General features: G+C 60.3%; 2 protein-coding genes and 1 long non-coding RNA gene across 10 annotated transcripts; 1 reads left to right on the forward strand and 2 right to left on the reverse strand.

The window, feature by feature from the left end:
• The first annotated feature begins 559 nt into the window (after positions 1-559).
• LOC100340649 (DNA dC->dU-editing enzyme APOBEC-3H) lies at positions 560-14,868 on the forward strand. 5 transcript variants are annotated; one of them, XM_070052940.2, is made up of 9 exons: positions 560-703; positions 4,347-4,525; positions 6,602-6,758; positions 8,249-8,534; positions 8,652-8,766; positions 12,736-12,892; positions 13,119-13,386; positions 13,576-13,686; positions 14,623-14,868. In XM_070052940.2, exons 2-9 carry the CDS (start codon positions 4,446-4,448, stop codon positions 14,646-14,648), a joined length of 1,200 nt encoding a protein of 399 aa, XP_069909041.2. In that variant the 5' UTR covers positions 560-703; positions 4,347-4,445; the 3' UTR covers positions 14,649-14,868. The 5 variants fall into 5 exon arrangements, with proteins under 5 accessions (XP_069909041.2, XP_069909042.2, XP_069909043.2 ...); XM_070052943.2 differs by lacking the exon at positions 560-703 and adding an exon at positions 5,316-5,453 and having other exon boundaries at positions 4,408-4,525; XM_070052941.2 differs by lacking the exon at positions 560-703 and having other exon boundaries at positions 4,297-4,525; positions 13,215-13,386.
• Positions 1,552-4,312, reverse strand: LOC103348386 (uncharacterized). Its single transcript, XR_016216346.1, has 2 exons — positions 4,207-4,312; positions 1,552-2,799 (listed from the first exon to the last, which is right to left on the reverse strand). It is a non-coding gene; the product is annotated as an uncharacterized LOC103348386 (long non-coding RNA).
• Positions 14,869-25,919: 11,051 nt separating the features above from the next.
• On the reverse strand, positions 25,920-41,359 carry CBX7 (chromobox 7). Of its 4 annotated transcripts, none has more exons than XM_089307648.1 (6): positions 41,051-41,359; positions 39,446-39,489; positions 33,261-33,326; positions 31,180-31,246; positions 28,989-29,163; positions 25,920-28,747 (listed from the first exon to the last, which is right to left on the reverse strand). In XM_089307648.1, exons 1-6 carry the CDS (start codon positions 41,117-41,119, stop codon positions 28,593-28,595), a joined length of 576 nt encoding a protein of 191 aa, XP_089163774.1. In that variant the 5' UTR covers positions 41,120-41,359; the 3' UTR covers positions 25,920-28,592. The 4 variants fall into 4 exon arrangements, with proteins under 4 accessions (XP_089163774.1, XP_069909047.1, XP_069909048.1 ...); XM_070052946.2 differs by having other exon boundaries at positions 28,989-29,340; XM_070052947.2 differs by having other exon boundaries at positions 28,989-29,061; positions 41,051-41,356.
• Between the last annotated feature and the right edge of the window lie 11,269 nt (positions 41,360-52,628).

The following is a 52,628-nucleotide window of genomic DNA, read 5'->3' on the forward strand; positions in this document are numbered from 1 at the left end:
GCTCCATTCTCCCCGGTTGTCCTCCCCTAACCTGCACCCCAGCTTCCTCCTGAGCCCCCAGGCCTGCCCAGGCCCTTCCACACCCTCCACCAGCGCTGGGCCCCAAGCCCCGGGAGGAACAGGGGTGTCGTGGACCCCACCCTGGCATCCTAGGAAAGCCCCTCCCCCAGAAGCCTGATGGGGAACGACTGCCGGTGTTACCAGAGGCTCGTCCCCGTCCTGGGGCCGAATCCAGTGACAGGACAAGGACTGCGGGAAGGCCAGTCTGATCGTGAGCACCACTGCACACAGCAAGCATATGGACATTAGCGGCAAAGAAGCTGTGCCCAGGGTCAGAGCACCTTCGGGTGCCGAGGTTAGCCCAGTGTCGGAGCACCTGCGGGTGCTGAGGTTAGCCCAGGGTCAGAGCACCTGCGTGCCGAGGTTAGCCCAGTGTCAGAGCACCTGTGGGTGCTGAGGTTAGCCCAGGGTTAGAGCACCTGCAGGTGCCGAGGTTAGCCCTGCCCCTGGTTGGGCTGCTCTGCTCTGCCTGTGAGAGCAGTCCAGATAAGAGTGAAAGCATTCCCACAGAACAAGCAAAAGGGGAAGCCAACCACGTAACCTCGACAGCGTGCTCTGTCCCAGCGGCCCGAGAGCATCACTTGTCTGGACGCAGTGTGTAGAGCGTGCACCATGGGAATCTGCCGCCCTGCAGCTGATGACGGTGAGAACTGAGACCAGACCCCTGTCGCGCAGACAGGCCCCCGCCTCTCGCCGTCTCCCTCGGCCCACGGTGTCCTCACCGGTCCTTTACCGGAAGGAGCTCACTGACTGGAGGGAGCGGCCCCGCTGGCCCTGCAGGGTTCTGATCCCCGCACTCAAGGCGCCATAGCTCCCCCAAGGCATAACCCTTGCTGGCCGGTCCTGTCCAGAGGGGTTTGTGGGCATTCCAGGCGGGGGCAGAAGGTGACTGCCGCTCACATGCAACCCCCAGACCAACCAGAGCCACCCGGCCACCACACGTTCCCTAAGCGCACAGCATCGCCGACCAGGCAAAGGAAGGCCACGCGCGCCGCGGACCAGCCAGGAACTGTGCACGAGCTGACCACGCGCCCCTCAGCCCCGACCTGTCTCTGAGAATAAGAACCTTCTCCCCTACCCCTCGGGAGCCTGGAAAGTAAGCTGCCTGGCTCCTTGCTCTGCGCTGTGCCGTGCACACCTCCCGGCTGTACCACCCCGTATCAGCGGCTGGCTTTCTGCGCAGCGAGCCAGCAGACCCAGGTTTGGGGGTTCTGTAGCAGCTCCTCCAGCTAGTTTGGGAGTGTTGCTCTACACAGATGTGACCCCTGTAATGTTCATGTTACCCTGCACCCAGCTACACCAGCAATCCTCACCACAGGAGACACACCCAGTGACATTGTGAGTGTGTGTGTGTGTGTGTGTGTGTGTGTGTCTGTGTGTGTGGTTAGAAACCTGTGGGCGGGGCCAGCACTTGGCTTTCTGGGTAGTGGGGAGAAGATGCTATTTTTTCCCCCAGAAACTTTTTAATTTAAGGAATACAAACTTCATGCATTTCTTTTTCTTTTAAAAAATTATTTTTATTTACTTGAAAGACAGAGTTACAGAGAGAGGTAGAGCCAGAGAGAGAGAGAGAGAGAAAGAGGTCTTCTATCCGCTGGTTCATTCCCCAAATGACCGCCACAGCCAGGAACTGATCCGAAGCCAGGAGGCAGGAGCTTCCTCCAGGTCTCCCTCATGGGTGCAGGGGCCCAAGGACTTGGGCCATCTTCTACTGCTTTCCCAGGCCATGTGCCCATATGGGATGCGGCACTGCAGGCTGGGGCTTTAACGGGCTCCGGCACAGCACCGGCCCACATGCATTTCATCTTCAGGAATGTGGTGGTTCTTCCTGCCACTCTGGCCCTCCCACCTACTCTGCCACTCCTTCCCTCCTCCCTATTCTCATTTTTATTTTTTTAAAGATTTTATTTATTTTATTTGAAAGGTAGAGTTACAGTGAGAGGGAGAGACAAAGAGAAAAGTCTTCCTTCTGTTGGTTCACTCTCCACATGGCCACAACGGCCGGAGCTGTGCTGATCCGAAGCCAGGAGCCAGGAGCTTCTTCCCAGTCTCCCACGTGGGTGCAGGGGCCCATGCACGTGGAACATCCTTTACTGCTTTTCCAGGCCACAGCAGAGAGCTGGACCAGAAGTGGAGCAGCCAGGACTAGAACCAGTTCCCATATGGGATGCCGGCGCCGCAGGCAGAGGATTAGCCTACTATGCCACAGCGCCGGTCCCTCCCATTTTTATTTTTTACTAAGATCTATTTTCAGTTAACTTTATACCGTATGATTAACTCTATACTAAATGAAATTGTATGATAAAAACAAAGTCCCTCCACAGCCGAGACAAGGGCTGCTCCCGCCATTGAGCTCGAGGCGTCAGTTTCACTCCTGCAGACGATCTTTCAGGTGCTCTGCTGGTTTTCACAGACGGGGAGAAGATGCTATTTCGGGACTTGCACGCCACAGCAGGTGTCACAGGACCCTGTTACCAGGTGTGCCTCTTTCAGTTTCAAGCCCACTCCCCACACTGCACACACACACCAGGTTTCAGAAATAAGATGGCGCCAACAGGAAACGTTTCCTTTGCAATAAATGACAGGAAGCAGCGTGACTGACCGAATGAGCGTCATCCCTTCTGCTGGGGGCGTTCTTGAAAACATGGCCACGCGTGACTTCCTGGCAGCCTGCAGGCGGGCGGGATGCTGTCCACCTACGGTGAGGCTCCGCCGCGTCAGGTTGATCAGGCGAGGTCTCTGGGGAAGGAAGGCGTGGAGTTCAGGTGTGCCTGCCTTCGGGTCTGGTGCCTCCTGACCTCTGTGCCTCGCCGCCACCGCAGAGCTAGGTCTGGGGATGCCTCCTTGGTGCAGGGTCACCGTTACCGTTTTCCCTAAAATAGATCTTACTTCTGGTGGCTGGCGCTGTGGCACAGCTGGTTAAGCCACTGCCTATGTTCATCCCAGATGAACATTGGGTCTTGTCCCGGCTGCTCCACTTCCAATCCAGTTCTCTGCTATGGCCTGGGAAAGCAGCAGAAGATGGCCCAAGTGCTTGGGCCCCTGCACTTGCGTGGAAGACCCGGAAGAAGCTCCTGGCTCCTGGCTTTGGCATTTGGGGAGTGAAACAGTTGACGAAAGGTCTCTCTCTCTCTCTCTCTCTCCCTTTCAAACTTTTTTTTAAATGCATCTCCTTCTAGTCTGGTCAGTGAACTATTTATCCATTTTCTACCATTGTCACTATCCTTTGTCCATCTATTTTCAGTCAGAAAACTTGACCTTGAGAAAGTCCTACACTGGTAGTCAGTCCACTTTGGGCGGAGTTGGGACGCTGTCCCCCGCCCAGACGCCACCCGTCATCCTCTCCAGCTGTCTCTAGAGCACACAGCTGTGCACCGGGAGCAAAGTCCTGCCGGAGGATGCACTAGGCAAGAAGACAAAGGACACACTGCCCGCTCACTCCTCCAAACATTCTTCAGTGGGCGTTCTGTCCTCGGATGGAGTCCAACCACCAGAGGGTGGCGGTGTGTTTTGCCCGATCTCGGTCCACACAGCAAGCCGGGAGGGGTCCATGCAGGCAGTGAGTCTGTGGTCTCCACATCCAACTCCCCCACAACTGTGCATCGTGCGGCAAGCACACACCGGGCCCCTGTCCTGCCTCTGCCATTGGCAACTGTCTGTCCTAAGCCATCTCTGCCCTCTTAGGAGCCTTTGTCCCCAGCAGCCTCAAGGGATGGCTGGCTTTCTCCTCCACCCTGGGACAGTGGAGACCCAGTTGGGGGGCCAAGCGCAGAATCAGGGACCCAGAGCACCCCTGTCTGGGTGTCTTCTCAGCGCGCCCCTCCCCCGGGCACCGAGTCCCTCATTCAGCTGGGCAGGGGTGGGGGTGAGGAGGCAGGGACCCCACCTGCCCTGTCCAAGAGGGGAGGGGCATCCTTGGGACCCCTCTCCCTCCCTCCCTCTGGATCACTTTTGAGGGTGCTTGGAAAACCTCTTGGGAAATGGAGTGAAAGGCGAGGGTTAGCTGGGGGCAGTGCCGTCCGTGCCTGCACAGGGTCCTTGGCAATCTGCTGGAAAAGGCGCATCACGAAAACCCACGAGTGGGCACCCAGATAAACGCTTTGCACCCAGATAAACGCAGCTTCTAACTCTTTCTCCCCAGCTTACTTTCTCTTTCACTTCGCAGTCGCAATCCCATGGCTCCCGAGGGGCTGTCTCTGCGGGGAAGTCCAGCTCAGCTCTGCCCGGGGATGGGGGGGAGGGTCTGAAATGTGGGCTGAGCCACCCGGGGGCCCTCCCATCCCCAGCCCCTGCAGCCCGCCAAGGAAGCAGGAAGAAGGTGGGGCCTGCACTCAGATGGTGCCGTGAGGTCACTCACCGATACGGTGGCTTCCTGAGAGGAGGAAATGGAGTCCAGGCGCCCAGGACCGAGGGCAGGTCCGGGACAAGCCTGCCCGGGACACTACGGCCGGAATCCCCAGCACAGGTAGCCCCGCCTGCTCCGGCCCACGCCCCCCCAGCCCCCCCTGCACCATCTTTGGTGGTGGTCCCTGTGGTGCCTCTACCCTGGGCCACCTCCTCCTCCTCTTCCTCCCAGCCCAGCCCTGGGTCCTCTCCCTCTCTGGGCATCTCTGCAGCACCCAACATCCCCTGAGGGCCTCTGTGGCCCCTCCGAGACTCCTAACGGGCCCCCACCCCACCCCTGTCTCCACCCAGCTGGCAGGGGGTACCCCCCCATCCTGGAGGTGGGCTGCACCTCCCTGCCATGCAGAGGTGCCGGGAGGTGGAGGAGAGGATGAGGCTGGGGTTCTGTTGGTGCACTTTGTTGGGGTAACTGTTGTCACCCTGTCGTCACAGGCACACCACGGCGGAAGACAAGCAGGGGTGGGGGCATAGCTCCCGGGACAGGGCACTCCTTCGCATCTGCCACCACCCCTGTAGAGAGGCCCTAAACATGGCCACCACCTCAGTGGTCACCCTTCATCTTCCAGAACTGTCTCATTGCCGTGCAGGTTAAGTGGGGGACCTGACATCATCAGGGCAAATGCTCTTTTTTTTTTTTTTTAAGATTTATTTATTTATTTGAAAAGCAGAGTTACAGAGAGGCAGAGGCAGAGAGAAAGAGAGAGAGGTCTTCCATCCACTGGTCCACTCCCCAAATGGCTGCAAGGGCCAGAGCTGGACTGATCCGAAGCCAGGAGCCAGGAGCTTCTTCCAGGTCTCCCACGTGGGTGCAGGGGCCCAAGGACTTGGACCATCTTCCACTGCTTTCCCAGGCCATAGCAGAGAGCTGGATCGGAAGTGGAGCAGCCGGGTCTCGAACTGGCGCCCGTATGGGATGCTGGCACTTCAGATGGCAACTTTACCAGTTACGCCACAGCGCCAGCCCCCTGATGCTCTTTTGTTAAAGCGAGGTAAAAAAGAAAGCCTTATCCCCAACCACCCACTCCTGCAAGGTGACGCAATGAGCTATGGACATGGCCTGGCCGGGGTGGTGCTGGTGACGGAGCAAGGGCAGGAAGCCTTAGACCCACGCTGACCACTCACCTACACACGACAAGCAGGTCCCCAGTTCCCTGGAGCCCTGCTAATGCAGCCCTGGGCGGCTGGACACACCCCTAGCTGAAGGGTCCCGCCACCAGCCTGAGCTCTCCCCGCTCCTCCCAAGCCTTCTCCCTCCTATCTCACAGGGTCCAGGCTCAGCCTCAGCCTCGGCCCAAACCCGGCTCATACTGTCATCTCGCGGGAGCTGCAGAGCCAGCCCAAGCCCGCGCTCTATCTCCACAGCCCAGCTTTATCTCAGACCCCCAGCCCCTTCTTGCTAGTCTGTAAGGGAGGGGCTCTCGCTCTCACGCTCTCTCTCGCTCTCTCTCTCTCTCTCTCTCTCTCTCTCTCTCTGCCGTGCGTTCCCCTGGGAGGAGGCCCTGCCAGGCTTCATCCTTCTGGTCTGGCTGTGGCTTCAAATGAGAAGACCCCGAGTGTGTCCGCGCCAGCTCTGGAATGTGGCCGGGCCCCCCACTCTGTGCCTCTGCTTCTCCATCCACAAAATGGGCCTGCCCTGGCAGGATGGGGGCAGGAGTCCCTGAGTTCAGATACAAGAGATCTTCAGACAGTCCTGGAAAATACATAGCGTGCGAAGACCCTGCATGGATTTCACAGCTGTCTCATCGCGAGATAATCGACTCTTTTCATTCCATTTTTCCATGGACCCTTGGAAATGCCCTCCCGCCAGGGGCTTGTGGTGTGAATGTACCCCTTCCCCTGATGTGAAAAGCAAGAGTGCAGAGACGCGACGTCAGTTCCAAGTGGGACTGAAATGCTGAGAGCTCTGATTCGGGGCTGGAGGGGCTTTTCCCCCCTTTTGGTGCATTTTTCTCCTTTCCGATTGGGATGGAGGGATGAGCGCGCAGGAACATTGGGCTGCTGGGGGGTGTCCCGTGGGAAAGGCCGGAGCTGGGGCTGCCCCTCCTCTTCTTTGCTCCCCAGTCTTCAGTCCGGGCTGTGGAAGCCCCATCTGCAGTCCTCTCTCTCTCTCTCTCTCTCTCTCTCTCTCTCTCTGCAGTGTCCCTGGAAAATGGATCAGGCGGCTGTATCAAAAGACATTCTACTTTCACTTCCTAAACGTGCCCCGCGCCTTTGGCCGGCGCAACACCTTCCTCTGCTACCAGGTGGAAGGCAGCGGGAACTCCTCGCCGGACAAGGGGATCTTTATGAAGCAGGTATCGGCCAGACTCTACCCACGTCCCAGGCAGGAGCTAAGCCAGCCAGCAGTGCAGGACAGACCAGCCGTCGGATGCCGCTGCAGGCTCTTCCCACAGCTGTCCCTGCTGCACTGTGCCGGGCCCGATGACACGTTCAAGTGTCTGACTTGCGTCGAGACCAGCACTGTCCTGGAACAGCTCAGCGGTCATTTCAAACACTCTTGTGGCTGCCCCCCCCCCCCCCCCCGCCTCTCAGTCTTGCAGGAAAGAGCGTCTGCAGAAAGCTGGCCCTGCTGCCCCCACCACAGTCCGGAGTGAGGACCCACAGGACGTACCCACCCACACCTCCGTGCCCCTCACTCCCTTGGGTGACCCCTGCAGCAGCTGGACACAGCCTCCGAGGTTTTGAGAGCAGTGCCACCTCCAGCAGCGCCGTGCACCTGCCCCTCCCAGACCTCAGACTTCTCAGAATGTCTCCGGGGGTGGAAGGGACTTGTGGGGTGGGCAGTAACACCTGCCAGCCTCGTAACAGACAGGAGTCCCGCACCACAGGCCCTCAAAGTGCTTGTGGAAAAAAATGGAATGAAAAGATGGTTTATTTTTTAATCAATATTTTTAAATCCATGTATCACTTTTTCATATTACATATTTTTTCACAAACTTTTTGGAGATCCTGCATACATAATTGACATTTTTCTAGTACCCATAGTTTAAAAAGTCAGGAGACGCTGGTGAAATTGCTTCCAATACTTTGTTAGCCCAATTTTTTTTTTTGACAGGCAGAGTGGACAGTGAGAGAGACAGAGAGAAAGGGCTTTCTTTACCGTTGGTTCACCCTCCAATGGCCACCGCGGCCAGTGCGCTGCGGCCGGTGCACTGCACCGATCCGAAGGCAGGAGCCAGGTGCTTCTCCTGGTCTCCCATGGGGTGCAGGGCCCAAGCACTTGGGCCATCCTCCACTGCACTCCCAGGCCACAGCAGAGAGCTGGCCTGGAAGAGGGGCAACCGGCGCCCCGACCAGGACTAGAACCCGGAGTGCCGGCACTGCAGGCGGAGGGTTAGCCTAGTGAGCCGCGGCGCCGGCCAGCCCAATGTTATCTAACAGTATTGTGACATAGAATCCCTAGAAGATTCTTCGTGAGATCACTGGCAAATTTTTTTTTCCTCAGACAGCTCTTTGAAACGAGCTGTGTGTTTCACATGACCTGCATGTCTCGGTTCCAATGAGCCACGTTTCAAGGGCTCAGTAGCGGCCTGTGGCCACGGCTCACCTCTGGGACACACAGCACTGTGCCTGCGCCACAGCCAGCAGGCAGGGGACAAGTTGGCCAGAGCAGGGGCTGGGGTTCCTTGTTGAACGGGTGCCAGGCTGAGAATGCGGGGAGGGGACCCTGCAGGGCAGAGACGGCCGGAGCGAGGGGAGGACCCCCGGGGCTCCTGTCTGGGGACCCCCTGCCCACCCTACTCTGCCCGTGCCTCCGACCCACGGCTTCCTCCCCACCGTTCAGATGTGGCCTAGGACTCCCGAGTACCACGCGGAACAGTCCTTCCTCTCCTGGTTTGAGAACCGCCTGCCGCTCCCTGCCCAGCGGCCGTGCCAGGTCACCTGGTACCTGTCCTGGAGCCCCTGCAGCCACTGTGCCGAGCTGGTGGCTGCCTTCCTGGACACGCACAGAAACGTGAACCTGACCATCTACACTGCCCGCCTCTACTACCACCTACACCCGGAGTACAGGGCTGGGCTTTGCCGGCTGGTCAGCGCGGGGGCCCAGGTGGAAGCCATGTCCTTCTCAGGTGAGCGCCAGGGTGGAGTGGGGGGGCGCCGTGGTGGGGGCTTCTGCAGGGCCCCTGGGGGGCTGGGGAGTCTGTGCTGGCCGTGGGCCCTCACTGCTGTCTCCCCTTTTATCTCAGAATTTGAAAAGTGCTGGGAAGAGTTTGTGTACAATGAAGGAAACCCATTTAGGCCTTGGCGGATGCTGCATCGAAACTACCGCGTCCAGGTGAAGAATCTGCAGGACATCCTCAGGTGAGTGGCCCCTCCTCAGGCCGCCACCCCCTTTCCAACCAGACCCCCACTGCCCCAGCCTCCTGCCCTCACTGCTCCCGTGAGAGCCGCTTCCTTGCTGGCCTGCACCCCGAGGCCGCCCCCCTGCAGTCCCTGCCCCCCGCGGGCTCCCTCCGGCACGGCCTGAGAACCGCCCCCCAATGGGTGTGCGCAAGGAAACCAGAAGATTCTGGAAGCATCCCCTAAGGCTGACTCGAGTTCCCAGAGACAGAAATAAATCGGGGCCGCCACAGGCGGATTGGATTTCCTTCTGTTCTGAGGCCTCTGTTCCGACCTGAGTGTGGCCACGTGGCCCCAGCTGTGCCCCCGTGCATCCCCGTTAGGACCCAACCCAAGGGCCTCTATTGAACTTGGCCACCCCTTTAAAGGGTCTGTCTCCAGAGGTGTTCACACTCTGGGGTGCTAGGGTTAGACCTCCCACCTCTGAACTTAGTGGGGGCAAAATTCAACCCAGGACGGCGACCGAGGGGTGGGAGGCATCTGGGCCCTGGCTCTGAGGGTCCTGACCAGACGCTGATCCCCCTTCCACCCAGACCCCTTTGCTTCTCCCCACATCGTCACCATGCCCCGCCCACCCTGCTCAGCCCTGCCTGTCCCATTTCCCAGCTCCCCCCAGGGATGCAGCTGGGGTGGCCACAGCCGCAGGAATGCAATGTGAGACTGGGCGAGAAAAGGGGGCTCAGGTGACAGGCTGGAGGCCACCAGAGCGCTTCCTCTGCCACACTGCCTTTCTAAAAAAATTTTAAGATTTATTTATTGAAAGGTGGGCACGGGGGAGGGGAAGGGGGAGAGAGAGAGAGAGGGAAAAAGAGGGATCTCCCATTCCCTAGTTCACTCCCCAAGCGCCTGCACAGTCGGGTCTGCGCCAGGCCAAAGCCAGGAGCCCGGATCCTAACCCAGATCACCTCTGCTTCCCACGATGCATTAGCAGGACACCGGACGGGAAACAGAGCAGTCGGGACCGGACCCAGGCGCTGCAGTGTGGGATGCAGGCGTCCGCCAGCGGTGGGTTAACCCACTGCCCCACACACGAGCGCCCTCGCTCTGCCTGGACTAGAATTAACTCACTGGACTGAGGGGCTGCAGCCAGCCCCCCGGTCCCGAGTCCCACACCCCGGAGGTCACCTAGCTCCCCTGTGGCCAGCGTCTCCGCTATTGCGAGAGCTGCTGTCGGCCTTGAGGGTTGGTCTGGCCGGCCCACAATGTGGGGGTCCCAGCACATGGGAACCGAGGCGGGGAACATGCAAGACCCAGGATGGGGGGCCAGGGCTGGTTGTGCCGTGTGTGCCATGAGCAGTGTCTCTGTGTGAGGTCTTGCCTGGTTGCCCAACCACGGGGCTACTGGCAATGAATCCGAAGCCACAGTCCAGAGATGGCGTCCGCTGTCTTCAAACCCACTGGAAGTCTCGCCCGTTGGCGCCGGGGTGTCAGGAGTGGATTTCCAATTTGTGAACCTGGTGGCGCTAGCGTAACAGGTGTTGGAGGCAGTTCCTGAGTGGGCTGGAAATGTGGGGGCGGCGACATTTCTGGACTCCCGCCGAGGAGCAGTGCCCTCGGCTTTAGCCCCATGTCCAGATGCAGGTTCCAAGGCAGCCAGGTCACATTTGCCCTGGGTCATAGGTCAGCGTCCAGAAAGACAGAGGCTGGTCTCCACGGGGCTTCCCAAGCCAGACTGTTCAGCTTGGGACTGGTGCTGTAGCATATCCCATATGGGCACTGGTTGGAGTCCCGGCTGCTCCACTTCCGATCCATTCCAGCTCCCTGCTGATGTGCCTAGGAAAAGCAGTGGAAGCACTTGGGCCCCTGCACCCACATGGGAGACCTGGATGAAGCTCCTGGCTCCTGGCCTCGGCCTGGCCCAGCCCTGACTGTTGTGGCCATTTGGGGAGTGAACCAGCGGATGGAAAATCTCTCTTCCTCTGTTTCACACCCCCCCCACACAGTGTAAATCTGCCTTACAGATAAATAAATAAATAAATATCTTTTTTTTTTGACAGGCAGAGTTAGACAGTGAGACAGAGAGACAGAGAGAAAGGTCTTTCTTCCATTGGTTCACCCCCAAATGGCTGAAACTGCTGGCGCTGTGCTGATCCGAAGCCAGGAGCCAGGTGCTTCCTCCTGGTCTCTCCCATGCGGGTGCAGGGCCCAAGCACTTGGGCCACCCTCCACTGCACTCCCGGGCCACAGCAGAGAGCTGGACTGGAAGAGGGGCAACAGAATCCAGTGCCCCAACCGGGACTAGAACCCAGGGTGCCAGCACTGCAGGCGGAGGATTAGCCAAGTGAGCCGCGGCGCCGGCCATAAATAAATCTTTAAAAGTAAAAGACCATTGAGCCTGCCCATGAGCCTCAGAGCTCCAGCCCCAGGGTGCCTAAGCGACTGCTTGTGGGAGCAGCGAAGTGCCCAGTTCTGTCCGTCTCCTGCTCTCTGTGCGAAGCCAGCAGGATGCAATGGGGCAGAGCAAGCGTTTGGCCAGGTGGTTGAGGTGTACGTGTCCCACAGAGCAGTGCCTGACTCCCAGCCACAGCCCGGGCCCCTGCTTCCAGCTTCCTGCAGGTGCAGACCCTGGCGGGGCAGCGAGCTGGGTCTCTGCCACTCACGTGGAGACCACGATCGAGGACTCCTGGCTGTCACCTTTGGTCTGGCCCAGCCAAGGCCTTTGCAGGCATCTGGGGAGTGAACCAGCACAGGGGAGCTCTGTGGGTCTCTCAAATAATGTCCAAAAACCCAATGGTTCTGCAAGCCCACCTTTGCCAGGTCATTTTGCCACATAATATTAATTTCATTTAAAAAGCAAGATAGGGGGCCGGTGCCACAGCTCACTTGGCTAATCCTCCACCTGCGGCACCGGCACACCAGGTTCTAGTCCTGGTTGGGGCGCCGATTCTGTCCCAGTTGCTCCTCTTCCAGTCCAGCTCTCTGCTGTGGCCCGGGAGTGCAGTGGAGGATGGCCCAAGTGCTTGGGCCCTGCACCCCATGGGAGACCAGGAGAAGCACCTGGCTCCTGGCTTTGGATGGCACAGCGCACCAGCAGTGGCAGCCATTTGGAGGGTGAACCAACAGCAGGAAGACCTTTCTCTCTGTCTCTCTCTCTCTCACTGTCTATAACTCTCTCTCTCTCTCTCTGTCTCTCTCTCACTGTCTAACTGCCTGGCAAAAAAATAAAATAAAATAAAATAATTAAAAAAGCAAGATAGGGACAGGCATTGGGCACAGTGCCAAAGACGCTAATGGGGATGACTGCCACACCCCCTCACAGTGCCTGGCTCAGGCCCCAACTCTGCTTCCCGTCCAGCTTCCTGGGAGGCGGCACTGATGGCCCTGGGGCTTGCGTCCCTATCATCCATGTGGGAGACCTGGGTAGAGTTTGGGCTCCTGGCTTTGGCAATCTCTCTCTCTGTCTCTCTCTCTGCCTTTCAAATAAAATGAAATTAAGTACATAAAGCTTTAAAGCAATACAAAGCAAGACAACAATTGGATACTCTGCAGGTTGTAATGACAGCTGGGAGGGGTGAAAACCAGGTGAGCCCTTCAGGCAAAGTCTCTGTCGCAGGGCTTTTTCCCTTCACTGCCTGGGGCACAGTCACAGAGTCGGAGCACACCCGAGTCTCCATCACCTCGCTCCCCAGAGAGGCAAGTTCTGACTGGACCTGTGGAGGCGCCTGTGGGAACCCCACAGCTGCCAGCTGCACGGAGGGCCTGGGCCCAGGTGGGACGTGCAGTTGTGCAAGGGAAGGGCATACCCACAGTTCTCAGGGAGGTGACACTGACAATGACAGTAGGGCAGCGACAGGTGCAGGGCCTCCCCGCGGCCAGACCCCCGTCCTGCCCCCTTCTCCCTGCCTGCCCTCCTCCCTTCCCTGCCCGAAGAGGAGGCTGGGTGACCGCAGGCAGTGCGCTCTGCCTCTCTGTTGTCTCCCTGCTGCACAGGGGCGCCAAGGGTCTGCTCGAGGAAGAAACCTTCTGCTTCCAGTTCAACAACCAGCGCCGGGTGCCGAAGCCCCACCGACGCAGGCGGCCTTACCTGTGCTACCAGCTGGCCACGCCCACCGGGTCCCCGCTCCACAGAGGCTACCTGTGCAACCAGGTGTGTGCGGGGCGGGCGCAGGCGGCCACCAGGCAGGGCGGGCACTGGCACGCCCTCCCCTCTGGGCTCCGGGACCCTCGCCCAATTCGAACAAAGCTGTGGGTGCTTTGGGGAAACTGAGCGAGTGGGGGAGGGGAGCCCCTCGTCCCCAGCCCCGCCTCCAGCCACAAGCCCTCTAGCCTCTGCCGTCCACACCTCCCTCCCTCCCTCTCTGGACCCTCTCCAGAAAGGTCGTCACGTAGAAGTGTGCCTTGTTGACACGATCCAGGCCATGGGGCTGGACCCCGCCCAGAGCTACCAGCTCACCTGCTCCCTCTCCCAGAGCCCCTGCCCGCTGTGCGCGCGGAAGCTGCTGGACTTCGCCGGCAGCCACTGCAACCTGCGCCTGCAAATCTTCACCTCCCGCCTGTACTTCCACTGGCTCAGGAACTTCCAGCAGGGGCTGTACCTGCTGTGCAAGGCCCACATCCCAGTGACCGTCATGGGCCTCCCGGGTAGGAGGCAGGGCTGGGCTCGCAGGTCCAGGAGGGCGGAGCCTCTGGGGGCTGGGGCCCAAGATGTGTAACTCCACCTGGAGGGGAGAATTGGGGGGGGGAGCCCTGGGGAGGGGCGAGGGGAAGGGAAGGCCCCCCCGCCGCGGCTCCCACCCCACAGGCCTCACTGGCCTCCCTGCTCCATCTCAGAGTTCCGGCACTGCTGGAAAACCTTTGTGGACCAAGCGAAGCCCTTCCCAGCCTGGCGGAAGCTACCGGAATGCAGCGCCAGGATCAAGGAGCGGCTCGCGCGGATTCTAAAGGGGAGATGCTGTGCCCAGCCACCCACGCCCCTCCCTTCCTGTTCCTCCCCCCACCTCTCTTCTGGAGACCCCTGCCTTTCCCGTCTCTCCCACCAGGGCCTCCCACTCCCTCCCACCTCCCACCTCCCACCTCCCTCTCTCTCCCGCCTGCCTGGCCCCTTGTCCCGTCCTTTTCTCGTCTCTGTCTGCACAGCCACGTCTCCTTCCCTCAGCCCCTGCGGGTTCACACCAATGGGTGCTTCCTAATTTCTCTTTCTCTTTTAAGATTTAGTTGTTTATTTGGAAGGCAGAGTCACAGAGAGAGACAGGGAGGGACAGAGAGAAGTATTTTAGCTACTGGTTCACTCCCCAAATGGCCACAACAGCCAGGGCTGGGCCAGACCAAACCCAGGAGCCTTGAATTTCATCCAGGTCTCCACGCAGGTGCAGGGGCCCAAGCACTTGGGGCATCTTCCACCGCTTTCCCAGGCCACAGCAGGGAGCTGGATCGGAGTGGAGCAGCCGGGACACGAACTGGTGTCCATGTAGGATGCTGGCACTGCAGGCCACGGCTTTACCTGCCTTGCCACACTGCCAACCCCTCTCTTTGTTTTTTGATATTTATTTATTTATTTGGGAGGCAGAGTTACAGAGAGAGAGGGAGAGACAGAGAGAGGTTTTCCACCCACTGGTTCACTCCCCAGATGGCCACAACGGCCAGGGCTGGCCCAGACCACAGTCAGGACCAGGAGCTCCATCCGGGTCTCCCACGCGGGTGCAGGGGCCCAAGCACTTGGGGCATCTTCTACTGTTTTCCCAGGTGCATCAGCAGGGAGCTGGATGGGAAGTGAAGCAGTTGGGACTGGAACTGGCACCCACATGGAGGCTGGCATCTTGGGGGCAGCTTTACCCTCTGCCACAACACAGCTCCCCTAATTTCTCTTTTTCTCTCAACAGGTCTGGAGTCTGAGCGATTTGTAGGATGCCTCCAGCAAACTCAGCCTCAAGCGTAGTGACTGTAGTGACCGAGCGAGCGAGCGTGGCGTGGCCTCCCCGGGAGGGCCACCAGCTCTGCAGATCCCGCCCTCGCCCCAGCCCCAAAGACCTTTTGTTCTCCCTTCCTGCATTTCTGTTCTGTGGAGGAGGAGGGCTCATCATTTTATAATTGAAAAAAATACAGATGCTTTGAAATTTTGAAAAACCTAGGTTACTTTCTCAGGGGGCAATCAGGTGTTTTCCTTCATCAAAAAATAAGTAGGAATTTTTAATCCTCCAGCACCAAGAGAACAACGCACCGGGAAATCCCGTGTTGAGGCTGGAATTCACTCTGGGGTCCAAGCAGCCCCTGGGTCTGTGCATCTGGGTCCCTTCTCAGCGTCTAACGAGTACCCACGTAGACTGGGTCAAAGTTCATGCGAGGTGTTTGAGAGCAGGTGCGGCTGCCGCGCGCGGTGCCAGCTCCCGCCGTGGAGAGGCCTCTGTCTCTTCCTGAGACTCCTTGCTAACTGACGTGGCTACAGGCGGCGGAGCCGTCGCAAGGTCAGAGCAGGAGGGAGGTGGCTGTCCCGGAATGAAAGGTGCTTGCCTGTGATGCTTTGGCTGAGTCCCTGTCTGCGTCTATGTCGCCATTTCCGGTTCTGCTGGCTGGCACAGAGCGGCAGCGTTAACCCTGGCCCGGCGGCTGGAGCATCCTCAGGAACTCCACCCCCAATTCCTGTGGCCACCATGGAACATTAGGACAGCCAATCAAATGCATGCATGTGACCATTTAAGGGAGACAAAGAGGCTTAAAACCATATATAAGGGGAAAAAAAAAACCTTCTTTGTTCAGGGCTCAGGATTTTGGATAAGAATTCCACCTGGGCCTTATGCCGGCATAATAAAAGACCGCTTCCTGTTAAAAGGCCTTGGTGTCTTGAGTCAGTACACGAATCCTGCTACAATGTGAGCACCGGTTCGAGTCCCGGCTGCTCCACTTCCGATCCAGCTCCCTGCTAATGCACCTGGGAAAGCAGCAGAGGATGGCGCAAGTCCTTGGGCCCCTGCACCCGCATGGGAGATCCAGAAGAAGCTCCTGGCTCCTGGCTTCAAACTGGACCAGCTCCGACCATTGCAACCATTTGGGGAGAGAACTGGCAGATGGAAGATTCTCTGCCTCTCTCTCTCTCTCTCAACTGCCTTTCAAATAAATAACTAAATCCAAATAAAAAGAAAGAAAGAAAGAAAGAAAGAAAGAAAGAAAGAAAGAAAGAAAGAAAGAAAGAAAGAAAGAAAGAAAGAAAGAAAGAAAGAAAAGGAAGGGATGATAGCATCCAGGCAGCCCAGCTTTCAGAAGGCAAATAGAATGATAAAAGGTTTTTTTTTTTTTTTTTTTAAGATTTATTTACATTTTAAAGTCAGAGTTACAGAGAGAGAGAGGGAGAGGGAGAGAGAGAGCTCTTCCATCTGCTGGTTCACTCCCCAGATGGCCACAACGGCCAGGGCTGGGCCAGACTGAAGGCAGGAGCCAGGAGCTTCTTCTGGGTCTCCCACACGGATGGCAGGGGCCCAAGCCCCTGGGACATCTTCTGCTGACTTCCTGGGCATGTAGCAAGGAGCTGAATTGGGAGTGGAGCAGCCAGGTCTCAAACCAGCACCCACACGGGACGCTGGTGCTGCAGACAGAGGCTTTACCTGCTACACCGTAGCGCCGGGCCCCTGAAAAAGTGTTTTTGAAAAGAGGAGAGACCGGTGCCGCGGCTCACTAGGCTAATCCTCCACCTGCAGTGCCGACACACCGGGTTCTAGTCCCGGTCGGGGTGCCAGATTCTGTCCTAGTTGCCCCTCTTCCAGGCCAGCTCTCTGCTGTGGCCCGGGAGGGCAGTGGAGGATGGCCCAAGTGCTTGGGTCCTGCACCCCATGGGAGACCAGGAGAAGCACCTGGCTCCTGCCATCGGATCAGCGTGGTGCGCCGGCTGCAGCGGCCATTGGAGGGTGAACCAATGGCAAAAGGAAGACCTTTCTCTCTGTCTCTCTCTCTCACTGTCCACTCTGCCTGTCAAAAAATAAAAAAAGAAAGAAAGAAAAGAGGAGAAATAAAGTCTTACATAGACCAGTAGATGCTGAAAAGAATTTCATGGGATTCAGTCATTAAAATATTAAGTAAAACAATAATAAATATATTGAAGTGTAGAAAAGAAATTTTGGGACTGGTGCTGTAGTGAAGCAGGTAAAGCCGCCGTCTGCAGTGCCGGCATCCCATATGGACACTGGTTCGAGTCCTGGCTGCTCCACTTCAGATCCAGCTCTCTGCTGTGGCCTGGGAAAACAGTAGAAGATGGCCTAAGACTTTGGGCCCCTGCACCCACATGGGAGACCCAGAGGAAGCTCCTGGATCCTGGCTTTGGATCAGTGCAGCTCCAACTATTGCGGCCAATTGGGGAGTGAACCAGCAGATGGAAATCTCTCTCTCCTCTCTCTCTCTCTCTGTCTACCTGTCTGTAACTCTGTCAAATAAATAAAATAAATCTTTAAAAAAGAAAAGAATTTTTATAGAAGACTGTGGGGAGCAAATGGGAGCAACTCGGACTAGACTAAGTTACTGGAATTAAGACTTATTCTATGCATCTGCTCTCCCACAATATGGCGCTGGGAGAGGAGGAAACAGCTTCTACACAGCTGCCTCCAGTTCAACCAATAAACTGTAGGACCTGCTCCTGATTGGAGGAGAGCAGCGTACTCGGCGTGTGGGTAGCAGAGCTGGGATTGGTGGAAGAGGACTATAAAGGAGGAGAGAGACAACATGCACCAGGAACATCTATCTGAAGGAACACCTGTGCAGCCCCCGAGAGAGCCGGCCGGCGGTGTGCCGCTCCCCCGCGGAAGTGGGGAAAGTGGCAGGGGGAACCGCCCTTCCACGGAGGTGGAAGGGATGGTAGCCAACCCGGGAAGAACCAGCAGCAAACCCGGGGAGGGCCGAGCAGACAAAAGAACAGCGCAGGGTCCTGTGTCGTTCCTCCACGAAGAGGGGGAGCGACAGAAGACATTAGTAAATATTATTATAAATGGCAAAATATAAAAACCATTTCAACTGAATTGGGGGTGTGCAGGGCTGGTATCTACTACTATGTATTCAACTTTGTCTTGGAATCCTAACGAATGCAGTAAGCAAAGAAGCATAAACACTAGAAAAGAACACACACACCTCCTGTGTGGTTCACGACCCTTCTGTGGCGTTGGTGACAACTTTCTACTTTGCATATCTGAGACACTTGAATTTTTTTCCCAAAGATTCTCAAATAAGAGAGCTGAATACAAAATGAATATATAAAATCTTTTTCTCTGTATTCACAATCATAATCTAAAGATTATGGGGACAAATATTATATTCAAAATAGCAATAAGATTTCTTAAATCCAATCACAATTCCAGGACCAGTGCTGTGGCATAGTAGTCTAAACCTCTGCCTGCAGCGCTGGCATCCCATATGGGTGCCGGTTCGAGTCCCAGCTGCCCCACTTCCAATCCAGCTCCCTGCTAATGCACGTGGGAAAGCAGTAGAAGATGGCCTAAGTGCTTGGGCCCCTGCATCCACATGGGAGACTGGGAAGAAGCTCCTGGCTCCTGGCTTTGGCCTGGCTCAGTCCTGGCCATTGCAGCTATTTGGGGAGTGAACCAGTGGATGGAAAATCTCTCTCTGTCTCTCTCTGCCTCTTTGTAACTCTGCCTTTCAAATAAATAAATTTTTTTTTTTTTTTGACAGAGTGGACAGTGAGAGAGACAGAGAGAAAGGGCTTCCTTTACCGTTGGTTCACCCTCCAATGGCCGCTGAGGCTGGCGCACCACACTGATCTGAAGGCAGGAGCCAGGTGCTTCTCCTGGTCTCCCATGGGGTGCAGGACCCAAGCACTTGGGCCATCCTCCACTGCACTCCTGGGCCATAGCAGAGAGCTGGCCTGGAAGAGGGGCAACCAGGACAGAATCTGGCACCCCAATCAAGACTAGAACCCGGTGTGCTGGCGCCACAGGTGGAGTATTAGCCTAGTGAGCCATGGCACCAGCCCCATAAATAAATATTTTTTAAAAAATCTCAATGGCAAAGGGACACTTATCAGTTCCTGAAACATTTTTAAGCTATTTGTTTGAAAGCAGGGCTACAGAGAGAAGGGGGGAGAGAAAGAGAGAGAGAGAGAGAGCGCTTCTAGCCACTGGTTCACTCCCCAGATGGCTGCAACAGCCAAAGCCAGGAGCCAGGAGCTCCTCTGGACCTGCTGATATTGTCCTGCTATTAACAATTTTCAATATTAATAACCCTGTGGGTTCTTATTCAGAGAAGAATTCTAAATACTGGCTCAAGTAGCCCAGGCAGCATGGTAAGTTTTTAAGCTTTTTATTCAATGAGAGAAATACACAGGAAAGTGAAGGCTTTCACTAGGGGGGAGAGACAGGTCCAGAAGCCACGTTGGGTCCCTACCAGGCAGAGAGCGGCCACAAGCAGGTGGAGGGAGCATGCAGGCAGGAAAGTAGAGAGCCGGCGGCCAGAAGCCCACGGGCCCGTGGCCCCGACCATCGAAGGACCCACGTGTTCTGGACCTTTTATTTACTCCCAAAGGGGGCGTGGTTACGTAGTCTAATTGGCAGGTACGCGTACAGGTGGGATCAGGTAGGGGCATGAGATCATGCTGGGGGCGTGGTCTTCCAGCTCACAGATCTGATCGATTTTATCCTATCTGCCAGCCTACATCACTCCCACGTGGGTGGTAAGGACCCCAGCGCTTGGTCCTTCCTCCACTGCTTCCCCAGGTGCATTAGCACGGGACTGAGCCACCAGGACTTGAACTGGCTCATGTGTGGGGTGCCGGCGACTCAAGCCACAGCCTTACCCTCTGCGCCAGGGTGCTGGCCCCTATTACTCTGATTTAAAGAGAGACTCCACTTAATGGTCAAGGTTTCTGTTTGAATCGCAGTTGGTGCCTCCCTGTAAGTAATCAGAAATCGATCAGCTTGCTGCCATCCCAGTCCCTCTGAAATCCTGCATCTGTGCCCACGTGTAAGAGGAAGGAGTTGAGAATCAGTCACGCTAGATATCCAGTTAACCACATCGCTAGCGTTTCGATGCTGAGAGAAAGCCGATTGTGAGAGGTATAGGAGTTTGGTCAGTGGAACGCTAAACCATACACATGAATGAGTATTTTTTCTATGCACAAAATCCTCCTGGATATATATATATATATATATATATTTTTTTTTTTTTGACAGGCAGAGTGGACAGTGAGAGAAGAGACAGAGAGAAAGGTCTTCCTTTGCCGTTGGTTCACCCCCCAATGGCTGCCGTGGCCGGTGTGCTGCGGCCGGCGCACCGTGCTGATCCGAAGGCAGGAGCCAGGTGCTTCTCCTGGTCTCCCATGGGGTGCAGGGCCCAAGCACCTGGGCCATCCTCCACTGCACTCCCTGGCCACAGCAGAGAGCTGGCCTGGAAGAGGGGCAACTGGGACAGAATCCGGCGCCCCGACCGGGACTAGAACCCGGTGTGCCGGCGCCACAAGGCGGAGGATTAGCCTAGTGAGCCGCGGCGCCGGCCCCTCCTGGATATTAAAGCAATGATCCAGCGTCAATCACATTCATTGAAATCAAGATTGCCTACAAGAAACAGAAGCCCTGGGCTGGTGGCCGCACCACTTAACCCCACGCACAGCGTGACAGCGCCCCCATGGGGCCGTGCAGTGCGGCAGCCCTGAGTGGATGTTTATGCAAAGGGCCACTTCCACAGTCCCTCAGGTCCCCGGCTGCCTCCTGCTTCCTCCTGCACAGGTCCTCGCCCCCGTGGCCCAGGATGTAGCCCCCATGCTCCAGGGAGCCAGGTGGGGACGGGGGAGATGAAGAGGACAAAGACCACGCTCGTCCTGTCTTAGGGGAGAGGCCGGAAGCTGCCAGAGGACAGCAGAGGGGGCGGGGACGTAGCCCGGGCGGGGCTCGGTCACATCCACCTTGATGAGAGTCCGCGCTTGGCTAAGTGGACCCAAGTGAGGACATGGCCGGGCGGCCGCCTCGCCACTGCGCCGCCAGGTTCTGCCCATCCAGAATGTTTTGGATTTGTGTTGCCGAAAGCCAGCCATCGTGTGATACTTTGTCACAGAGGCCCCAGAAGCAAGGCCACTGCAACAGACGCTGTCCTCAGCCAGTGCTGCCGACTGCCACACACCCTGGCTGCGTGAGGACCCCCAAGAAGCGTGTGGCTTTGGAGGTGCAGTTTTTAAGGACTCTAAGGGAGGCCAGACAATGGGGCCAGCGCTGTGGTGTAGCAGATAAAGCTGCCACCTACAGTGCCGGCATCTCATATGGGCAGAGGTTCTAGTCCCGGCTGCTCCTCTTCCGATCTAGCTCTCTGCTATGGCCTGGGGAAGCAGTATTAGATGGCCCAAGTCCTTGGGCCCCTGCATCCATGTGGGAGACCTGGAAGAAGCTCCTGGCTCCTGGCTTCGGATCAGCTCTGGCCATTGCAGCCATTTGGGGAGTGAACCAGCAGATGCAAGACCTCTCTCTCCCTCTCTGCCTTTCTCTCTCTCTCTGTGTAACTCTGACTTTCAAATAAATGAATAAATCTTTTCTTTTTTTTTTTTTAAAGGCCATACAAATTAAGTCTATTAAACAACGCAGACCCATCCAAAGTGAGTGAGCCACGCACAGCTGCACCTGGAGGGAGGGGCCCATCCAAAGTCCCCGTAACCACTTCCAGGTCACCATGGCGACGCTGGGCCTCTCCCCATGCCCCATCAGGGGTGGTTTCGCTGAGGCTTGTTCTAATCCTCTGATCCGGATGGAGCCCCCAGACTTCTCCACTGGGAAGTCACTTCTCCTGTAGCCATCAGTAGCTGCTTCCTGAAAGCCCACGGACGGCTCGCGGCCTCCTCCCCTGGTGCCCAGTCAGCACCGATGGCTCCCTCTGCCTCTCCGGCCTCAGCCACTTTTGTGCCCTCTGGAAACTTCTCTGCCATTTTCATGGGCTGGGTGGCCCTTGCCTGTGTCCCTGCCCTACGATCGGCCACCTCTTGCATTTTCCTGACTGTGCTTTTACGGGATTTGAGGAGGGAAGCGAGGGAGAGGCTCCGGCTGGACTTGCTCTCTCAAAGCACGGGTGATGGCCGCGATGATGGGATGGATGAGAACGAGGGGGAGCAGACAAATAGAAGAACGGGTGAAAAATGTCCGCTCTCCCTCGCAGCCAGAGCGCAGGGCACCCTAGTGATGAGGGACAGCAGGTGCAGGGCCCTGGGGCCGCCCACCAGAACCTTGCCCGTCCTCCTCCGACGCTCCTTGCTAGGTGTGCACACGGCTCCCGCTGTCTCCCGCAGCCCGGATGCATCCCGTAGCTGGGGCCGCTGAAAGCCACGGAAGCCACCGATGGGGGCAGGAGACGCCGGACCCCTGGGGAGGAGCCTGAGCACGGCAGGCTCGGCCACCACTGAGGCCCCCTCAAAGCTGGGGGCCGGGAGGAAACCCAAGGCTGCGAGGGGAGGGATGGGAAGGCCTGGCGGGATCCTGGGCAGATTTGCCTCCTCTTTCCCCAGCAGGAACCTCTGGGACAGGCGGCAGCCCCCACTCCCACTCGCTCCCCTCACTCTGGGACAAGCCCTTCCACTCTCTCAGGATGTCCGTGCCGCTGCTGACAGCCCACGAGGCCCAGGGGGCTGCCAGCCTTTTCACTCCTGGGCTCCATCCGTGCCCCGTGCCGCCGCCTCTTCTTCCCTCCTGCCCCAGCAGTTTCTGTCTCCCCCTAGCTTGCCTGCTCCGCCTTTATCTAGGAGGCCTCAGGAACAGGCACGCTGGGAGCCGCCCCCGGGCGCTCTCCAGGCACCCACGGCAGAGGCCGGCCAGATGTCGGCGCACCTTGGTGGGCGTCTGGCCTGGCCATGTCCCCCTCCAAGCCACCAACAGCAGCACGGCGGCTCCCAGAGGCACTCGGGGACCCTGCCAGGGGCTGCACAGCCCAAAGGTGTTCCCAAATGTGCGGAACACGCAGACTGTCTTCCCGGCATGTGGGCACACGTGTGTCACGTTGGCACAAGTGTGTGGTGGAATTTCTGCCTTGGGCAGAGTTAACAGAGGCAGGGCAAGACGGATGTTAAAGGACTTGGTGGGGGGACGCAAGAACAATGCCAACTCTTCTCACTAAATAATTTTGAAAACTGGAATTAATTTTCATAAAACATTTGTATTAACACAAAAAGGGGGTCAGCACTGTGGCGGAGTAGGCTAAGCCTCCACCTGGGGTGCCGGCATCCCATATGGGCGCTGGTTTAAGTCCTGGCTGCTCCACTTCAGATCCAGCTCTCTGCTATGGCCTGGGAGAAGGAAGCAAGGGAGGGAGGGAGGAAGAATACACACAAGGGGTCCATTGTTTTAAGATTTATTTATTTATTTGAAAGGCAGAGTTACAGAGAGGCAGAGGCAGAGACAGAGAGAGAGAGGTCTTCCATCTGTTGGTTCACTCCCCAAATGGCCTCAACAGCCAGAGCTGAGCCAATCTGCAGCCAAGAGCCAGGAGCTTCTTCCAGGTCTCCCACATGGGTGCAGGGGCCCAAGGACCTGGGCCATCCTCCACTGCTTTCCCAGGCCACAGCAGAGAGCAGGATTGGAAGTGCAACAACCGGGACTCAAACCGGCGCCCACATGGGATGCCAGCGCTGCACCACTATGCTACAGCACCATCCCTGCTATTGTTAATAAAGCATTTTTAATGTCTTAATGTTCTTTTAAAAGTTTTATTTTATGTCTTAAAATTTATTTATTTAATTAATTGAGAGGCAGAGAGAGACAGAGTACTCCATCTGCAGGTTCACTCCCCAAATGCCCCCAACTGCTGGGACTGGGCCATGGCAGAGGTCAAGAACCCGGATCTCCATCAGGCCTCCCACGTGGGTGCAGGGACCCAATTACTTGAGCCGGAAGCAAGAGCCAGAGTCAGGGATTGAACTGGGTGCTTTGCTGTGGGACAAAGGCCTTGGAACTGCTAGGTTAAATGCCCACCCCAATTTCTTTTTTGGGGGGGGGAGGCTTAATTAATTTCTTTGAAAGGCAGAGTTACGGAGGCAAGGGGAGAGAGAGAGAGAGAGAGAGAGAGAGAGAGAGAGAGAGAGAGGTCTTCCATCCGCTGACTCACTCTCCAAAAAGCTGCAATGGCCAGGGCTGGACCAGGCTGAAGCCAGGAGCCTGGAACTCCATCTGGGTCTCCTACACGGGTGCAGGGCCCGAACACTTGTACCATCCTCCGCCGCTTTCCCAGGCACATTAACAGGGAGCTGGATTGGAAGTGGAGCAGCCGGGGCTTGAACCAGTGCTGCCACATGGGATAACGTTGTCCTAAGCAGTGGCTTAACCCACTGAGCCACAGCGCCAGCGCCTGGCTACCACTTTCCTGTGTCCACAGCCCCACATCTGTGTCCCAGCGACAGTGAGGATCCTGGCGGGGGGAGGGGGTGGGCATGGAGGTCACTGACGGCTGCCTTTACTTTTTGTATGTGCTGGAACTTTCCTTATATGTAATAAGACATTTAAAAACTAAACGGCATCCAACGTGTTTTTCTCAGAGATTCGGGAGTGCTGTGGGGCCTTCTTGCCCGAGGCCCAGCCTGCGTCCTCCGTGGCGGAAGCTGAAGCCCACCCCCGCGTGAGGGATCTGGAGTGGGGCCCGGCGGGGAGGGGGCTAGGGTTGGAAGAGGCCACGCGGTGCAGCCCCCGGGACGGGAAGAGGGGGAGGCTCTGAGCGTCCTCTCCCCCGCAGGTGAGCGCCCAGGAGCCCTCCCCGCGCTCACCTTGAGCTTGGACGCCAGCCTCCAGAGCCGCGGGAAAATTCATTTGTGTCTTTAAGCCGTGCAGCCGAGCACGGTGTCAGAGCCCTCCCACAAACACCTTACACGCCTCGCTCGGGCGCTGCTGGGTGCTGGTCTCTGACGTCAGCCGTGGCTCCGGCCCTGTCTTCACTCCCTGCCCCAGGGGCTCCTCTGATGCCAGGTGGGCGCTCCCTGGGCTCTGGGAGGACCCTGCTCTGAAGTGTGGGGACAGATGCGCGATGGCCCGGCCCTAGATGGTGGCACTGGAGCCACCTGGAAGTCGCAGGGACAGTGGCGGGCTCAGAACCCCTGGTCTGCCTCAGGGGTTATACCCACTTGGGCCAGGCGGGTCCTGGCCCATACCCCGGCCCCAGTGGGCACCAAGGCCACGCTCCCTCCCTGCCCTTCCTTCAGGGCACTTTGTGCCTGCCCGGGAGGCCTGCTCTGCCCTCCCGAGACCCTGATCAGGTCGTTCCCCAACATTTTCACACCCTCCAGGTGTGTGTGTGGGGTCATCAGCCTCAACAGCTGGACCAGACCGTGGCAGGAGCCCGCCTCTGCCGGCGACCGTCCCTGATGTGGGATCAGCCTTGGAATGGTTCTGAGGAAGGAGACAGACTCAGCGGCTGGAAAGCTTTGGAGGCGGTTCCTATGTGAGGCTGGAGGGCCCACCTGCCCACCTGCCCTGTCCCCTCGAAGCCGCGGCAGCCCATATCGGGTTCACGCCCAGCAGGGGACACCCGCCCAGAGAGCAGGAGGCTCACCGTCCCTTCCTGCCTCCTCTGACAGGACCGGAAGCTGAGTAGCTGGGACTTTGTCACAGGCGCCCCACCTGCGGTCCCCCAGGCATCATGCTGACGTCTCCCTCGTCTCCCAACAATCAACCCCTGTGTCTGATGATGCCGGCCCCGAACGCCTCCCGCCTGTGCGTCTGCACAGCTGTGGCCAGCTGCGACGGCCTCTTCCCGCCAGCACCAGCCCCACGTGCCCGTGGCCAGATGTGCCCGGAGGGCTCTCCCCCTGTCTCGGGGTGGGGGTGGTGGTGTGCTGGGTTGAGGGAGCAAACAGGTGAGGGTGTTGCTCCCTAACGGTCCTGGTTCCAGAACCTACAACTCAACACGCCGGGCGCTGGCTGCCCCGGGGTCTGGAGCAGATCACTCTGGTGGGGAGGCAGCGACACAGTGAAGCGACCGGAAGCCGGGTCACGGGAAGCCGCAGAGCCCAGCACTGCGGGGGGAGAGCCCCCCAGAGCAGTGAGACGCGCTGCGCGTGCTGCAGGGGCGCGGTGGGCAGGGCGGCCACACAGGGAGGAGGAGGGTGGGGAGCTCCGCGGCCCTGAGCCAGGGACTTTCCCAGAGGGCCAGCCTTCCCCATGGTCAGCATCACGGTCACTCCTCGGCACAGAGGGGCCGCCTCAGGGGCAAAGGATCTGAAACCCAAGAGCTTTTTAAAATCATCTTTACTGTGTGTTTAATAATTTTGCCTCATTTACCAGATAAATCATCTAAATAAATAGATGCTATACAGTCTCTTACCAACATCAGTACAAAAATAGAAGCGCACTGTGCACCCGCTCTGCCGCCCAGCGCGTCACCCGAGAGCTGTGCCGGGCCGCCGCGCCCACCCGTCCCGGTACATTCATTGAGTCTGAACAAAGCTCCGCCCATTCTGTGCAAAGGAAGCAACTCCTGCGCTGAGACCCGGCGGCCACTCGCGCGTGTAAAGCAAAGGCCAGACCACTGGACAGGAGCCTGGCGCTGTCCCCCGGAGCAAGGGACGAGCAGACGTTGGCAACGGGGATCATCCCAGCGCCAGCCAGGGGCCCTGGTTCCCAGCCCCACAGCAAGAGGGAAACACCCACGGGTCTCTACATTCAGAGTGGGGTGGGCCGGGGAAACCAAGGCAGGGGCTGTACGCCTTCCAAGACCCCCACCCCGAGTACTGGCCGTCTGGGGGGCTTCAGGTGGGAGTGGGCGGGCACCGTCCCCCTGGCCTGCTCTCACCTGGCCCCTGTTGGGACACTCCCTGGCCACACCCAACCCCCTGCAGGGGTCACCTGCCCCGGGCTGGAGAAGGTCCCGATGGCCACCAGCCCTGCCTGCCAAGCAGCTGGCTCATGACTGGCCATGAGCCCCAGGGCAGCCAGAGCTGGGCCTCTCAGGGCCGCGTCCCGGTGTCCAGCTTCCCTGGGCCACAGGGCTCCAAAGAGAGAAGTTCCGCTGCTGCAGCCACGGCGCTGGCCTGCGCAACAGCAGGGCCGAATGCCCAGGGAGCAGGACGCAGCGTGTGTCCCAGGAACGGGGACAGACTGCCGCCACATCCCACAGCCACGGGCCAACACGGCCAACTGGAGCAACCCCGCGACCCCCACCCCTACCGAGAGCCCCTGCGCAGGAAGAGCCCCCTTCCCTCCCCAGGGACCCTCGGCGGGGTGGGTAGCGATTCCCCCGGACTCCATTCCCGGGGCCAGGGCTGAATGAGGTCACCCAAGAAGGGATCACCCCCAGTGGAAGCACGGAACTGACCTGGCTGACAGCCTCCCAGGGAGCTTTGGTGTGGGAAGGGGGGCGTCCCTGCCTCGCAGTCATAGCTGAGCTGGGGGTGCAGAGGGGCAGGCGGCCTCCAGGGCCCCTGGCCTCAAGCTGACAGCAGTGCAAGGTGGGGGCCGGCCTCCTCCCCGCTCTCCTATCCCCTCCCCAGAAGCCACCCTCGCTGGCTGACAGCTACCGGCCTGGAGCCTCTGCGCCCACTGCCTGGCAGACACAGCCCTGGCCTGGCCTCACCCACCACCCAGCACAGCCCGCGCCCCAGGGGACAGCGAGCTCGGCCAGAGAGGACAGAGCGGAGGAGGAGGGATTCTGGAGTGAGGCTGCCCTGAGAAGTGGCGGGACGTTCCTCCCCCAGACCACCACAGCCACGCCCACATGCAGAGTGGCCTGGGGGCAGGGATGGGGGGGTGCAGAGCAAACAGTGGGGGCTGTGAAGTCACCTGAGTGAGAAGGAACAAGAACCAGGGAGGAGGATCGGACCCTCCTGGGGCCAAGCCCGGCCTCTGCTGACCCTGCAAGCGAAGGGCGCTGGGAGGGCCCGGCAGGAGTGTGCGTGCGGGGCGGGCAGTGGGGGCTGCGGCAAGTTTCCTTGTGCTGTGCTTTGCCTCACATTCACCTAGTCAGGGTTACTCAGCGAGGTTTGCAAGGCCCATTGGACACGGCTGCTCACCTCGGTCACGCGGACACGTGGACACGGCTGCAGACACCACGGTCACGTGGACACATGGACACATCTGCAGACAGTCATGGTCACATGGACACGCGGACACATCTGCAGACAGCCATGGTCATGTGGACACGGCTGCAGATACCACGGTCACGTGGACACATAGATATGGATACAGATACCATGGTCACATAGACACGTCTGCAGACAGCCACAGCCACGCGGGCACGCGGACACGGCTGCAGACCCCACGGTCACAGGCACTGTGAACGCAGCCAGGGAGGGCAGTGTGTGCGCACCTGTGCAGTGGGCTGCGTGCTGGGCGCGTGCACGGCCGGTGGCGGGGGAAGGGGAGCGCTCAGAGGGGCCTGGCTGGCAGCTGCTCCCTGGGGGGCGGAGAAACCCTTCCTCCCGTCCTTCCCCTGCCCCAGCCCTGCGCTCAAGCTGGCCTCCACGACCTCGGCTTTGGAGGGAAAGTTTGCAACAAAGACCCAGGCTAAAAAAAAAAAAAAAAAAAAGGTGTAGGGGGGTCAACCCAAGAGGGGAGGGCTGCTCAAGGGAGGGGACCTGGGCCTTCCAGCTCCTCCAGCTTCTAGAACCAGCTGGTGCGCCTCTAGAGATGACAACGGAGCCGGGTGGCCGTCCCCCGTCCCCTCCTGTCCAGGAGACGGCACCGGAGACAGAGCGCTGCTGGCCTCCCCAGCCCTGGCCAGAGGCCTCCCTGTGCTCGGCCCCCACGGAGGAAGGCCAGGGTGGTGGAGGGCGCTGGCAACTTCACTCCTCCTTCTGCTTGGTATTTGTTTAAATAAAATAATGACCCCTCCCGGGACCCCTCCCCAGCTCTGGGAGTGCCCACCCCAAGCCCAGAAGCAAACAGTTTAAGAAGAGCAGACGTGGCGACTCAGAACTTCCCGCTGCGGTCTCGGAAGAAGCCCTCAGCCGCCTGGGCCTCTCGGAAGGTGACGGTGATGGAGTTGGCGGTGATGTCGGTCACGGTCACCTCACTCTGGGGGAGCGCGGGTGTCCAGGGAGGGGGCCCGTCGGCCGCGTCTGCATCTGTTGCAGCCAGGAGACAGAGACAGAGACACGGTGCCGACAATAAGGTGTGCAGGTGGGCACCGCGGCAGCAGGGCCACCCCCCACTCCCCTCCGTGTTTCCAGCCAGCTCAGGGCCAGGCCCCGAGCGTCCTCCGCAGCAGGACGAGAGACCGAGGGCAGGTGCTCAGCCTGAGTCGGCCTGACTGTGTCGGCAGCTATGCCGTGCTGGGAGCGCCGGTCCGCTCCGATGCCCACTTACCCTCCTCCTCGGGGGGCTGCTCTGTGGGCTCCCACTCGCCGGCCGCCTGCAGGGCGTCTGGGGGCGCTGACTCCTGCAGGAAGAGCTCCCGTCGATGGCTGTGGCTCTCCAGGCTGGGCCCGCGGGGCGGGAACTTCTTGCGCGAGAGCCGCAGGTACTTGTGGGCCTTGCGAGGCTTGCGGAGCGGGAAGGGCAGGGTGGGCACCAAGGGGCCCTTGTCCACCAGCTCGGGCGCCCCCGCCTTGACCACCCCCTCGGGGCTCCCGCTGCCGAGCGGGCGCGTCAGGGAGAAGCACAGCTTCTCCTTGCCCTTGGCCTTGTGGGAGCTCCGCAGGTCCATGCCGTACAGCCGCTGCAGGGGCAAGCCAGGGCACGGCGGGTCAGCCCCGCCTCCAACCCACCGCCACGGCTCGGCCCCCCCAGCACCCCCTCGCCAGCCCTCCCCTCGGCCCGGCCGCGTCGCCGGGTGGGCCCGGGTGCGGTCTCATCTGCCCACGGCTGGGCACCCCCAGGCTGACCCCTTCGCTGCACAGCGTTACAGCACACAGGAGGCACAAACCAAAGACGGAGAGAAAGTCCGCGTTGGTGAAGCAACAGAGCAGGAGCTTCACCTTCAGTTTAAGGAAGGGCCCCCACTTCCCAAATGACCGCCAAAGCTGAAACGGGCCGGCTCGCTGGGGCAAGGCGGTGTGACGCGGGGGCCACGGTGTGGGCATCGCGACAGCCGCCGCCAGGGACAGCTCTGCCAGCGGCCTGCACACGTGCCCGCGGCTCTGGCCCGCCTCGCCCCTGCTGATCCGATCTGGAAGGGACCTGCATGAATTCTAGACAGAACCCTGGTGGCAAGATGCTGGGAGATCCCGATCACCCCCAGATGACCCCGTCACACCTGTCACCACAGACCCACACCCCCGGACCAGGCGCGGTGCCGGCAACACAGCGATGGGAGAAGTCTCAGGTGGAAGGGGTGGGAAAATCCCCCCGCCCCCAGCTCCGTCAAAGCCCACTCCTGCCTCTGCCACAGGCAACGAGAGCCCAGGGACTCCCCTTCCATTCCACAAGGCTCTCGTCACCACTGCCAGGGCCCCAGGAGCTCCCAGAGTCACATGGCGGGGTTCCTGCTGCTGGCCCCGGCTGCCCTGAGCCCTGGTTCCCTCTAGTGAAACAGTGTAGAGACCCAGTAGCTGGCTCCAGGGCGGTCCCCACGTGACTGCCCTGGATCCAGGCCCGTGTGCGTGGGGTGTGACCTCGAGCCTCTCTCTCGGGCCACCCACTCTGGGAAGAGCGGCCATACGGTGAGGCTGTCCTAGCAGCCCTACGGGGAGGCCCCCGTGGTGAGGGACCGGCCACCCACAGCCAGGCAAGGCAGCAGCAACGCAGCACGGCCCCCAGGCTAGCAGAGGAGACACGCAATGGCCAGGAAGGCGCTCCCCGATTCGCTGCCTCAAGTTGCGGAGTGAGGGGTAACCCATCCGCCAGCGACAGTGACCGATACACCTGCCCTGGAGGCGTTACTTCCTGTCCTCGGACCCAAGTCCCAGCAGGCCCACGGTGCACGGCGCGGGCAGAAGCTTGGATGCTCTACCACCAGGGTGGCCACACTGCACACGGTCCCCGTCTCCACATCATTCGACTGTGAATCCCCAGGGGGCTCATTACATTAGGGAGCGTGGGTATTCCTACCTCCCCCATTGCAGTCAGAAGACCCCAACAGACAAGGCCAGAGGCTTGCCCAGAACCACAAACCCCCCACTGCTTCACTGCGAACCACTGAGGTCAGCACAGTGCCCCCAACAGCTGAGACGCAGGAACCCACCAGACAGCACTGGGGAGGCCCTACAGCCCTTCCTACTCAGAAACGACCATTCCTGGGAGCCAGATACTCCACGGCTGTGGTTCCAGGATTCTGAGGGTCCCGCATTCCCCTCACTTCGGAAGTTTGTAAGATCCCCAAATATTACAATTTTATGCTTGGGACTTTGGGCAAGAAGGCCTGTTTGCAGGATTTCTAAGCTTTCAAGCCCTCTGGGATTCTGTAGCCACATGTCCTCCCTCCCTGAGGGTTGGTCCATGCAGGGCGTCTTCCTGAGCCCCAGCCCCCCCTCCATGTGCGTCCCCTGCAGCGCCCTGGGAGGGGCGGGGCGGCAGGGCCTGTGGGCAGGGGGAGCAGGTGCGGGGCCGGCCGCGTTACCTGCAGCAGAAGCCGCTTGGGTTTCGGACCTCTCTTCCTATACCCCGACGCTCGGTCTCTCTCCTCCCTGGGGCGAGGCAGGCGGCAAGAGAAAAGGAGACGCTGGTGACGTCTAGGGGAAGGCGCGCCCCACCCCAGACCCGCCCCAGACCCGCCCCAGACCTCCCCACCTGCCTTGCAGAGCCCAGTCTTCCCATCTGGTAAACTGGCCACTGAGGCAGGACCCAGGGGCTGTTCCAGACAGGCTCCGCCCTAAGCCACTGCGACGGCCCCCAGCAGAGCCCCGACTCTGCTCTGAGGACAGCTGCGCACACACCTGCGCCTCACCTGCCCTGGATGCCAGGGACACTACCCAGCCTGCCCTCTCTGGGATCTGAAGGACCCTGGGGAGGACAGGCCCCTGTCTGTCTGTACCATCTGCTCGGGGAGGGGAGGGAAGGCTGCTTGGTGGACCTGTCACCCTGCCGGGTGCTGTCCTCACACACACATACAGGCACCAGGGCACCAGCAGAGGATGCTTACCGTAGGGCCACACACACTGCACACCAGGCAGCACAACCAGAGGCTCCAAAGAACAGTGCCAAAGGTGTGTGTGCACGTGTGTGCACGTGTGTGCACATGTGTGCATTGTGCGTACACTGTGTGTGCACTGTGCGTACACTGTGTATATACATGTGTGTGCACTGTGCGTGCATACAAGTGTGTGCGTGCACGTGTGTACATGTGTGTGCACTGTGCATACACTGTGTATATACATGTGTGTGCACTGTGCATGCATACAAGTGTGTGCGTACACTGTGTGTGCATGTGTGTATACATGTGTGTGCGCTGTGCATGTATACAAGTGTGTGTGTGCACGTGTGTATGTGTGTGCATGTGTGTATACATGTGTGTGCACTGTGCATGCATACAAGTGTGTGCGTGCACATGTGTGTATGCATGTGTGTGCATTGTGTGTACACTGTGTATGTGTGTATGCATTTGTGTGTACTGTGTATATACATGTATGTGCACTGTGTGTACACTGTGTATGTGTGTATACATGTGTGTGCACTGTGCGTGCATGTGTGTGTGCGCGCACGTGTGTGCAGAACCCAGCAGCATTTCCCTCTGCCTCCTGTCTCACTTCGTCCCATCTGCTTTCTGTAGCCCCCACTTCAGAGGCCACCAGGAAGCAGGAGTTGGGCAGCGCAGCCCCACCTCTCAGGAACCCCACGTGTCCAGCTGGGATGCATGAGGGGCTCTTGGTGGCAATGGCCACACCTGCTAGCCGCCACCTGAGGCCAGACGGAGGGCTCTACTCTGGGCCCTGGAGAGCTGCCCACTGCCCCCCTCGCCACATTCCAAGCCCCCCCTCCATGACCCTGGTGACCAAAGCCCCGCCAAGCACCCAAGGAAGCAGAGGGAAGCTGTTCGACACAGACACTCTGACTTTCAAAGAGGGACAACGAAAACTTGGCCTTCAAGTCAGCAGCAGGCAGCCTCCTGGGGAGAAGCCCAAGAGCGCAGTGGCGACCTGGAGGGAGCCCAGGGAGCCCCATCGTGCCACTGGCCAGCGGAGCTCCTGGACGGGCCCGAGCTCCTCAGAGCTGTGTCCCCACCTGTCCAGTGACACCTTCATCCCTGTCTCAGGAGGCGGCTGCGCCAGGCCAAGTGGAAAATCCATTTTGCGTAAAGGTATGGGACAGCCTCAGGCTGTCTGAGGGCGCAGGGGAAGGGTGTGGTCAGCTGATGCAGACACCGCGGCTCCCAAGGCCACACTCCCTCTCGGCCTCGCTGGGCCTCCCCAGCCTGCTCCTGGCGAGACTCTGCCACCAGACCATCACTGACCTGGCCACCTGCACACAGGGCACCTCTGGGAGGCAGCACCAGGGCCACGCTACAGCCCACACCTCCCAGCAACAGGAGAGGGCGCAGGGCCTCGCTGGCCCGGGGCTCAGCACCCACCACTTGCCTGGTCAGACGCCTCCAGCCCCACCCCCCCGTTGGACCTCTGCCCAGGGCAAGCCAGCGGCGGGCTCCGGCTCCCCAGGACACCTCAGGTCCAGTGAGGCCGGCCCGCTGCAGTGGGAACCCCTTACTTCTCCTCGTAGGCCATGACGAGACGGGGGTCCAGGATGTGCTCCTCCGGCTCCCACGTGCTGTACCTGGGGACAGGAACAAGAGGTCAGCACTGGCCGGCCTCCACCTGGCTTTGCAAAGGCCACCCCTGGCAAGCCTGGGCCTCTTCCTGATAAGGTGACTGCGGCCTGCTCAAAGGGCTGGGCCCACGCCTGGTCTCCTGTGGGCTCCAGGGACACCAAACTCTCCTCACTCCATCCCATTCTAACCCACTAGCCCTCACATTCGCCCGAGACCCTCGGTGCCTGGGAGAGGACGGGCCTGCGAGGTTGCCCCTCGACAGCCGGGCAACCTCGAGCACTGACCCATGGCTCAGGGGCTCAGCGTCCCACCTGCGAGGGATTCTGCCGGCTGACTGCATGGAGGTATTGAGGGCAGAGCCCAGGGGGCTCGCGCCGCTGCTGCCCCCCACCCCTGCCAGCCCAGCCCCTCCCCTCCTCAGCACAGGCGTGTCTGTGCCATCCCAGCCAGGTCTCAAGGCCCCTTGACTCGGGGCCTAGCACACAGCGGGGATCTGGTAAATTCTGGTGACCCAGTGGTTCCGTGCCCCTGGGGCAGGCCCCCGCTACCTCCACGGCCATCTCCCACCACCTCCAGACCAGACAGCGGCCCCACAGCTCAGCCTCTGGGGTGCCACCCTGTGACACCTGCTGCGGCCCTGGCCCCCTGCCCCTGCACTTGTGTCCTTAGTACCTGCCTTCACAGCACGTCACCATGTTTTGCTCAAACCATTTTTAAAAGATAGATTTACTTGAAAGACAGAGTTACAGAGAGGAAAAGACAGAGCGAGAGAATCTTCCACCCACTGATTCACTCCCCAGGTGGCTGCAATGGCCAGGCCTAGGCCAGGCTGAAGCCGGGAGCCAGGAGGTTCATCCAAGTTTCCCACGTGGGTGGCAGGGGCCCAAGTTCTTGGGCCACCTTCCGCAGCTTCCTCCAAGGCATTAGCAGGAAGCCCGCTCAGGAGCGGAGCAGCAGGGACACGAACTGACGCCCGTGTGGGACGCTGGCATCACAGGCAATGGCTTTACCTCTTTTGCCACAGCGCCAGCCCATCACATTATTTTATTTTTAAAAGCAAACTTTATGACTTCCATAAATGAAGAAAATCCAGTATCATACGCCATAAAGATACAACCATAAAAGACTTTTCAATTGAACACACATATGTTCCATTCCTGGCTCGGTTCCAGCTTCCTGCCCACACAGGCCCTGGGAGGCAGCTCTAGTTCCTGGCCCCCAGCGTTGGCCCTGGCCCAGTCCTGGCCACTGCAGGCATTTGGGGAAGGAGGCAGGGAATGGGGGCTTGCTCTCTCCCTTGTCTAACGTTTAAAAAGCATACGCAGTACATGCATACACACACGTGTGAGAGTAGGATCTGCACTTTATGATCCTAACCAGAGCTGCGCTGGATAAAATGGAGACGGGAGGTAGGGCACAGAGGCCGGGTAGAACACTTGCCCTGTTGTCTCCCAGTCAACTCAACTCAAACCTTGATCTTGGGACCAGTGCTGCGGCATTGCAGGCAAAGCTGTTGCCAGGGACACCAGCATCCTATATGGGCGCCGGTTCGAGTCCCGGCTGCTTCACTTCCGGTCCAGCTCCTCGTGACTGTGCCTGGAAATGCAGCAGATGACCCAGCTCCCTGGGCCCCCGCATCCATGTGGGATGCAGACGCTCCTGGCTCCTGGCTTTGGCCTGGCCATTGCAGCCATCTGGGGAATGAACCCGCAGATGGAAGCTCTCTCTCTCAACTCCTTCAATAAGTCAAGAAATCTTTGAAACAAAAAAGAAATCTTGATGCTAAGCTGAGCGGGAACACCTGTCAAACACCAGCGGCGCTCAGCAGCAAGGCCTGCTCTGCCTCTGCCCGAGCTGCGCTCTCCTCCTGGGCACCCTGCCCCTCCGGGGAGCGCCTGGAGAGCCAGGTCCTCAGCGCCCCTGCCCACCCCCACCCGCCTCCTGCAACCACAGGGAAACCGGGTGCTCTGGAACCGGGTGAGGCCGCACTCAGGCCGCCGCCTCGGGGTCTCCCCCGGGGTCGGGGCTCAGGCAGGCGGGGGCGCGGGTGTGCCTCTCTCCAGCCGCCGCCCGACCCCGCGGCCCGCGCACCCTGCCCACTCCCGGCCGAGGGGCCGCCTCTGACCCCCGGCGAGCTGCTATCCTCCTCTAATCCCCCATTTCTTAAAAAACCCGCCGCAGCCACAGTACCAGCAGGTGCGAGAGCTACAGCAAGACCCCGCCCCTCCCCGACGGTCGGAGGCGAGCTCTGAGGTTTCAGCCCGCGGTGCACAGGTGAGGCACCTGGTTTGCCACGGTCACTGGGCCAGCAAGCGGCCGGGCCGCGGCTACACCTGGGGCAGCCGCGGTCGCAGGGAACCGGGCCGCACCTGGCGGCCGGGGGCGGGGAACAGACGGCGGGCAGGCACCAGCGCCCCAGCATCCCGCCCCTCGCCCGGGACCCTCGGCGAGCCGGCGGGGCGGAGAGCGGGCGCGTAGTGGGAGGGGCCAGAGGCGGCTCCGGTTCCACCCCTCCGGCCGCGCGCACGCACGAACGCACGGGAAGGGCGCGCGCCTCGATTACCGGGCCAACCAAAGGGGGCGGGGACAAAGGCGCCGGCTCGGAGATAAACACGGCCACGTGACCGCCGCGCCCCGCCCCCAAGCCGGGTAAACAAGCCCGATCGGACTGGGGCTCGGGGCGCGTCGGGGAGCGGGTAACCGTGTGTCCGGCCAAGGCCGGGCTCTCCCCGGGGAGGCGAGCGCGGGGCACTGCCGAGGTGTGACGCAGGCGCCGCGGGGCGGGTGCGGCCACCCTAGCGACCCTGCAGAGCCAGGCCTCCCCCAGACCCCCAGAGCACTGCGACCGCTGGGGGCTGGGGGCGTCGCCTCGGGCTGTGGTGAGGACTGGAAGGGCTGACCCGAAGGCGCCCAGAGCCGGGGCTGCACCGTGGGCAACGCAGCACACGCGAACGAGCGCCAGTCGGGTCCACGGGAAGCCGGGCCCACCCCGCTGCCGCCGTCCGACCCCCGCCTTGGCAGAGAAACCCCTGCTGAGGCTCTCCCCTCGTCTAAGGCAGTCTTCTGCCGGACCGTGCGGGCCTAGCGCCACGATGGGGAAATGGAGGCACAGGGCGGCTGAGGGCTTGGCCCGCGGCACACAGCTGACCGATCAACCACAATTCAAAGACAGGCCAGTCTCAGGCGGAGCACTTCCCACCGAAATGGCCAAAAGGCCGACAGACAGGCTCCTTCCCGGTCACCTGGTCCCTGTGTCCCAGGGAGCAGGCCCCCGAGCCGGCCGGGCAGCCTGCGCTGTGCGCCCTGGACAGGCTCTGCTCTGCATCTGTAAAATGCATTGCCGTGGGCAATCAAATGGGCCAAGACTTGGCTGGTAACGGGCGCACTGACTGGCAGCCTGGCTCCTGCTGGGCCCCTGACGCCATCCATCGCTGGGCTTTCCCAAGTGGGAGAGAGGCAGGCATCCCCACAGGGGCAGCGGCAGGGTCCTGGGCAGGCACGCGGGGATCTCGGGTGCAGGCAGCTCCCGTGGCTGGCAATTACCACCCCCCGCGGGTGGGGGGGGGCAGGGAGGCTCCCAGCCCCCCAGTCGCCCCCCCCCACCGCGCGTGCCACCTGCTCTGGAGGGAGGGCCGCCCTGGAGTGTGGGTGCAGGAAACTTGAGGGGCCTGAAGTCCCCGCCACCTGAGGGTGGCTGCTGAGGGGACGACCTGAGTCACCCACCCCCACCCCGCAGACTGGCACTGCCCAGCCCGCGCGCCCAGGCCGGGCAGAGGCTGCCCCCGCTGCCCGCTCCTGGCCTCTCCGTCTCTTCCCCAGCAAGGCCGCCTGCCGAGGGGAGGCTGAAGACAGAGCTGGGCACAGCGGGCCCTGCTTCTCCTGCCTTCCCCAGGCTGAACCTCCGGGTCCCCGCGCGTGAGGTGGGAGTGGCTGGCAGCGGCCCTGTCTCCCACGGGTGGCACGTGGTCAGCGTGAAGCGGGTACCACGTGGCATGCGGCCGCCCGGGGCCCCAGCTTCCCCGTCTGCAGAATGACACGGCTGCGTGGGTCATACCTGAGGCTGCCCGGAGCCGCCGTGGAGGGCGGCATGCCCTGTGCCCCCTTCCTGCCACAGGCACGGGCCCGACACCCAGAGGCCACTGCACCCCTCCCCGTGCTCCCCAGCGGGGGCGGAGCCAGCACCAATCACGGCCCACCATCTGAACGTCCCAACCCCCCTGTGCCGGAGGGAGGTGTCCCAGGTCACCTGGTCCAACTCTCCAAGAGCAAAGACAGGCGCGGGGCGGGACATGGCTGTCTCATATAAGGCACCTGCGTTCCACGCCAGCCCTGCTCCTGGCCCGGCTTCCTGCTGACGTAGACCCTGAGCCACAGGGGTGGAGGCTCAAGTACCCGGGTTCCCGCCACCCACGTGGAGACCTGGACTGGGTTCCTGGCTCCTGGCTTCTGCCCCAGCCAGGGGCTAGGACAGGCATGCGGGGAGTGACAGCAGGTAGGAGCTCCTAGCTCCATTTCTCTCTGCCTCTAAATAAATAAAATATACATATATATGTTTTATTTACTTTTATTTACTTGAAAGGCAGTGACAAAGTGAGAGAAAGAACTTTCCATCTTGCTGGTACCCTCCGCAAGCAGCAACAGCCAGGGCTGGGCCAGGCTGCAGCCAGGAGCCCAGAACCCCAGCGGGTCTCCCACGTGGGTGGCAGGGACGCGGGTGCTTGCACTGTCACCTGCTGCCTCCCAGGGTGCACTGGCAGGAAGCTGGGTCAGAAGTGAAGGCGCCGGGACTTGAACCAGGCTTTCCCACGTGGGATGCAGGTGTCGCAGGAGGCGAGCTAACCGCTGCGCCCCTCACTCACACCGCCTGTTTCCAAGGGCAAGCTTGAGGCCCCTTCTGGTGGTCTCTGCCTAGGGAGCCGGTGGACCCAAGGCCGGCACAAGCCAAGGAAAGCCGTGCAGGCCCGGTGCTGGCAGGCCCCCCCCCCCCGCAGGCTGAAGCTCTGATCGGCAGATGTTCGGGGCAGCAACGCGGCAGCAACAACTTTGTGCTGCTGAGGGCCTCTGCTAGAGAACCAAACCTTTCACAAGATGGGCCACGGAGAGGCGGACCGGCAGAGCCAAGGCCGGTCCCCGGAGCCCTGGTGCCTTCTGCTGCCTTAGCCGCGAGGGGCGGCGGCACCCGGAGTCAGGGCCTCTGCCTCCCCCGGCTCCCCTGACCGCACCTGCACCCAGGCCAGAGCTCGCCTCTGCTCGCCCTGGAGGAGGGCGTCAGGGGGAAACAAGCCCGTCTCCACCAGGGCCACTGCGTCCTGCGCCTGTCCTCTTGGGAGCAGGGCCTGGACTGCTGAGCCCATTTCACAGAGGAAAGCTGAGGCAGTAGGGGCTGTCCTAATACCAGCTCAGCGACACCGGCTCCGCGGCCTCAGCAGAAAACCACCGGCACCCGCAGCACAGCCCTGCACAGAGGGGGTTTCCAGCAGTCGGTCTCCAGGGGGTGGGGCATCTGTAGGCCAATGGGGAGGCCCCACGCGGGCTCGTTCCCTCTCCAACCTGCTGCTGGGACCTGACTGGTTCGTGGGAAGATTCCTAGTTGGGCCTGGGGCAAGAGAGATGGAGCCAGTGGGAGAGGGGTGAGACCCAGCCCCCGGCCTCTGCGGCAGAGATGGGGGGGTTATGGAGGCACACAGAGGGCCTCGAAGTGGGAAGCCCTAGTTCAAGTCCCCGCTCTGCTGCACTTGCTGTGTGACCCAAGGCAAGCTGCTTGCCCTCTCTGAGCCGTCAGGATCACAGCTCCCTCAGAGGCTGGCTGGGAACCCACTCTCTGGACTCCAAGTGCCTCCTAAAGCAGGCGCACTCGGCCGTGCGGCTCTGCGGACTCACCCAGCGCTGCGCCGGCCCCGAAGCCAAGGTGCTGGCCCTTGGCTTCTCCCTGCCAGCACAGGGCGGAGGCAACACTGGGCGGCAAAGGAAGGGGGCAGCTGGTGGCCCCTGGGCGCTCCTTGCCGGGCAGGGGGACCACTGAGACCCAGAGAAGAGGGTGACAAAGCGCGGTCAGCTGCCCCCTACGGAGCAGCGACGGGCAGGTGGACAGACGGACAGACGGACAGACACCAAGGAGCCTTACTTTGGGGGCCATCCTTTCCACTTCACCAGATACTCGACTTTGCCCTGGGAAGAGAAACAGACACGGTGAGACGCGCACTCGTCCCGCACCACTCGAGGGCCGGTAAAAGCCCTCTGGAGAGAGACAGGGGTCCCCAGTCCCAGACACCCCCGCCCCCCACCCTGTGCGACCACCCTCCCTGCTGCAGCGTGGGACCCGCGCCGGCCCCAGACGTCCCCTCCTGTGCAGACGGCGCCCAGGTGCGAGCAGGCACCCATGGCCCAAGACCCGGGTCCAGAGCCCCAGTGGGAGACCCTGGCTCCTCCCCCCCCCAGACCCTCGAGGAGCCTGCAGGCGTGCGCCCTGCGGCCGGTTCTCTGGGGAGGCTCCCTTAGAATTCCCACCTGCAGGCACCCCATCCCGACACCCCCACCTCAGGTGTCAGAGCCAGGCCCCGCCTCCCTCACCAGAGCTAGGGGCCCTGAAGTCTGTCCACAGGACTTGACCAAGACGCGGCCCCTCCTCCCAGAGGTCTGTCCTGGCCACATTCTGACACTGTCCCCCCAGACCAGCCAGCACGGACCCCATTAGTGGCACGGCCACTGGAACAGGGAGAGGCGGCATCCCTGGGGCTCCCCGTGCTCTCTGGGGCCCGGAGGCTCCCAAGTTCGGAGCACCACCCCTGCCCAGCGCGGGTAATCCCAGTACCTGCTCCCGCTGCCCTGCAAGGAATAATCCTTTCACAGCGGGGCGGGGGGAGTAAGCTCAGGACCCGCGGGATGCCAGAGCCGAGGGTGGTGGGCTGGCAGTCAACGGAGCCCAGCCCCCCAACCCTCTAGGCCGGGCTGCTGACCTTGAGCCGGTCCTGTTCCCGCCCCCCAGCCTGCCCCCTGCGGGGAGCTGCAGAGGGGAGCGGAGGCAGCACCACCTGGTGCGCGCCAGGAAGGCAACTCTGCCCCAGGACCTCCCCCAGCCCGGCTCCCGCGTGGGGCGAGCCCCCTCCGCCGGCACGTGCGGGCCGCCGCGGCCCGGCCCCGAGGCGCGGACCAGCGCGGCTCCACCGTCCAGGCGCAGGCCGGAGGGAGCGGCTCCGAGGATGCCCGGGGGTGGGAGTGGGAGGGAGGCGGGGAGAGGGGTGTGCGCCGGGGCAGGGACGGCGGAGGGCGAAGTCCAGCGTTGGCGCAGGCTTCTCCCGAGCTCCGCCTCCAACTTGAGGGGCTTGGCGCCCAGCGCCCCGAGTTCGAGACCCCGCTCGCACGCCAGCGCGCGGGGCGAGGCGAGGCGGCCCCTCAACGGGGCCTCAGTCGCCCCGAGTCCGGAACGAAGGTGGGAGGCGGCGGACAGCACTCGGGACCCCTCGGCCCCTGCCCAGCCTCGGCTCCGGCCGGCTCCGCGGCCCCCAGCACGCCGCGCCGGGAACTTTCACTTCTCTTCGCGGCGGGGAAACTGAGGCACGGGCTGCGGGGCGCGTGGGGGGAGGGGCCGGGCCTAGCAGCCAGGGCGCCCCGGGGTCCCCGCGCCACTCTCGCCCCCTCGCCCGCAGCGTGGAGCGGGCGCCGCCGGCGGGTGCGGGGGCCGCGAGGCCACCCCGCCGGGGTCCCGGGAGCCGCCCCCGGGCAGCCTCACCTTCCGCACGCGCTTCTTCCGGATGCTCTCCACGGCGAACACCTGCTCGCCGATGGCTGACAGCTCCATGCGGGGCGGCGGGCGAGCGGGCCCGGGGCCGGGCTGGGCCGGGGGCGGAGCTGCGGGGCCGCGGCTGCTGCGCGCGAGGCTCGGGCCAAGCGGGGTCCCCGTCACCCTCGCCCGGGCGCGCACGCGCACGCGCACGCGCGCACACCCCCTCGCGCTCCCTCACGCCGCCGACGTTCCATTTTTGAACCTGCGCAACGTTTTCCTCGGCGCCAGCGAGCGGGGGCGCGCGCGCGCCCGGGGAGGGGGCGGGGCGCGCGCGCGCCGGGGCCCGGCTCGCGCCCCGCGCGCAGGCCCCGCCCCTCGGGGCCCCGCCCCCTCCCGGGCCGCGGCCCGCGGGACTAATTTGGTGCGGCGCTCACGTGGCCTGAACGCTGCCCGGGCCTGCGAGCCGGCGAAGCGGCGGGGGCTCGGCGGGGCGGAGGAGGAAGCGGGCCCTGGGCCGCCGTGGCGGCTGCCCACCCCGTCGGGAACGTCGGGGTCCCGGGACGGCGGGGGCAGACCCGGCCCCACGCCCGCCGCCCGGCCCGGTCCGGCGTCGCCGCGGCCCTCGAGGCTGCCCGGGCCCTCAGCCCCGCACCCGCGTCTCGGCCGCGGCTGACCTGCCTGGGACGCCCCGCGCTCTAGAACGCCCCGTGGCTCCCAGTTCTCAGAATAACGCCTGACACGCGGGAACACGGAGACGGACACCTGACGAGCCGGGGGGCAGACCCTGGGGCAGTGCCCACGAGCTTAGGGATGCTCGGGCGTGAACGTGCCCAAGTCGGAGAACCGTGTTCCCGGTGCGGGGGGGACAGCGCTGCAGAGCGAGGGCGCGAGGATGGCCGTGACCGGCATCAGTCCTCCCCAGAGGAAATGCCAACGGAGAGCTGAGGCCGGAGGAGGGCGGCCAGGGGCAGGTCTGGAGCGACAGGGAGTCCAGGGCGAGGCGGCCCGCGCGAGGCGAAGCCGGAACCCTGTCCTTCGTCACAGACGCGTGGAAACACGCAGCCGTGGCGCCCAGCGTGGGTGCGTGGAGTCGCCGTGTGCCGCGGGACCTCTCCACGCGGCGGGGGCGGAACGGGAGGAACGAGGAGTTAGGAATTCCTGCCGTCACTGCTCGGGCAAACAATGAAACAATGGAAACACGGCGGTCACATTTATCCAGGTTATTAGAAGGGGAAATAGATGGAGAAAGCCAAGCAAACAATCCGGGAGCTGGCCAGCCCCGAGCGGGACGGGCGGTGGATACAAATGCAAATGTCCTGTAATTCAACAGCTGCCAGCGGATTAAACGCCGCAGTTGGGACACAAAGATGAGTTCGCCCCGCGTGAGACCCGGGGAAGCGCAATTTGCAAGAGATATCCCCGAGAGGCACTAGCAGGTCCGCCTGGCTGGATGGCGGAAGCACCATGCAAATGCTAACAGAGGGGGCTGGGGCGGGCGTCCTAGGAGTCGGGAAGCGGCGTCGGGAGCCGCGGGCGAGGTCACTTCCGACGGCCGAGCTTCCCTGTTACCGGAAAGTCCACCGTTTCAGGTCTGAACGCAAGCTGTGGGGTCGGCACTGCCGAGAAACTCGGAGAGGCCGGCACGCCCCGGTGACGGGGGGGGGGGGGTGCCCGAACACAGCTGCCTGGAATTGGAAGAATAAACAGAAGATTGCTCCGCGGGCTGGCAACATGATTAGTAAACTTGACTTTGTCCAGCGCTGCCTCCGACGGCGGGCGCAGACACACTGAGCGGTTGGTCACCCAGGCGCCGTCTCCAACGCCTGCAGCAGTGGGACGGCGTTCTGTGACCGCAGCACATAGAAGTGAGAGAGAGAGAGAGGGAGAGAGAACCCGCGCAGTTCCCGACGTGTGGGAAGAAGCGGTGCATTGCTAAATAACTGGTGGAGTTTTTAAAAACTCCTAATGGCAGTTGTAAAGTGTTTACCCGGGTGTGACTGGAAATGTGTTGAGGGTGGTGGGGGAGAGCTACAGCCCCGCGGAGAGGTGCGGGTGTGGAGTCGGGCTCAGAAGAGAGAAAGCACCCATTGCTAGGAGCTAGCAAAGAGAACGAAGTAACCGAAGGCCCCCTTGAAGTGAGGCAGTGGAGCGGCAACAGCAAACTGATTTATGTAAAGATAGCGGGATTGACAGCGCTTGGTGAAACTGATCCAAAACCAGACAGCCATGATCAGGAATGCACAGGTAAAGAATCTGTACACCTTTAACAAAGGGGAGGAAAAGATAGGATTTTATGAATTAAATTTATTACACTAGCTTGTAAATGTAGTTGAAATGGGCAAATTTCTCGGAAAATGTAACTTACAGGGCCGGCGCTGTGGGGTAGTGGGTAAAGTGCTGCCTGCAGCGCGGGCATCCCATATGGGTCTCAGCTGCCCCACTTCCGATCCAGCTCCCCACTGATGGCCTGCGAAAGCAGTAAACAATGACCCAAGTCCCTGGACCCCTGCCCCTGCTTGGGAGACCCGGAAGAAGCTCCTGGCTCTGGCCATTGCAGCCAACTAGAGAGTGAACCAGCAGATGGAAGACCTCTCTTTCTCTCTCTTTCTCCCTCCCTCCCTCCCTCCGTCTGCCTCTCTGTAACTCTGCCTTTCAAATAAATAATATTTTTTAAAAGAGAAAGAAAAAGGAAAGGAAAAAGAAAAAGTAAAATACCAGTGTGGTCAAGGTGAAAAAATGAAACCCTGAATGAGCACCGTCCCTGGTCGTAGCGCCCAGGAATTTAACAATGACTGCACGCCCAGCAGAGCCAGAGGCTCCCGGATATCTCCTCAAGTGGCCTCTGCAGGGCTGGGGGTTCTGGGACAGCCCTGGAAGAGTGGCTGTGCAGTGGGTGTGCACAGGCGGGTGAGACTGGTTCCGTACTTTGTCCACCTGAAGTCCTCGGGAGCCAGCTGCCATCAGACCTGCCCCGCTCCTTAGAAGAACTGTTCCCCTGGAGAAACTCAGACCACGCAGTGGCTCCTGTCAGTTATTCAACTCCAGGTGCATCCCAGCATTTCCACATGATAGACACAGGGAATACTTCCCAATTCTTTTCATGACAAGGAAGAAAAAAATATGATAGGCCAGTGTTGCTCATAAATACAAACACAAAAAATCCTCAACCAAGTATTAGCAGCCCGATCTGGCAGCATGGAAAAATTGCAATACATTATAATAAGAGTGGGTCTTGCCAGAAATGCAAGGTTGGTTTAACTGGCAATCAGCGTAATTCACCACCTTAAAATGTTAAGGGGGAAGGCTTGGGATTGATCATCTCACCAGATGCAGGGAGTTCAACGGGTATTTATGTTTAGGGATAGGAGAGACTGTTTCTATCGGTAGAGTTGATCACAGCGCCTTTCCTGAATAATGCTGGCATGTCCTAAGCACTCCCCTCCGCACAGGGAACGAGGCAAAGGTGGCTGCAGTCCCCCGGTGCCACACCTCCTCCATCCTGCGTCTGTGTTGCCCCCACATGGCCACCAGCCGCAGTGACTACCGAGCACTTAAAATATGAGCAGCCAAGACGTAAAATTAAACACACTTCAGACTCTAAAGACTTAGTACCAAAAAAATCCTGTAAAATGTCTCAATAATTCTATATATGTAATTCAATTGTATATTTTAATACACTTGGTTAAGTAAAATATAAAATTAATTTCACCTGTTCCCTTCAGTGTTTTAAGGCAGCTGTTAGAAATGTTCCAGTTATGGGGGGGGGGGGTTGTGTTTCCGGCTCAGGTTAGGTTCCTGTTGGACAGGGCTGTCCCAAACAACAAAATGAAAGGAAGGTAAAAGGATTTGTGATCAATCAGCAAAACTGTCTCTATTTTCAGATTTTATGTAGAAAATCAAACTCACTCTTCAGATTACTTAAGAAGAGTTTAGCAAAATTGTTTTCGACAAAAAATCAAGTACAAAAATCTATTGTTTTGTGTTTGAATATGTCAGCAAAAAACCTAAAACATGTAAAGAACGTGGACCTGCATGTAACGAAATGTGCAAGGCCCTTATGGAATAATATCATAAAAGCTTATTGAGTGTTAAAGGAGATCTAACAAGGGAAACTGAATTAAAAATCAGTTTATTTTGGTGCAAAAAAAATTGGAATCCATGCACTGGGGTCTTCAAAAAGTACAGAAACATACCTATTATGAAAAAACTGCAAGGTTCAAATTTTTCTTAAATTATCTTTTAATTCAATTTCCTACGAACTTTTGAAGGGGGAGGGGAAAGAAAGCGAGAAAGAGACTAAAATTGCCAGTGTGCAAGGATGAGCTTTTTGATAAACAGTGCTAGAACTAATAATTATCCAGATAAAGAAAAATGAAATTAGACCATTGGGCCCCTTTCACATCACATAAAAACCTAAATGTGGGTTGGGCATCGCGGTGCAGCAGGTTAAGCCACTGGGGATGCCCGGGATCCGGTCGTGCAGCAGACCAGGGCGCAAGTGCTGGAGTCCCTGCCCGGTGGAGCGCCTGGCTCCTGGTTTCAGCCTGGCCTGGCTTTGGCTGTTGCAGGCATTCGGTTAGGGAACCGGCAGGTGGAAGATCTCTCTCTCTCTCTCTCTCTCTCTCTCTGTGTGTGTGTGTGTGTGTGTGACTCTGCCCTTCAAATAAATAAAAGCGGACCAATAAAAACCTAAATGTGAAAGACAAAACTTTCAGAAGATAACATCACAAAGTACGACCATGCAGTAGGGAACGACTTCTTGAACAAGAAACAGAGTGTGAGTCATATAGGAACAATAACGTGCACAACAATAAAGCTGTAAACTACCCTCATTAAAAGACTATATATAGAATGAACAGGGGAAGAAACTATGTAAGACCCCCGGAAACCTGCACAGGACAAGATGCAAAAAATTCCTGCAAATCCATAAGGAAGCCAGGCGCCCCAAGTGTCACAAAACACGGGGGCATGAGAGGGTGGCCACAGGCTGGAGCAGGCCCTCCACAAAAGGAGCCACAGGCACGCAGGGACCGGATGGAAAGCCGCTCAACCCCTTCAGAAATGCAAATCCAAACCCACAGTGAGCTGCAGCTCCCCCACCCGAGCACACATTTAAAATCTGATGGCCATTTCTTGCAAGACTTAGCCAGGATGTGGACAGTACCCACTCTCCTGCGCCGCTGGGGATGATGACACAGACCCAGCGACTGTGGGATCCATCAGTTTGGCATTGGCGACTCCATTGTGACCAGCAGTTGATCTCCCGGGACATGGACATGCCTTAGGGTGATGGACATGGACACGCTTGCCAATGTGCCACAGGAAAACCCGTTTGTAAATGTTAGAAGTTATCCCGAAGTGTGTCCGTCCCCTTGTTAAGTGCTAGATTTCCATTTTTACTTGTGAGTAGCATGGAGAAATGAATCTGTGTGTGATGTCCTTGTGCCCTCAGCATTGCTAACCTCCTGTCCTAGCCGTCCAGGTCCTGCACACTCTCCCAGCTTCCCGCACAGTTGAGCAGTCTTGAACAGGGACCGCTGGCTGCCTTTCTCTATCTCATCACACTGCCTGAGACCCAGGTCTGTGTTGAGTGGAAATACTGAGAGTGGCCACCTTGCTTTTTTCCTAATCTGAGGGAGGAGGTGCTCAGGTTTTACGGCGTTTACGATGCCAGCTATCACATTGTAATATCACCTTTAATAGATTGAGAAAGTTTCCTTACGTGCACTGTCAATTATGACAGTGTTGAATTTTCTAAGTGCTTTTTTGCGTCTACTGGGATGACCTCATCGTTTTCCCTAGATGACGAATTCACATTTTATTTTTAAAGCTCAATAATAGGGTCAAATCTAGAATAAAGCTTGATTTTTGAAATAAAAGTGTAATAAATATCCATGTGGAAAGGGCCTCGCCCAGTCAGCAAAAACAGCCCCACACTGAGCCGAGTGATGCTGAAATGTGAGAACTCTGAACAAAGATCCTCCAAGCTTCTAAAAACAAAAGCGGGGTCACGTGCAGAAGGGGTGAGCCGGAGTGACCGGCGACCTCACCGGCCGCCGTGGGAACTCTGTACCGGCCAGACCAGCCACGGCGCCTGAAGAGCGGACCACGCAGTCCCCAGCGTGTCCTTCCCACGCGCCCTTCTCAGGAAGCCGCTGCAGGGGGCGAGGAACCGGCTTGCAGGGCCTGTGAGGGCGGGGAGGGCGACGGGAGACCCAGAGCCACACAGCTGGGGGGGGGCGCCGGCTGCACCCCGGGAGGGGCTTCCTTCCAGAACACCAAATGGACAGCCTCGCAGGGGAGCTCAAAGGGACCCGAGGGCGGGGGTCGCGGGGCGCTGGGGTTGGTACTGGTAGTGAAGCAAACTTGTTAATTTTTTTAAGTGAATTTTATGCGTTTGAAAGGCAGAGCTAGAGAGACAGAGATTTTCACCCACTGGATGGGAAGTGGAACAGCGGGGACGCCACCACCAGCGCTCGCTCGAATGCGGTGCCGGCACACCCAAGGTGGCCGCTTAGTGCACTGCTCCTCGATGCCAGTCTCTACATTTTTTAAAATGAAGCAACCCAGGGCAGGAGTTGTGGCTCTGCAGGTTAAATAAATCCTTTAAAAAATAAGTACATAAAAATGAAAAGTAGAAAACTCCAGGGAAAAAGCCGCAAAGACTGCCCGGAGAAGCTGGAGGTAATGGCGTTGCCCGCGAGGCGGCGTTCCCACAGCACACATTTTCCACAGAAGTTTGGGAGAACCTCGGTAAATGCCCGGATTTCAGAATTTGCTGCCCCGACAGAGACGTGCCCTTTAATTCCATTTCCCACAACTTTTTGATATCTATATATGTGCATAATTTTTATTAGAAATAAACAGCAAACAATGTGTCCTTGGTAGAGTCCGTGAGGTCGGGGGTAGGGAGGGTCCAGGGGTCCAGCGGGCACACTTGTCAGGAGGGTCCTCCCATAGCCCAGGGCAGAGGGGACCCAGGCTGCAGAATGGAGAGAGGTGATTGGCTGAGGGACGGACAGGGGGTGGGTGAATGACTGGGAGGGGAAGGTCCAGGTGGATGGGCAGGTTTGGGAGGGGGTGGAAGCCCCCTGGAGCTGCCTGTCCCCACAGGGCGGGCGCCCCGGGCGGGCGAGTGACCTGTGCAGCCACTAAGGGTTCCACCAGGGGAAAGGCGTCGCCCAGCACTGCCTGCCCCGCATCTGGGAATTCCTAGCCCGTGGACCTCGGGGACGCTGCCCAGGCGGCCAGCCCGCCGCGTCCCCCATCCGTCCTGCCCGGCCGCCCGGGGCGGGAGTCCCCCGCAGAGCTTTGAACGCCCCAGACCTTCAGCCCCACCTGTCCTGGCTCCTGCTCTGTGACTGCCCCCACCACCCGCCGAGCGTCTTTTAGCCTTCTGGCCTCAGAGCAGGGACAGACACTGGTCACAAATAGATTCTCAGGTTCCGCCCCCACCCCGAAAGCGTGAGTTCGAGAAGCACTGTCTTAGGAAGTGGGGGGGGGGCATTCCAGACTCCTCTTCGTCCTCACTTAGCAGACACCCCGACTGCCGCCCTGGGAACCCTGCGGTCACTGCCCCCCGTCCCACGATGGGCTCAGACACCTCCTCTCCTCCCAGTCCCTGCGGTGAGCAGAGCCGGCCAAGCAGATCCCCACGGGGTACCCCAGGCTGACCTCCCTCGGTCGCACTCTCTGCTCCCCACCCTGGCCGCCGCCACCATCACCCCCCTTCCCAGCATCCCGCAGCCAGCTCAGGGCCTCCGTGTCCCTGCGCTCTCCCGTCCGTCCGGTCCCCATGTTGCAAAACGAGGTCCAAACGTCTCCGCGCAGCCGTCCTCGCCGACCCTCGGCTTGCTCCTCCTCACCCCGGCTACGCTCCCTCCCCGCCCCGTCCCTGCTGCGGGTCTGCGTGTGCCTCCCCCGTCAGACTGGGCGCCCCTCCAGGACAGGGCAGGTGCCTGGCTCGTCCCATACCCAGGTGCTGTGCCCCGGACTAGGCATACAGCTGAGGGTGTCTGCCTTTGTTGGGTTGAAGAATAAATGCCCAGGGAGAGCCTGGTGGCTGCCGGAGAGCCGGTCCCGCTCGGGAAGAAGCCGGGGAGGGTACCACCGCCGGGGGCGTGGTCCCCAGCTCCCGCCGGCAGCCCAGGAGGGCTGTGGGGCGCCCTCTGACCACCAGGTGGCGCCAGGCACCCGGATGTCCTGCTGTCTGGAGCCCGGAGGAGGCCAGAGCCTAAGGGAGGACAGCAGTATCACGAGGGTGTGGGGGGTCTTTCCCCTTCTGCTCCACCGTGAACTCCCTCCCCCAGGAAAGAGGGTGACAGGTGTCTCAGGGGATGGCAGGGAATTTGCTGGCTGCTTTGCTCCACATCTGAATCCACTTGGTCCCCAGTCCATGAACCACCATCGTTTCACAGATGAGGGAACTCAGGTACAGAGAGGGTCAGGGCCTTGCTGACGGTCACACAGCTAGGAGCTGGGGTCTGGCCCACCGAGGTCCCTCTGCTGAGTCCCTGCAGCCAGAGCAGGGGAGCAGCTAGGAGGGGTGGAGGCGGACCCCCCACCCCAGCCTGGGGAGATGGGGTGGGGATGCTGATGAGCTGAGGGGGGTGCAAGCAGGGAGGGACCACGACTGCACCGGCAACGGTGACGGCGCCAGGGGGCGCCAGGGAGCCGTGGGAGCTTCGGGCGGGGTGCAGCTGCGGTGGAGGTGGCCTTTGAGGCTGAGGGGCTGAGGGTGCTGGGTGCAGAGAAGGATTCTGGAAGCAGGGGAGGAGGCAGACTGCAGCAGCGGCCCCGGCCCAGCCCTCGCTGGCCCTTCCCGCGTGTGGTGTCACCCCCACCCAACCCGGCCCTGGCCGCTCCCCCCATGCAGAGGTCCGCAGAGGCAGGTGGCTGGCAGGGAAGGCCAGGGCCCTGCGGTTCCCCCAGGACGTGGAACCTCCTAGTGAGCCCCAGCCAGGCATGGGGCCACCGCCAGCCCTCCTGGGCCGAGGTCAGGAGGAGGGGCCAGGGGAGTGGTCCTGACCTCTGAGTCAGGCCCTCCCCTCTGCCTGCCCCACTCCTGTCCCCAGGGCCGTGGCCGGGTGCAGACAGGGCCGGCAGAGACCGCTCTCCCTCTTCTCAAAGGCCACAGAGGCCCAGAGATGCTGAGCGTCTAGCCTGCAGTCAACGGAGCCAGAGCCCGTCTACACAGGCAGCAGGTGACGGAGCCAGAGCCTGTCTACACAGGCAGCAGGTGATGGAGCCAGAGCCTGTCTACACAGGCAGCAGGTGACAGAGCCAGAGCTCCTCTACACGGTCTGCGGGTGACGGAGCCAGAGCCCGTCTACACGGGCAGCGGGTGACGGAGCCAGAACCTGTCTACACGGGCAGTGGGTGATGGAGCCAGAGCCCGTCTACACAGGCCGTGGGTGATGGAGCTAGAACCTGTCTACACGGGCAGCAATGTTGCCTCGCACCTGGTTCAGCAGACACTGGGGGTCTGTCCACGGGGCTGCCAGGCCTGAGCCCAGGCAGTCAGGTTCCAGACCACCACACCCCAGCACTAGGCTTGCCTGTTGCCTCTCCCCACAGGGGGAAACTGAGGCCCACAGAGAGGAATAACTGGGGGCTGCGAGGCCATGCCCCTCCCTCCACTGTTGGTGATGCGCTGCGTCCACCAGTTCCGCAGGCCCTCCTCCCTGCACGCCCCCCCCGCCTCCCCTGCTGCAGACACAGCGCCAACGGCCCACCCAGCCCTCTCAACAGCCCCAGAGGATTTCCCCCCACCCCGCAGGTGTGCCAGGCCCGGATGGAGGGCAGGAAGACAGGTGTGGGCAGGGGGGCCCTCAGGTGCTGCCCCGTCCCCATCTCCCTGTTGGGGGCCTGAGAGCCCTGGGGCCCGGACCGAGGTGCACTTCCTCCTGCTCTGGGCTCCTGACCACACCTGTCCCCCGGCCTCAGGACACCCGCCCCTCCCCCTCCTCACCAAGCTGCTCTCAGCTCTTCCTGTGGACACCCGCGGTTACCCAGGCCTCCCTACAGGGCCAGGGCAGCTCCACCGCCCCCGCAGTGCCCGCCAGGCTCCGCACGGCCACGGCCTCCCCACAGAGGGCTTCCCAGACGCCCCTCTGGCTCAGGGGCATCTCAGAGGCGGGCCCGGGGCTGGGTCGTCTGTGTGTTCCCAGAGCCCAGTGCAGAGGCAGCCCTGGAGAGCCTCTGCCGTGTGAGATGGCCACGTAGTGTGATCTGGGCTGCATCCAGCGCCCCGATGTGCTGTGCAGCCTGGGCACGTCCCTCGGCCTCTCTGAGCCTCTGAAGAAAGGCCTTAAGGCTGTAGCCAGCACTGACAGCATCACCGTGTACGCAGCCCACCTTTTATTCGTGTCGCATCGTCCGGCTCTAAAGACAAGAAGCAAGGCAGGAACCCCGGGGCCCCGCTCTGCTCTCCCCTGGGGGGCCCCTGACTCCAAAGCTGTGCAGAGGACGCAGGTGCACCTGCCACCTCCTGCTCAGAAGCCCCCAAGGCCTCTGGGATCTGGCGCCAGCCTCTCTGCTCTCCCCTCATTTTGTGGCATCAAATTCTACTGCAGTTTCGTGGTCCAGTCCCACGCACAGCCTATCTCAGGCTGTCTCACCGGCACGCCTGGGCTCAACAGCTGCGTCTTTCTTTCTCTCTCTCTCTCTCTCTCTCTCTCTCTCTCTTTTAAAGATTTATTCATTTAACTTGAAAGTCAGAGTTACAGAGAGGCAGAGAGAGACACACACAGACACACGGAGAGAAAGGCCTTCCATCTGCTGGTTCACTCCCCAGATAACTGCACTGATCCGAAGCCAGGAGCCAGGAGCCTCCTCCAGGTCTCCCACGTGGGTGCAGGGGCCCAAGCACTTGGGCCATCCTCCACTGCTTTCCCAGGCCACAGCAGAGAGCTGGATCGGAAGCGGAGCAGCCAGGACCGAAACCAGCGCCCACATGGGATGCCGGCACTGCAGGCAGTGGCTTTACCCGCTACGCCACAGCGCTGGCCCCCGGCTACCACTCTTGGACGTGCTTAATAATAAACTCCAATCTGTTTTCTGGTCCACTTCTGCCCTGTGGCCTCTCTGGCTGCCTGGAGCCAGGCTGTGGCCCTCAACCCGGGTCTTGGTCTAAGCAGCCTGTTCCCCACGCCCCAGTTCTACCACTGGCCCTGGGCCAACAGCAGGTGCAAGGTGGAGCCAGGTGGCCAGGGATGGCCTGGGCATCTCTTATCCAGCTCAGGCCCTGTCCCCTGCTGGGGGCCATTCACTTCATCAGGTTCCTGAGGAGGGGACAGAATGACCTGCAGTGGGGCCTCCTGCCCTGGGCCTGCCCCCTCCTGAGTAGTAGAGAGAGGGGTGCCCGGGGGCCCAGAATCCTCTCCTCCCATCACCCAGAGGGAGTTCCAGCTGCAGCCCTGGCCGCTGCCTGCTCGCCGCCCCGGGCTCTGTCCCTTGCACAGGGTCCCTCTGCTGATGGGGAGCCCGCCCCTGCAGGGCTTCCCGGGGCTGAGGTTCCTTCCTCCCCAGCTGACCCCTGGGAGCTGCTGCCCAGCCCATGAGTCTGCACCAGTTCATTCCACTG

Source organism: Oryctolagus cuniculus, chromosome 11 (genome assembly GCF_051225735.1).
Source record: "Oryctolagus cuniculus isolate XC-2025 breed Fujian yellow rabbit chromosome 11, ASM5122573v1, whole genome shotgun sequence".
Taxonomy (NCBI): Eukaryota; Metazoa; Chordata; class Mammalia; order Lagomorpha; family Leporidae; genus Oryctolagus; species Oryctolagus cuniculus.

Excerpts from the sequence above, each read along its gene's own strand:
- LOC100340649 (XM_070052940.2), top strand. The coding sequence starts at position 4,446 with ATGGAGTCCAGGCGCCCAGGACCGAGGGCAGGTCCGGGACAAGCCTGC. Across the intron at positions 4,526-6,601 it reads GGCCGGAATCCCCAGCACAG|TGTCCCTGGAAAATGGATCA; the intron begins GTAGCCCCGCCT and ends CTCTCTCTGCAG. Across the intron at positions 13,387-13,575 it reads GACCGTCATGGGCCTCCCGG|AGTTCCGGCACTGCTGGAAA; the intron begins GTAGGAGGCAGG and ends GCTCCATCTCAG.
- CBX7 (XM_070052946.2), bottom strand. The coding sequence starts at position 41,119 with ATGGAGCTGTCAGCCATCGGCGAGCAGGTGTTCGCCGTGGAGAGCATC. Across the intron at positions 33,327-39,445 it reads TGGAAAGGATGGCCCCCAAA|GTACAGCACGTGGGAGCCGG; the intron begins GTAAGGCTCCTT and ends TCCTGTCCCCAG. Across the intron at positions 31,247-33,260 it reads GTCATGGCCTACGAGGAGAA|GGAGGAGAGAGACCGAGCGT; the intron begins GTAAGGGGTTCC and ends GCCTCGCCCCAG.